This window comes from Heterodontus francisci, chromosome 10 (assembly GCF_036365525.1).
Source record: "Heterodontus francisci isolate sHetFra1 chromosome 10, sHetFra1.hap1, whole genome shotgun sequence".
In the NCBI taxonomy this organism is placed as follows: Eukaryota; Metazoa; Chordata; class Chondrichthyes; order Heterodontiformes; family Heterodontidae; genus Heterodontus; species Heterodontus francisci.
Genome location: NC_090380.1, coordinates 78,793,816 through 78,865,904, shown reverse-complemented (window position 1 = coordinate 78,865,904; position 72,089 = coordinate 78,793,816). Strand labels below are relative to the sequence as shown.

The following is a 72,089-nucleotide window of genomic DNA, read 5'->3' as shown; positions in this document are numbered from 1 at the left end:
TGGGGGTAATAATACTGGCATGGATTGAGAATTGGTTGATAGACAGGAAACAGAGAGTAGGAATAAACAGGTCTTTTTCTGGGTGGCAGGGAATAACTAGTTGGGTACTGCAGGGATCAGTGCTTGGGCCCCAGCTATTCACAATATATATTAATAACTTGGGTGAGGCAACTAAATGTAACATTTCCAAGTTTGCAGATGACACAAAGCTGGGGGGGAATGAGAGCTGTGAGGAGGATGCAAAGAGGCTCCAATGTGATTTGGACAATTTGGGTGAGGGACAAATGCATGGTAGATGCAGTATAACGTGGATAAATGTGAGGTTATCCACTTTAGTTGTAAAAACAGAAAGGCAGATTGTTATCCGAATGGTGATAGATTGGGAAAGGGGGAGGTGGAACGTGACCTGGGTGTCCTTGTACACCAGTCGCTGAAAGCAAGCATTCAGGTGCAGCAAGCAGTTAGGAAGGCGAATGGTATTTATTTATTTAGAGATACAGCATGTTGGCCTTCATTGCAAGAGGATTTGAGTACAGGAGCAAGGATGTCTTACTGCAGTTATACAGGGCCTTGGTGAGACCACATCTGGAGTATTGTGTGCAGTTTTGTTCTCCTTATCTGAGGAAGGATGTTCTTGCCATGGAGGGAGTGCAAAGAAGATTTACTAGGCTGATTCCTGGGATGGCAGAACTGACATATGAGGAGAGATTGGGTCGACTAGGCCTATATTCACTAGAGTTTAGAAGACTAGGAGGGGAGCTCATAGAAACCTATAAGATTCTAACAGGACTAGACAGGCTATACACAGGGAGGATGTTCCTGATGGCTGGGGAGTCCAGAACCAGGGTTCACAGTCTCAGGATACGGGGTAGGCCATTTAGAACCGAGATGAGGAGAAATTTCTTCACTAAGAGGGTGGTGAATCTGTGGAATTCTCTACCGCAGAAGGCAGTGGAGGCCAAGTCATTAAATATATTCAAGAAGGAGATAGATATATTTCTTAATGCCAAAGGGATCAAGGGATAAAGAACAAAGAACAGTACAGCACAGGAACAGGCCATTCGGCCCTCCAAGCCGGCGCCGATCTTGATGCCTGCCTAAACTAAAACCTTTTGCATTTCCGGGGAGCGTATCCCTCTATTCCCATCCTATTCATGTATTGGTCAAGATGCCTCTTAAAAGTCATTATCGTACCTGCTTCCACCACCTCCCCCGGCAGCAAGTTCCAGGCACTCACCACCCTCTGTGTAAAGAACTTGCCTCGCACATCCCCTCTAAACTTTGCCCCTCTCACCTTAAACCTATGTCCCCTAGTAACTGACTCTTCCACCCTGGGAAAAAGCTTCTGACTATCCACTCTGTCCATGCCGCTCATAACTTTGTAAACCTCTATCATGTCACCTCTCCACCTCCGTCATTCCAGTGAAAACAATCCAAGTTTATCCAACCTCTCCTCATAGCTAATGCCCTCCAGACCAGGCAACACCCTGGTAAACCTCTTCTGTACCCTCTCCAAAGCATCCACGTCCTTCTGGTAGTGTGGCGACCAGAATTGCACGCAATATTCCAAGTGTGGCCTAACTAAAGTTCTGTACAGCTGCAGCATGACTTGCCAATTTTTATACTCTATACCCCGACCGATGAAGGCAAGCATGCCGTGTGCTTTCTTGACTACCTTATCCACCTACGTTGCCACTTTCAGTGACCTGTGGACCTGTACGCCCAGATCTCTCTGCCTGTCAATACTCCTAAGGGTTCTGCCATTTACTGCATACTTCCCACCTGCATTAGATCTTCCAAAATGCATTACATCACATTTGTCCGGATTAAACTCCATCTGCCATTTCTCCGCCCAAGTCGCCAACCAATCTGTATCCTCTGACAATCCTCATCACTGTCCGCAACTCCGCCAACCTTTGTGTCGTCCGCAAACTTACTAATCAGACCAGCTACATTTTCCACCAAATCATTTATAAATACTACAAAGAGCAAAGGTCCCAGCACTGATCCCTGCGGAACACCACTAGTTACAGCCCTCCATTCAGAAAAGCACCCTTCTACTGCTACCCTCTGTCTTCTATGACTGAGCCAGTTCTGTATCCATCTTGCCAGCTCACCTCTGATCCCGTGTGACTTCACCTTTTGTACCAGTCTGCCATGAGGGACCTTTTCAAAGGCTTTACTGAAGTCCATATAGATAACATCCGCTGCCCTTCTTTCATCAATCATCTTTGTCACTTCCTCAAAAAACTCAATCAAATTAGTGAGACACGACCTCCCCTTCACAAAACCATGCTGCCTCTCACTAATAAGTCCATTTGTTTTCAAATGGGAGTAAATCCTGTCCCGAAGAATCCTCTCTAATAATTTCCCTACCACTGATGTAAGGCTCACCGGCCTATAATTTCCTGGATTATCCTTGCTCCCCTTCTTAAACAAAGGAACAACATTGGCTACAGGTGAGGTCCCAGAGGATTGGAGAATAGCCAATGAGGATGCAAAGATTTCTGTCAAGGCCCCAGCAATTTCTTCCCTTGCCTCCCTTAGTATTCTGGGGTAGATCCCATCAGGCCCTGGGGACTTATCTACCTTAATGCTTTGCAAGACACCCAACACCTCCTCCTTTTTGATAATGAGATGACTGAGACTATCTACACTCCCTTCCCTAGGCTCATCATCCACCAAGTCCTTCTCCTTGGTGAATACTGATGCAAAGTACTCATTTAGTACCTCACCCATTTCCTCTGGCTCCACACATAGATTCCCTTCTCTGTCCTTGAGTGGGCCAACCCTTTCCCTAGTTACCCTCTTGCTCTTTATATACGTATAAAAAGCCTTGGGATTTTCCTTAATCCTGTTTGCCAATGATTTTTCATGACCCCTTTTAGCCCTCCTGACTCCTTGCTTAAGTTCCTTTCTACTGTCTTTATATTCCTCAAGGGATTCGTCTGTTCCTAGCCTTCCAGCCCTTACGAATGCTGCCTTTTTCTTTTTGACGAGGCACACAATATCCCGCGTTATCCAAGGTTCCCGAAACTTGCCAAACTTATCCTTCTTCCGCACAGGAATATGCTGGTCCTGGATTCTAATCAACTGACGTTTGAAAGACTCCCACATGTCAGATGTTGATTTACCCTCAAACAGCCGCCCCCAATCTAAATTCTTCAGTTCCTGCCTAATATTGTTATAATTAGCCTTCCCCCAATTTAGCACCTGCACCCGAGGACTACTCTTATCCTTATCCACAAGTACTTTAAAACTTATGGAATTATGGTCACTGTTCCCGAAATGCTCCCATACTGAACCTTCGACCACCTCGCCGGGCTCATTCCCCAATACCAGGTCCAGTACAGCCCCATCCCTAGTTGGACTATCTACATATTGTTTCAAGAAGCCCTCCTGGATGCTCCTTACAAATTCTGCCCCATCCAAGCCCCTAGCACTAAGTGAGTCCCAGTCAATATAGGGGAAGTTAAAATCACCCACCACTACAACCCTGTTACCTTTACATCTTTCCAAAATCTGTCTACATATCTGCTCCTCTACCTCCCGCTGGCTGTTGGAGGCATGTAGAAAACCCCCAACATCGTGACTGCACCCTTCCTATTCCTGAGCTCCACCCATATTGCCTCGCTGCACGACCCCTCCAAGGTGTCTTCCCGCAGTACAGCTGTGATATTCTCCGTAACAAGTAATGCAACTTCCCCACCCCTTTTACATCCCCCTCTGTCCCGCCTGAAGCTTCTAAATCCTGGAACATTTAGCTGCCAATCCTGTACTTCCCTCAACCAAGTCTCTGTAATAGCAACAACATCATAGTTCCAAGTACTAATCCAAGCTCTAAGTTCATCTGCCTTACCTGTTATACTTCTTGCATTGAAACAAATGCACTTCAGGCCACCAGTCCACTATGCTCCGCAACATCTCCCTGTCTGCTCTTCCTCTAAGTCTTACTGGCCTTATTTACTAGTTCCCCCTCATTTATTTCACTTGCTGTCCTACTGCTCTGGTTCCAATCCCCCTGCCACACTAGTTTAAACCCTCCCGAGTGACGCTAGCAAACCTCACAGCCAGGATATTTGTGCCCCTCCAGTTTAGATGCTACAGGTCCCATCTGTCCCTGAAGAGATCCCAATGGTCCAGATATCTGAAACCCTCCCTTCTACACCAGCTGTTCAGCCACGGGTTTAGCTGCACTATCTTCCTATTTCTAGCCTCACTGGCATGTGGCACAGGGAGTAATCCCGAGATTACAACCCTAGAGGTCCTGTCTTTTCACTTTCTACCTAACTCCCTAAACTCCCCCTGCAGGACCTCGTCACTCTTCCTGCCTACGTCATTGGTACTGATGTGTACCACAACCTCTGGCTGTTCACCCTCCCCCTTCAGAATGCCCCCTGTCCGTTCAGAGACATCCTTGACCCTGGCACCAGGGAGGCAACATACCATCCTGGATTCTCTTTCACATCCACAGAAGCGCCTATCTGTGCCCCTGACTATAGAGTCCCCTATAACCATTGCTCTTCTGCGCTTTGTCCCTCCCTGCTGAACAACAGTGCCAGCCATGGTGCCACTGCTCTGGCTGCTGCTGTTTTCCCCTGATAGGCCATCCTCCCCAACAGTATCCAAAACGGTATACTTGTTAGAGAGGGGGATAGCCACAGGGGATTCCTGCACTGACTGCCTGCCCCTCCTAGCGGTCACCCATCTATCTGCCTGCACCTTGGGTGTAACCACTTCTCTAAAACTCCTGTCTGACGCTTTCTGCCATCTGCATGCTCCTAAGTGCATCCAGTTGCCGCTCCAACTGATCCTTGCGGTCTGTGAGGACCTGCAACTGGGTACACTTCCTGCAGATGTAGTCGTCCGGAACGCTGGAAGCATCACGGACCTCCCACATCTCTCAGGTGAAGCACTTCACCCCTCTAACTGACATTTCTAGCACTCATTAAATTAATTTAAAATAAATAAATACTTATTAAATCCTTACTAAATTGTTATAACTATATGGTCCCTAGTGCTAGATTCCTACTATAAATATTAAATGCTCACTAAATACAGTAATCTCCTCCCTCTGGTTTAGTTACTCTATTTATTAATTAGTTAATTAGGGTTTTAATCCATTTTTTTCAAAGTTTTATTTTCAAATTCAGTTAAAAAAAATCCCTACCAGCCAATCAGGTCACAGCTTTCCTGTGACATCATTTTCAGTTTTTATTACTAGAGGTAAGTTTTTTTTTTATAGTTACCGGTCCAGAACTCTGCCCTCCAAGTCTTCTCCCAGTCAGCTGTGCTCTTTGGAAGCTCTGGGCTCCCCTCACTCTGAGGACAGGTAAGAAATGAAAGGAGCTCCTCACTCCCTCCTTACCAAACTTCCTCACTCACCAAACTTCCACTGTAGCACTCTAGTGCAACCCAAGTTAGCACTGTAAGATGGCTCAATTTTATACTGACTCACTCTAGCCCCCTGAAAACTGGTTTAAACCAATTCTCTAATTAACAAAGTGCAGCTGCAAGCAGAGCCTGAGTGAACCCTGTTTAAAGCTGGTCTAAAACTCACCTTCCCCAACCCTAACAGCAACTGTTAAGATGCTCTGCTAAATAAAAGACAGATTAGATTTAAGATAAAATTAACCCTTAATTATCCTCACTTACCAAACTTCCACTGTAGCACTCTATTGCAACCCAAGTCAGCACTCCAGTGCAAACAAAAAAGATATGGGGAGAAAGCGGGGAACAGGGTACTGAATTAAACGATCAGCCATGATCTTTTTTTGAATGGCAGAGCAGGCCCAAAAGGCCGAATGGCCGACTCCTGCTCCTATTTTCTATGTTTCTAAATCAAATCCCCAGGTTTTTTTGTTCCTACTCTTCCTTTAAAATTGTACCTTTTAGTTTAGATTGGCTCTTCTCAGTTGTCTTTGTAACATACATCATTTCATGCTACTCTGCGTAAAATTGCATCTGCCATGTGTCTGCCCATTTTTCCACTAAAATAAAAGCAAAATACTGTGGATGCTGGAAATCAAATAAAACCAGAAAGTGCTGGAAATATTCAGCAGGTCTGGCAGCATCTGTGGAGAGAGAAACAGAGTTAACTGAAAGATCAGAGACCTGAAACTCCAATCATCCAAGGAACTCTAGCTTTGGATGCCCCTTTCCCCCTCGTGGGAATGTATCTAATCTGCACCTGAACAATTTCCTCTGTGAAGGCCTGCCCTTGCTCATAAACTGTTTTACTTGTCAATTTTTAATTCCAATCCACCTGGGCCAGATTCCCTTTCAACTGACTGAAATTAACCCTCCACCAGTTGAGTATTTTCAAGTTTGACTTTCTTTTTCTTCTCCTTTTCCATAACTACTCTAAACCGTGTATGTTTACTAGCTCAAATATGTAGCTAAACTTTCAAAAACCTGCCCAAAATGTCAACTTTTTCGTTGATTATCAAGAGAATGTATTTAACAATAAGTGCAGAGATATAACTACAGTAGAAATACCACCCAGCTTCTCCAAAGAAAATCTCTCAGAAATGTTGATTCTTTTGAACTACCGTGTTATATACAGTGTTTCTCTTCTATTTTTCACCATGTGGGTATTTCACTCATCTAACCTAATTCTTGAAGGTTCCAAGTGGAAGTTTTCTGATTTGAACAATTTAACTTATTAAATACCCCTCAAAACGGTAGCCAGGGCTTTTAGGATTTAAATAAATTGCAAATTGAGTAATCAGTCACACATATAACTGAACTGATCACACAGCATCATTTGTATTTCAGTTATGTGGCCTGGCACTCCTCTTCTGCAACCTTGGAGATAACCAATGAAACCTCATAACCAGGATCACCTTGGCTCAGTGGTGGGATTCTTGCCTCTGTATCACAAGATCATTGTTCTAGGCTCACGAGAAACTGGAGCACGTAATCTAGGCTGATACTTCAGTGCAGTACTGGAGGAGTGCGCTGTTGGTGGTGTCATCTTTTGGATAAACCAAGGCCTTTATCTGCCACCTTGAGTGGATGTAAAAGATTCCTTGGCACTATTCCAAGAGGAGTAGCTCTCATGATGTCTTGACAAATATTTATCTCTCAGCCAACATCAATAAAACTGATTATTGGATCTTTTATCTCATTGCTGTCTGTGGGACCTTGCTATGCACTAATTGGTTGTCATGTTTCCTACATTATAACAGTGACTACATTTCAAATGTACTTTATTGGCTGTGGGCTTTGGGACATCCTGAGGTTGTGAAAGGTGCTATATAAATTGAAGTCTTTTTTTTATTAGACAGGCAAATTTTAATGGGCCATATGGACTTTCACATCTTTGGCTTTTCCTATGCAAAAGTTATTTTCTAATAAATTTGCTGAAATTACAAACCTTTACTACAAAAAGTACCAGTACTGGTAAAGAGTAAATTTTAGCCGAAGATCAAAAATGGCATCAAACTGTCTAGTACAAAGAGGAAAGTGACTGGGGGAAAAAGCATTTTCAATATAAAATATATACTTTTTTTGTACTTGAACACAGTTTCTTAACATTCTCCTATCTTTTGTAGAGTAACCTTCAGTTGAAGGGTTCCTTTATACAGTCTACATTACACTGAAGTTGAAAGTAAAAGTCACAGAATCACAGAATAATACAGTGCAGAAGAGGCCCTTCGGCCCATCGAGTCTGCACCGATGCATTAAAACACCTGACCTGTCTACCTAATCCCATTTGCCAGCACTTGGCCCATAGCCTTGAATGTTATGACGTGCCAAGTGCTCATCCAGGTACTTTTTAAAGGATGTGAGGCAACCTGCATCTACCACCCTCCCAGGCAGGGCATTCCAGACCGTCACCACCCTCTGGGTAAAAAAGTTTTTCCTCAAGTCCCCCTTAAACCTCCCGCCCCCTCACCTTAAACCTGTGACCCCTCGTAACTGACCCTTCAACTAAGGGGAACAGCTGCTCCCTATCCACCCTGTCCATGCCCCTCATAATCTTGTACACCTCAATCAGGTCACCCCTCAGTCTCCTCTGCTCCAGCGAAAACAACCCAAGCCTATCCAACCTCTCTTCATAGCTTAAATGTTCCATCCCAGGCAACATCCTGGTGAATCGCCTCTGCACCCCCTCCAATGCAATCACATCCTTCCTATAATGTGGCGACCAGAATTGCACACAGTACTCCAGCTGTGGCCTTACCAACGTTCTGTACAACTCAAACGTGACCTCCCTGCTTTTGTAATCTATGCCTCGATTGATCAAGGCAAGTGTCCCATATGCCTTTTTCACCACCCTATTAACCTACCCCTTCTGCCTTCAGAGATCTATGGACAAACATGCCAAGGTCCCTTTGTTCCTCGGAACTTCCCAGTGTCAGGCCATTCATTGAATACTTCTGTGTCACACTACTCCTTCCAAAGTGCATCACCTCACACTTTTCAGCGTTAAATTCCATCTGCCACTTTTCTGCCCATTTGGCCATCCCGTCTATATATTCCTGTAACCTAAGACACTCCACCTCACTGTTAACCACTCGGCCAATCTTTGTGTCATCACGAACTTACTGATCCTACCCCCCACTTTGTCATCTCTGTTGTTTATATAAATGACAAACAATAGGGGACCCAGCACAGATCCCTGTGGTACGCCACTGGACACTGGCTTCCAGTCACTAAAACAGCTGTCTGTCATCACTCTCTGTCTCCTACAGCTAAGCCAATTTTGAATCCACCTTATCAAGTTATCTTGTATCCCATGTGCATTTGCTTTCTTGATAAGTCTCCCATGTGGGACCTTGTCAAAGGCTTTGCTGAAATCCATGTAAAATACATCAACTGCACTACCCTCATCTACACACCTGGTCACATGCTCAAATAATTCAATCAAATTTGTTAGGCATGACCTCCCTCTGACAAAGCCATGCTGACTATTCCTAATCAAATTTTGCCTCTCCAAGTGGAGATAGATTCTCTCCTTCAGAATTTTCTCCAATAGTTTCCCTACTGCTGACGTGAGACTCACTGGTCTGTAGTTCCCTGGCTTATCTCGACAACCTTTCTTAAATAGTGGGACCACATTAGCTGTTCTCCAGTCCTCTGGCACATCCCCTGTGGCCAGAGAGGAATTAAAATAATTTAAAAAAAATAAAAAAGAAGTGTATACTTACCATCAGTGAGGGGGGTCCTCACAGCACGTAGCTACTTGACACAATTGCTGCTACATTGTTTGGCTGTTTACTTCTTGGAAACAGTTAGTGAGCCTTGCAGACTGATCTGGCAAGTAATCCTCATTAGCGAAGTAAATCAATCTTCTGGTTAGTATAGAGGCGCACTTCAACTAGGGATTAGCCAACAAATTTTAAAGTGTGTCTACTTCAACGCCAGGAGCATCCGGAATAAGGTGGGTGAGCTTGCAGCATGGGTTGGTACCTGGGATCTCGATGTAGTGGCCATTTCGGAGACATGGGTAGAGCAGGGGCAGGAATGGATGTTGCAGGTTCCGGGATTTAGATGTTTCAGTAAGAACAGAGAAGATGGTAAAAGAGGGGGGGGGTGGTGTGGCATTGTTAATCAAGGAGAGTATTACAGCGACAGAAAGGACGGTTGAAGACTCGTCTACTGAGGTAGTATGGGCCGAGGTTAGAAACAGGAGAGGAGAGGTCACCCTGTTGGGAGTCTTCTATAGACCTCCAAATAGTTCCAGAGATGTAGAGGAAAGGATAGCGAAGATGATTCTCGACAGGGGCGAGAGTAACAGGGTAGTTGTTATGGGGGACTTTAACTTTCCAAATATTGACTAGAAATACTATAGTTCGAGTACTTTAGATGGGTCAGTTTTTGTCCTGTGTGTGCAGGAGGGTTTTCTGACACAGTATGTAGACAGGCCAACCAGGGGCGATGCCACATTGGATTTGGTACTGAGTAATGAACCCGGCCAGGTGTTAGATTTAGATGTAGGTGAGCACTTTGGTGATAGTGATCACAATTCGGTTAGGTTTACCTTAGCGATGGGCAGGGACAGGTATATACCGCAGGGCAAGAATTATAGCTGGGGGAAAGGAAATTATGATGCGATTAGGCAAGATTTAGGATGCGTAGGATGAGGAAGGAAACTGCAGGGGATGGGAACAATCGAAATGTGGAGCTTATTCAAGGAGCAGCTACTGCGTGTCCTTGATAAGTATGTACCTGTCAGGCAGGGAGGAAGTTGTCGAGCGAGGGAGCCGTGGTTTACTAAAGAAGTTGAAGCGCTTGTCAAGAGGAAGAAGAAGGCTTATGTTTGGATGAGACGTGAAGGCTCACTTAGGGCGCTTGAGAGTTACAAGCTAGCCAGGAAGGATCGAAAGGGAGAGCTAAGACGAGCAAGGAGAGGACATGAGGTCATTGGCGGATAGGATCAGGGAAAACCCTAAGGCTTTCTATAGGTATATCAGGAATAAATGAATGACCAGAGTTAGATTAGGGCCAATCAAGGATAGTAGTGGGAAGTTGTGTGTGGAATCAGAGGAGATAGGGGAAGCGTTAAATGAATATTTTTCGTCAGTATTTACAGTAGAGAAAGAAAATGTTGTCGCGGAGAATACTGAGATTCAGACTACAAGGCTAGATGGGATTGAGGTTCACAAGGAGGAGGTGTTAGCAATTTTGGAAAGTGTGAAAATAGATAAGTACCCTGGGCCAGATGGGATTTATCCTAGGATTCTCTGGGAAGCTAGGGAGGAGATTGCAGAGCCTTTGTCCTTGATCTTTATGTCGTCATTGTCGACAGGAATAGTGCCGGAAGACTGGAGGATAGCAAATGTTGTCCCCTTGTTCAAGAAGGGGAGTAGAGACAGCCCTGGTAATTATAGACCTGTGAGCGTTACTTCGGTTGTGGGTAAAATGTTGGAAAAGGTTATAAGAGACAGGATTTCTAATCATCTTGAAAAGAATAAGTTCATTAGCGATAGTCAGCACGGTTTTGTGAAGGGTAGGTCGTGCCTCACAAACCTTATTGAGTTTTTCGAGAAGGTGACCAAACAGGTGGATGAGGGTAAAGCAGTGGATGTGGTGTATATGGATTTCAGTAAGGCGTTTGATAAGGTTCCCCACAGTAGGCTATTGCAGAAAATACGGAAGTATGGGGTTGAAGGTGATTTAGAGCTTTGGATCAGAAATTGGCTAGCTGAAAGAAGACAGAGGGTGGTGGTTGATCGCAAATGTTCATCCTGGAGTTTAGTTACTAGTGGTGTACCGCAAGGATCTGTTTTGGGGCCACTGCTGTTTGTCATTTTTATAAATGACCTGGAAGAGGGTGTAGAAGGGTGGGTGGAGTTGTGGATAGTGCTGAAGGATGTTGTAGGGTACAGAGGGACATAGATAGGCTGCAGAGCTGGGCTGAGAGATGGCAAATGGAGTTTAATGCGGAAAAGTGTGAGGTGATTCACTTTGGAAGGAGTAACAGGAATGCAGAGTACTGGGCTAATGGGAAGATTCTTGATAGTGTAGATGAACAGAGAGATCTTGGTGTCCAGGTACATAAATCTCTGAAAGTTGCTACCCAGGTTAATAGGGCTGTTAAGAAGGCATATGGTGTGTTAGCTTTTATTAGTAGGGGGATCGAGTTTCGGAGCCACGAGGTCATGCTGCAGTTGTACAAAACTCTGGTGAGACCGCACCTGGAGTATTGCGTGCAGTTCTGGTCACCGCATTATAGGAAGGATGTGGAAGCTTTGGAAAGGGTACAGAGGAGATTTACTAGGATGTTGCCTGGTATGGAGGGAAGGTCTTACGAGGAAAGGTGAGGGGCTTGAGGTTGTTTTCGTTGGAGAGAAGGAGGAGGAGAGGTGACTTAATAGAGACATATAAGATAATCAGTGGGTTAGTTAGGGTGGATAGTGAGAGTCTTTTTCCTCGGATGGTGATGGCAAACACGAGGGGACATAGCTTTAAGTTGAGGGGTGATAGATATAAGACAGATGTCAGAGGTAGTTTCTTTACTCAGAGAGTAGTAGGGGCGTGGAATGCCCTGCCTGCAACAGTAGTAGACTCGCCAACTTTAAGGGCATTTAAGTGGTCATTGGATAGACATATGGATGAAAATGGAATAGTGTAGGTCAGATGGTTTCACAGGTCGGCGCAACATCGAGGGCCGAAGGGCCTGTACTGCGCTGTAATGTTCTAATTATAAAAGAAAAATAGGAGAAAGTGATAAACAATGAATGTGGGCAATATGAGGGAATGGCATTCATGTGCTCTTTGACTTGTCGCACATGTATCCCACTGCGGGTTATTGTGTCCCTCTATTGCAGTGTATTATAATATTGGTACAGTGAAAATAACAGTGATGTAGACTAAAGACTTCAACATTAAATTGCTTGTCAGATGTTGCCCTTTTCAGACTTGTGTGATTTCTAATTGATATTGACAATGCAGGTCACCGATAATCCCTAACTCAAAATGACCTGATCTGCACTGAAAGTCTGGGCACAAATATACAAAAGATACATTTACTTTTAGCCAATGAGCACTAATCAGCTTGACTGTATCAAGGCTTCTTCAGGAAATACTGAGATTAGCAAGGACTCAATTTTATGAGTTTACTTTTTTGTGCATGAATTACAAAATATACTTCCACGATGGGTCAATGTTTGATATCCATGGAACTGTACCCTAGCATGAGACTGTGTCCCAAGAAGAAGTGTGGAAAAAATGGAGGAAGGTGCAAGTTGATAAAACTTACCTGGAAAGGATAATTTTAATCAATGTAGCATAATGTTCTGATAGTGTTGTAACGTTAATTTTATGAAGTTATGTTACAGATTATGTAACAGTAAATATTGTTATGTGCTGCAGACCACTGAACAATATTGGTCACATAACTCGCAGTGGGATGAGTTACAGCAGCTGTTAATATGAAATCATTAGTTCCCAAAATATATTTTTGTACAACATTGATTTAAGTTCTACTTAATAAATCTCTAATTTTGGGGTTTCTTGCGAATGCAGATTTCACAAAGCTGTGAAGTGCATGGGGAAGATGTCTGAAGCAACAGAACATTGAAGTTTATTTAAACACTTTGGAGAAAATTCGGCAATTGGAAAAAAAAATTACTCTTCTGAAGATCAACATGTTTAGTCACATAAGATGATTAAGGTACTTTTAGCTTGTGTATTCATTAGCTACTTTTGGCTGTGCATGAATTTACTGAGCCATTTAATTGCATGTGAATGACACTAAACCTTCTGAGTTTTATATCCAATGTGGAGTGCAAAATTTTGATTTGAGTCAAAGACATTGCTTTTCCCCACTTTGGCCAATGGGGTTGTCAATGCCTGTATAAGGAACTCGGAACATGTTGGATTCCATTTCTATAACCTTTTTTTAATTAATTGGCCTGCTTATAAATTTATCTTATTACAGATAGTATTTTTTAAATCTAGTGATAAATCTAACTACACTTATTGTGATCATGGTTAAATCTTTTAATCTTTTGCAGAACCTTTAATGTTGAGATGTAGTAAATCTATTTCTTTAGTCTGTTACATACTTGTGAATTCCTCAGTTATTAAATATTTAATTGAAGACTTTAAGTTAGTAAGTGCTGACATTAATACAGTAAATCCTATTCTGCTCTGCTGTGAGCTGTTTTGTTACTTTCACAACTCCAGTAGGTTGGCTCCATACTGTTTTGAGGTACTCGGAGTAAATTACATCCATTTGTTTGGGAGCCAGCCTCAAGGCAAAGAGTTTAAAGATGAACGTTCAAGGACTTTGTAGGTTGCATGTAATCCTTTTTCAATGAGCTTGGTTTGTGCTGAGGTAGCTGTCATCCGGGGTAACTGAAGTGATGCTACAATTAGGCTCCCTGCTTAGCAGGAGAAATTCAGCCACAGTTCCTGCTCCTGATTGCTAGTCAGCATCCCCTGCTATCGTGGACATTTTGAATTGCGATCACTACACTAGGGTTGCAAACCCTCCAGGTCTCCTAGAATGAGACATGAATGTCCTGGGTACTACCCATGAGAACATCTTTCCCCCCCCCCCCCCCCCCCACCCCCCTGGCAAAGACACCCCCTCTCCCAACTCTGACATCACCAGCTGCCACTGCAGAGAGCCAGTCCCCACTTACAGATGACTGGAAATGCAACTTGCTGTTTGCTGTGCCTCTGCAAGGGAGAAGAAAGAAAAGATGCACTGGGGAGAGGTGCTGAGCTAGTGAGACTAGTGGGCAGAGGACTGCCACTCAGAAGCAGGTGGGAGACAGCAGACTAAGGGATGGGGAGAGAGATGGGTATGGTTGTCGGGAGAGAGAGAGGGAGATGTGAATGGGGGATGAGGGGATTGGGAGACAGGGAAGTGTGGGAGAAGGGGGGACTGTAGAGTGGTTTTATGTGTGTGAAAGGGGCATAAATCTTTGAAGGGATTCAGGAAAAACAGTTTGGGAACCTTTGCTCTATATGAGACTTGTGATGACAGGTCACTGACAGTAAAATGGATATAATTTGCTTGTGGAGAAATATTAATCTTTTCTCTGCAGTGATGGACATTTCTGAGCAGATGTTTATCTACAACTGAAGAACATTGTTACTTTTCAGTGGGCTTTAAGAAATATTTTTCAAGAACTTGTTTTTCATGGATTGGCCAAGTCTGTGAGGATACTTCTTTAATGGATCCTCATGGGCAAGTTAATTAACAAATAATGAAACTTCATTGTAGTAGGTTTTACATTCCACTGATGCTTGCTTCTAGTTTTTGAAGGAGGTTGTTTGAACCTTATGTTCAACTACATCTACTCAACCAGACCACTGCTCATCGGTGAGCTAAGGAATCCAAAGACTGTTACCTCCTTGTACTGCTGCTACCAGTATGATAGCAGTTTTGCTTATTACGAGCTGTGGTCTATGTTGCCCTGTCAAGGTTACTGTAAGCTTGGATAATTCATCCTCTTTGTTTTTTATCTGTTCTGAGTACTTTTAATGTTCTCCAAATTGATCTGGTTATTATTTGTACTTACTTAGAATTTCTCTCCCCTTTTTTCTTTCTACTCCCTTTGGCAGGGTCAGCTGCCCTTATTAACGATACCAAGTGACTATTTCTTATGCAGGTTTCACTGTTAATCTCAGCAGGCTATTCGTGGGGATGTCATAGCAAATCCTGCACTTTGTTATTTGGTATCTGCTTTTCAATAATCAGGAGTCAGTTGATAACCTTTAATTCCATGTTGCAGGATTCGATCCACTTTAGACATAGAGAGATACAGCACTGAAACAGGCCCTTCGGCCCACTGAGTCTGTGCCGACCAACAACCACCCATTTATACTAATCCTACATTAATCCCAAATTTCCTGCCACATCCCCACCATTCTCCTACCACCTACCTACACTAGGGGCAATTTACAATGGCCAATTTACCTATCAACTTGCAAGTCTTTGGCTGTGGGAGGAAACCAGAGCACCCGGCGGAAACCCACGTGGTCACAGGGAGAACTTAAAAACTCCACACAGGCAGTACCCAGAACCGAACCCGGGTTGCTGGAGCTGTGAGGCTGCGGTGCTAACCACTGCGCCGCCCTTTCGTTTTTTCCTTTTGCTTTAATATATACTCAGTACAGTACAGATGGGATTAATATTACTTTGATCTGACTATTGGTAACTTTTTAAGGGATAAGTGATTCTGTATTTTCTGTTCTTTAATTATTCACAACTTTTTTTTGTGAAAGGGTCTATATATATATGCTGGCAGCCGAGGTCAATTGTAACTCACTGACTGAGCTCAAATAACCTTCAATAGACTGGGAATCAAATCTGAGACCTTCCAGTTTTGTATAGTAAAAGACAACATATAACTGAAGCATTAAGACAATATTATCTAAGGCTTAATTTCTGGCATATCTCAAGTCGCGCCAGCCATTATCCAATTTCAGGGAGGAGGAAATGAGAGACTACACGTCCAATTGCAAAAAGTGGGGAAAGTGCAGGCTGTTGAATTTAGCCACTGCAATTAAGATGAGTGAGAATGGGATTAGTACAGAGCCCATAGGAGAGCTTGCTTGGCATTTTCTACTGACAGGACTTTGTTTGCATCTAAACAACAAAACGAGGGTGTGACCTATTCTGGAAGATGAATTTATGTCATTTAGGTTAGATTTCGCCTCCCAGAGTCTATGCTACTTAATCTGGCTCCTTTTATTTCAAAGTCAGAATCATAGACAAATTTTTGTAATTCATCCCAAATAACAAATGGATTATAGTTTCAATAAAAAAATTAAAATACTGTGCTGGCTTTCATTATGGATTCCAATATATCCAGAAGGTTGACTGCTATGGATCTCCAACTCTGTCTGTCCTGTGCAGTTCTTATACATTCTGCACAGGTCAACTGCAGCCAGTTATCCATTTTCTTTTCTGCTTCCCTCTCTTATGTTTTCTGTCTGTCTTTCTTTCCTTCCAATAATTGTCTCAGTCTACCTTCTGCTCTAATAATGTGACTGAAGTAGTGTATCTTTCTCTCTTTGATGTTATGCACTAATTTTCACTTTTTTTTTCCAGCCATTTCCGGCACGTCCTCATTAGTCTTTCTGTCTGTGTAGGATATGCGGAGCATCCTCCGATATGTCCACATCTCAAATGCATTCATCTTATCAAGAGTCTCTTTGTTTGTTTGTCCATGTCTCCGAGGCATATAACATAGATAACAAAATGTAGCACCTCAGCATTCTTTTCCTCAGATTCAGGGTCAGCTTCTTTGATGTTAACAAGTTCTTCATTCTGACAAAGCTGGTCTTGACTCTCTCAATTCTCCTTCGGATCTCACAATCATCTGTGATATATTCTTTTTTCTTTCTCTTCTTTTGGGCCTCCTTATCTCGAGAGACAATGGATACGCGCCTGGAGGTGGTCAGTGGTTTGTGAAGCAGCACCTGGAGTGGCGATAAAGGCCAATTCTAGAGCGACAGGCTCTTCCACAGGTGCTGCAGAGAAATTTGTTTGTCAGGGCTGTTGCACAGTTGGCTCTCCCCTTGCGCCTCTGTCTTTTTTCCTGCCAACTACGAAGTCTCTTCGACTCGCCACATTTTAGCCCTGTCTTTATGGCTGCCCACCAGCTCTGGCGAAAGCTGGCAACTGACTCCCACAACTTGTGATCAATGTCACAGGATTTCATGTCGCGTTTGCAGACGTCTTTAAAGCGGAGACATGGACGGCCGGTGGGTCTGATACCAGTGGCGAGCTCACTGTACAATGTTACTATATGTCAAAAGTCTAAAATTTCATCCAAGGAATGACCCCTGAATACAAATTTTGTGCCTTCAATATTTGTGCTTCTCCCTTAGACTTGCATGCAACCCCACCCCCCACCTTGTTTTCCAATATGGGTGAAGCAATGTTGGCTATATATATATACAGATTAGGTTACACCTGTGTAACTAGTTTTCACACATAATCAGAGTGAGTTGTCAGCCTTTTCTATTTGAAGTTTCGCTCAACTTTTGCTAATTTTCTATGTTGCAATGTATGCAAATCCTGTGATTGTCCTTTTTTTCTCTTAACCCCTAGATTTTCTCCTGTAATCAGGCTGGATTGTAACCACCTTCTCCACAGCTGTCATAAAAGCTCCTCTTTTATTGCTTTCATACTGGAGATGTTTTTCATTCAGATTCTGGAAGAATGGTGTTCGTGAGCCAGTTCCCAGGGTTACCCAACCTAATTTGGCACTTATCTTGACAGCAGAATCAAACACCTGGCTTTATGATTCTGCCACTGGGACAAGGGAGTCCATGCATTTTTAAAGAACCTAGAGAAAAGATAGCAGAGGCAGTATTACGCATTTAATAATTTGTTAGGCAAAGGTGTAGTGCCAGAGGACTGGTGGGTAGATAATGTTAAACCTATATTTAAAAAGGGAGCTAGACTGTGACTTATAATTCAAGACCAGTCACATTAACACTGGTGGTCGGAAAAATAATGGAATTCCTACGAAAGAAGAAAATACAAAAACACCTAAAAACCAAAAATATAACTACCTCATTGAATTCTTTTGAAGAGGTAACAGAATAGACAAAAGTAATGTAGTAGATGTAATTTATTTAGATTTCCAAAAGGCCTTTGCTAAGATGCCAGATAAGATAATAGACTAATGAATAAAGTCAGAGCATGTGGAGTCAGGGTACAAGTAGCAGAATGGATAGCTAGCAGGCTGCAAGACACAAAGTGGAGACTGTAGGTAAAGGGCAGTCAATCAGATTGGCAGAAGGTGTTCCACAAAGATCAGTGCTGAGACACATTTCTATTAATGATTTAGACTTTGGAATTAAAAACACAATTTTTAAATTTGCGAATGATACCAAATTGGGAGGGGATAGTCAATACTGCAGAGGACTGCAACAAATTACAAACGACATTAATAAACTTGTAGAGTGGGCATATAATTGGCAAATGAACTTCAACAAGTGAGTTTTTACACTTTTAGTTTAAAAAAAAATCATATATTACTTGGAAAATAAGAACCTAAATGGGGTAGAGGAATAATGGAGTCTGGGAGTATAAATACATAAATCACAAAGTAGCAACACAGGTTAATAAGGCCTTAAAAAAGAAAACCAAGCACTAATGTTTATTTCTAGAAGGGTAGAATTGAAAATAGACATTTTCTAAACTTGTATTGAATCTTCATTAGACCATACTTGGAGTATTGTACATGTCTTTAAAATTATGAAAGCCTTTGATAGAGTAGATACAATGGGTTGGATTTTCTTCTCTCAGCGGTGGGTGAGAAAATGGCAGCCTGCATGCGTGGGCCACGCGCCACCATGCTGCCGCAATCTTCCTCATGGCAGCCCAGGATAATGAGACGGTCGGGCCATGCCTCCCCCTGCAATCACATGGAGGGGGCAGGCTCTCTGACGCTGGCAATGGTGTCAGCTGCTTGTGTGCAGGCGCTGACGCCATTTTTAAAGGGCAGTCAGCCCTGCTGGGTTATTTAAATTTTAAATGCCTACCCCCTCCAATGTACCGCCGAAAAATCAATCATCCCATCACCCTCCCCCCCCCCCCCCCCCCAACCCCCATAACAATTAAATTCAACACTTGACCTTCTCCGCCACAACCCCCCCCCCCCCCCCTCCCCGTGCTGGTAGATTTATGCAAAGTCGTCGTCATCTGTGCACCCACCGGAACCCTACCAAACACCAAAGATGATGCACATAGTCATCTTCACCTCGAAGGATGAACAACATATAAAGTTTAAATACTGACTCTCTGATACCAATCTGCCAGAATCCAAACTAAATTAATGCTAGTAGAAAAGTGGCTTTTGACTGAGACATAAAAAGGAAGGGCCATGCACTGCTTCTAGCAGCTCAACAAAACTCAATCTTGGAAAGACCAGTTGAGTTTGAGCCTAGAATTAAAGTTCATAATTGCCTAAATGCTAGCCCAGTTCTCTACCAATACAGTTTCTGAACACCACTGCTACAGTTTCTTAAAGATCATTTTCTGCTTGATCTGGTATGACAAGCAATGTATATTAAGTTTAAATCAGAAATTGAACTTCTTTTTAATTTTATACTCTGCATAGCAAGCATTTACCATGGTTCTCCTGCCTTTCAGAAGTTGATCACCTAAATTTGGATGAAATCTAACTTGTGCAACCCAATATATTTGGACTGATTTATTATTTACTAGACACTATCAATTTAAACAGGACACACCTTGGAGATCAGTTTCGTGCTGTTGCTAGTAGAACATATGCCAATAAAACCTTATGGCAAACTCAGAACAAATCCCTTATTCACTGGTGTACATGGCTGTATTCCCATGGGCTAGTAAAATATATATGTTATAACTATGGAGCTGCCTTGTGAAAAATCAACAGTAGAAACTTGGTAACTTCAGTCCCCCACACATTCAAAGACTTGTATTATGCCACCAGGTCCTCACGTAACCATCACAATAGATTGCAAGGACTTCACTGCATAACAAAGAGGAGTCAAAGGATAGAGCTGCACTTCACACTTTCCTACCAGAACAATCTCTTTCCCTTTTGACACATTCCTTTTGTATCTTGGATCTATTCTAATGTCCTTCCTAGCATATGCTGACTAATCAGGAAGTTGTTTTAAGACTGCAACACTTTAGCTGTGAAGTTATGCAGTATTTCCTATTTTTTTAAAATCTGGTTTTATACTGTTCTGAGAGCTGTTAGGGAGACTCAATTTCCCACTCTTGGTCTAAATTGATATTCAATATCTTACCTGAACATCATAAAGTTAAAATATTTGATAAATATCTTTTTCAATGCTTCCATCATGCAAACATTAATAACTTCAGAAAATGGTTAATGATGGCACAACCCGGTTCCCATGTCACAGTTGCTGGAGCAGCACAGTTTGTTCTTCACACTGGATATGTAGCTTTTAGTGTTATTTTTCAGACCATTGTAGAAGCAGAATATACACTCAGCATGCATAGCTCCCAAAACAATCTAGAATAAACACATCTCTGGGTACTTTGTGTTCCTAATGTTTTTCCACTTCAGATAAAACCATTTAATCTGTGCTGGCCAAATGTTGCTATAGTTTGCTAATTTTAGTGATAGCATCTGAATATTATTAGTTTTGTTGTTATAACTAAACTGTGTTGTTCTTTTTTCCCACCTAGCTGAACAGCACAACAGGGACACAAGCAAACCTGTGTACACAGGCTGATAATGTAAGTATTTTAGTCTTCTCAAGGAGAATACCCCAATGTCTTGTGTGGCACTACCACGGTGCTAAATGGGTAGACTCCGAACAGATCTAGCAGCTCAAAACTGGGCATCCATGAGGTGCTGTGACCCATCAGCTGCAGCAGAATTGTATTCAGCCACAATCTGTAACCTCATGGCCTGACATATTCCTCGCTCTACCATTACCATCAAGCCAGGGGACAAACCCTGGTTCACTGAGAAGTGTAGGAGAGCAAGCCAGGAGAGGCTCCAGGCACACCTAAAAATGAGGTGTCATCCTGGTGAAACTAAAACACAAGACTACATGCATGCTAAACAGCAGAAGCAGCATGGTATAGACAGAGCTAAGCAGTCGCACAACCAACAGATCGGATCTAAGCTCTGCAGTCCTGCCACATCCTGACGTGAATGGTGGTGGACAATTAAACAACCAAATGGAGGAGGAGGCTCCAAAAATATCCCCATCCTCAATGATGGAGGAGCCCAGCTCATCAGTACAAAAGACAAGGCTGAAACATTTGCATCCATCTTCAGCCAGAAGTGCTGAGTGGATGATCATCTCTGCCTCCTCCTATCATAGATGACAGTCTTCAGACAATTTGATGCATGCCACGTAATATCAAGAACCTGCCAAGGCACTGGATATAGCGATCTCTCAATCATCAGCAAAGTGATAGAAGGTGTCGTCGAGAGAGCCATCAAGCAGCACTTAGTAACAACCTGTTCACCGATGCTCAGTTTGGGTTCTGCTAGGGCTGCTCAGCTCCAGAACTCATTACTGCCTTGGTCCATACATGGATAAAACAGCTGAATTTCAAAGGCAAGGCAAGAGTGATGCCCTTGACCGAGTGTGGCATCAAGAAGTCCTAGCAAAATTGAAACCAATGGGAATCGGGGAAAATTCTCCACTGGCTGGAGTCATACCTCGCACAAAGGAAGATGGTTGTGTTTGTTGGAGTCCAATCATCTTGGCCCCAGAACATCGCAGTAGAAATTCCTCAGGATATTGCCTGCGGCTCAACCATCTTCAGCTGCTTCATCAATGACCTGCTCCACAACATAAGGTCAGAAGTGGGGATGTTCACTGATGATTGCAGTGTTCAGTACCATTTCAAATCCTCAGATAATGAAGCAGTCCATGCCCACATGCAGCAAAACCTGGGCAACACTTCAGCCTTGGGCTGATAAATAGCAAGTAACATTTGCGCCACATAAGTGATAGGCAATGACCAACTCCAAAAGAATATCTAACCATCTCCCCTTGACATTCAACAGCATTACCATCACTGAATCCCGTAGCATCAACATCCTGGGGGTTAACTTTGACCAGAAACTGAACTGGACCAGCCATATAAACACTGGCTACAAGAGCAGGTCAGAGGCTGGGAATTCTGTGGTGAGTAACTCACCTCCTGACTCCCCAAAGCCTGTCCACCATCGACAAGGCACAAGTCAGGATTGTGATGAAATACTCTCCACTTGCCTGGATGGGTGCAGCTCCAACAACACTCAGGACAAAGCAGCCCGCTTGATCGGCACCCCATCCACCATCTTAACATTCACTCCCTCTATCACTGGTGCACAGTGGCAACACTGTGCACCATCTATAAAATGCACGGCAGTAATTTGCCAAGGCTCCTTCGACAGCACCTTCCAAACTTATGACCTCGACCACTTAGAAGGACAAGGGCAGCCTGGAAACACCACCAACTGCAAGTTCCCCTCCAAGTCACACTGCATCTTGACTTGGAACTATATTGCCATTCCTTCACTGTCACCAGGGTCAAAATCCTGGAACTCCCTCTCTAACAGCACTCGGTGGGTGTACCTACACCACATGTACTGCAGTAGTTCAAGGCAGCAGCTCGCCACCACCTTCTTGAGGGCAATTAGGGATGGGCAATAAATGCTGGTCTTACCAGTGATGCTCACATCCCATGAACGAATAAATAAAGTCCAGCCTTTCTCAGACATACAAAGCACCACAGAAACCTACACCGTTTTAAAAAAAAACTGGGAGGGTTTCCCTTCTCAATTAGTTGTAACAAAATCTAAACATTATGAAAGAATTAGTTTACAATTTTTCTGCAAATACTGAACGAACAAAATCCTCCCTGATACTCCAGGATCATCCTGAAGAGGAAAGATAACCCACCCGCTGCCCTCATCATAAGCAACAAGTGCATCTACAGAAGTAATAGTTACTGCCAGTAATTTCAATGAAATGCACACCCAGTTGCCAAATTTTATATATGATGAATTAATATCTCTATATATCTGTTTGAGGATAATATGTTGATATTGTTGCTGGCTTCTCATTTAATTGTTCATTCAAAAATATACCATTTATTTATATGTTAAATCTGTGTGGGTGTAAGATTATATACTGGCTCATCACATTTTTATAGGGTAATTTTTTTGTTACTGGCTCTTTGTGTGACAGTAATATATTTTTATAAACTTTAATTGTTGATTTTAATTAAATATTGACTTTTTGTTGCTTTATGTAGAGATACTTTTATAATCTATCTTTGTGGAAGGTAATATATGTGGATGTTTATTGGAGATAAGTTCTGTATTTTAGGGTTTAGATGTGAATGTGGGGTGAAATATTTTTTGGATGTGTGATTTACTGTCTTAATTTGGGGAAAATGTATTTGTTTCTACGTGCAGGAGAAAATCCAGAGGAGGGAAGATTATGGAAATCTTCCATAAGAGGGGGAACCAAGAAACATTCAGATGGAGGAGGGTGATGGGGTACTTGAGCAAAGAATGGACATTTGGGTTGGCCAGTTGGAGAGAAGGGAATAAATGGGTCAGAGATGAGGCTAGATCAGCCAAATTTAGGATAAGGGGAATTTAATGATTCAATCAATGAGACAGGAAGAGATTGTGGAACTGCTGGTGAGGAGAAATAGAGAGGGTAAAGCTTTCAGAAGTGGCAGATGGGGATCATAAATGGGTTTGGTGACAGAAGTGGAGTGCAAAACATGAAGTAATGGTATGCTGCAGAGGAACCGTTATCTGGTCGACTCTGTGCTGGGAGGGCTTGGTGGCAATGGGAAATTGTCAGCGAGATAACAATAGTGAGGCATTAGCAAATGAGCACAAAGAAAGCAGAAGACATGTAGGGAAAGAGAGAGATAACAGAGCCATGAAGTAACAAGGAAGAAATGAGGTTATGGAGTAAAATGTAGATACAAGGGGCAAGTAAGGATATGGGGTATAAAAGTACTTTCAAGTTTAATTTGATCAGTTAAGCAATATTTTAAATCCTGTTTCCAATATTTCTCTTTCTCTTAGTTTTACTAGCATTCTGTTCTCTCTTACTCCCACTCCCAATGCTTGCATTATGAAGTTCCACTGCTGGTGCATACCATTTACAAATACTTTTTTGATAGAAGACCTACTATGAGCAAAAGCTGAAATTCAGAAGATTATGAACTCCCAGCTTCTCACAGTTGAAGTTTAAAAGCATCTTAGTACAAAATCTGATAAATTCAAATTCACTGTTGTCTAATAAGACCCTCAATTTGGCTTTGAATTGAACTTTCGATGGCTGCTGAGTAAACACAAATTCCAGCATAGTTTATTTTTGTCACATAAACAGGAAGTTACCACATTTTAATCATGGGTCTGTGCAGAGTTTGCTGATTTCTATCTCAGCTAGGTTACAGTAAAGACAATACTATTAGACTCATCATTCCTAGTCTAGGGAGGGAAAAACACACCTATTTTTCATCAATTTTCAGTGGCCTATGTTGGAAAGTTTGTGTGAGAACAGGATCAGGCTGTGCTGTAATGTTCCCCACACTCAAATAACCTGACCACTCACTGATTTGAAAATTGTTGATGCCTCAAACTGTGTGCCACCAAATATCAGCCTTCAAGAGTGTAGTAGAGAGAGAACATTTGAAGTGAATAAATATATCATATCAAATATTGTATGTTCAATTTTCTTGTTGTATGCATTCTATTTGGCAGAATGGGTGCAGGCTGCCCTCCTGTGATGAACCTGCAGTATTTCAGCACACTCTGTGACTAATAGCGGAAGACATTGAAGTGTGTGGCTCGCAATATGGAGATACCTCCAAACTGCAGTGCTGTGTGCAGCTCTGCAGACTGCACCATCGATCCAGCCATGGACACAGAAGATGGGCAGCGACTTCTACAGCAGATGTGTAATATCCAAGTAGTAAGTAAAATCTAAATAAAAGAAGTGCAAATAGTTTGATCATTTTATAAATCATTTCATATTTTAGCCAGGAGTTTATTCCCCTTAAGTCCCTGAAGGTGCTGACTTGTGCAAGGATATAGTGTGGCTGGGATAAAGTTCCAATGGCATTAACCATCTCTGTTGCCTAAGTGGATATCTCCACTTGTAGACCTAGATCAGTGTGTCATTGGCTGATACCATAAGAGTTGGAGGCAGGGCAGCAGTTGCAGGAGTCACAACAAACCATTTACTTTACAAACAAAGTCTATTTACTCAGCAGAGACTATTTAAACAATGCAGCAGAGCAAACAGTCCACAGAGTCTATTTAAAAAAAAATCTCCGTGAACTACAACAAACAGAACTCATGACCGAAACTTCGATAAAAGCGTGGTGATTTCTCCAGCAAAATGCAGTGAATGGAGGATAGTTACATACAAATTATATGTATAAAATTAAGCACAGTCACTACAGCAGTGTGGTCGCCAGGCGTGACTGATGGGGGAATTACTCAGTCATCTCTATTCTGGCAGGGAATAGTGGTATCATTATATGCAGCTGGCCTAGATAGCAATCACCAATCTTATTTAAACATGGAGATCATCTCTGCTGGACCTGATCCTGAGCTTCAATTGATATCACACGTGTACTTTTCAGCATAAAAATCAAGAGTAGAAACAATGACAGTTTGAATCTTTTTGCCTCCTCACTAATCCAGATGCACTGAGTCCAATTTGCACTCTATTTATTACCCTGGCTGAGATCAGGTGACCTTGATTTCTTTTTAATATTGGTGTCCATCTCTTTTGCAAGTCTGTCAAAACCCTACGGTCGGTTTCTCATCCTTCCCACAGAACCGAAACATCCCTAACTAAAGTCGACCAACATTCTTCCTCAACCTCTGCAGCCTTCGAAATAGTCGACCGCGTCATCCTCCTGTGAAATTGCCCTTGCTTGCTTCCATTCTTACCTATCCAATTGCATTTCAAGCATCTCTATCAATGGCCTTTCTTTCCACTCCCACATCAACATCTTCTACAGACATGACTAGCTTTCAGTGGTACACAGATGATACCTCTCCACTATCTCTCTTAATTTATCTATGCATCTGTGCAAACAGATAACTTGTCCAACTTAGTCCCTAACTTGAGCTCTAACTTCCTCCTAAACACTGGGAAAACTGAAACTATCATCTTTGGCCCCTGCCACAAACTCCAAACCCTTGGCCAAGTTTCCAACTCCTTCCCTGGCTGCTGTATGAGGTGAACCAGACTGTTTGCAACCTAGAATCAGAATCGTAGAATCATAGCTACTATGAAAGCAAAATACTGTGGATGTTGAAAATCTGAAATAGCAACAAGAAATGCTCAGCAGGTCTGGCAGTTGTGTGCCCATTCACCAGCCTATGTTCTCTTGAAGTCTATCATTATCCTCCTCACAGTTCACTATGCTTCCACGTTTGGTGTCATCAAATTTTCACAATGTACCATGTACATCCAAGTCTAAGTCATTATTATAGATCAAGAAAAGCAGTGGTCCAAGAACCAACCTGTAGGGAACCCCACTCTATGCTGTTCTCCAGTCTGAAAAACAACAGTTTACCACTACCCTCTGTTTCCGGTCACTCAGCCAACTTCATTTTCATGCTGCCACTGTCCTTTATTACTTCATGAGCTTCAATAAGGAAGGAAAATGGAATTTTGGCATTTATTGCAAAAAGAATGGAGTATAAAAGTAGGGAAGTGTTGCTGCAACTGTACAAGGCATTAGTGAGACTGCACCTGGAGTATTGTGTACAGTTTTGGTCCCCTTACTTGAGGAGGGATGTAGTTGCATTGGAGACAGTTCAGAGGAGGTTCACTAGATTGATTCCAGAGATGAAGGGTTTGTCTTATGAAGAGAGATTGAGCAGTTTAGGCCTTTACTCTCGAGAGTTTAGAAGAATGAGAGGAGATCTAATTAAGGGCTATAAGATGATTAAGGGGATTGACAAAGTAGACGGAGAGAGGCTGTTTCCTCTTGTGGGGCAACCTAGAACAAGAGGTCATAGTTTTAGGATAAGGGGTAGCAGAGTTAAAACAGAGATGAGGAGAAATTACTTCTCTCAAAGGGTCGTGAGTCTGGAATTCACTACCCCAGAGTGCGGTGGATGCCGGGACATTGAGTAAATTTAAGGAGGAGATAGATTTTTAATTAGTAATGGGTTGAAAGGTTATGGAAAACGGGCAGGAAAGTGGAGTTGAGCCCGAGATGAGATCAACCATGATCGTATTGAATGGTGGAGCAGGCTCGAGGGGCTAAATTGCTTTCTCCTGCTCCTAGTTCTTATGTTCTTATATGGGGATAATGTGGGAAAAAGACATTGAAGTGGATGATCAGTCATGATGATATTGAATGGTGGGGCAGGCTCGATGGGCTGAATGGCCTTCTCCTCCTATGTTCAGGTTATCAAAAACTCTGCCACCCCTATCACAGTTCCACTCACCCAGCACTACAGTACTTAGTGACCTACAAAAACGCTTAAACTTTCAATTCCTCTCACTTTGACCTTATGCACCTCAACACCCAATCCTGCATTTTTCCCCACACTTAATGGTCATGCTCTTAGATGCCTACATTCTATCTTGGAAATTTCCTCCCTATACTCCTTTTGTCTCTATGCATCCATCACTTTCTTTGAAAACCAATTTCTTTGAACAAACTTGGTCACCTCACCTCCCATTTTGCCTTGGTGTCCATTTGTTTCACCTATGCCTCTCTGAAGCACCTTGGGAAGAATTCCAATATTAATATAAGTGCAAATTATTGTTTCATGGTGCACAATAAATAATAATGTAGAATTCATCAGTGGAATTTGTACTTTGTGTCACGGTTAGATTGGTACATGATGTGCAATATAGGGTAAAGGAGTGCTTTAACACAGTAACTTGTCTGAAATAAAGCTGGAAATGTGACCAAGTCACGGAAAACACAATTATGAAATTCCTTGATAACAAAGGTTACGTTGTATTTCCCAGATAGAGGGGCTATACCCTGGACCTGATCTGAAGTGCTCGATGCTGGATTTCAATAAAGGAAATATGTTTCGTCCCCATTACTGACAGCATTCCACTTGGCAAGCACAAAAAATTGGCTCAAACCCATAAACTTTTATATTTAAAATTTTTGGATGGTGTTTGCTCAGGATAATTTTGTTGTATGAGTACCTGTCAAATAAAACTGGGGTAATTTTCTTTAAATAATATTTGTAGTCATGAGTAAGGGCTTTTGTGTTCACAAAGTTTGTTTATAATAACACCTATGATTTTCTTGACAGAAGATAATGTCTGACGTCAAACATATCTCCCCTGTATTATTTGGAATGATGTGCACCTTATTATCATGTGGGATTCTCCTTGCACTCTTCTTTCTTATCTTCACCATCAAATTCAAAAATAACAGGTACAATACGTAGAATAATGCATTTCTAATGTCAACTTTAAACTTCTGAGATCGAAGTCTCCCCCACCCTCACCTTAGCCAACTTATTAGATAAGAGAGCTAATTGACACTGAATTATGTTGATCAGAAAAGACCAGTCGCTGGTCCGTGCTGAATTGTGCAATTAACCTCAGTGTCCCCAGGTAGAGAGATTGCCAAGTATCTTTGTATCTTGAATAAAGGCAGGGTCAGACACCTAGGGCAGGATTTTAAAGCCTCTCTCTGCTGGGAACAGTGGCGGGGAGACAATGAAGATAGGAATAGAGGAGGCCCGCCACTGACCCCAACAGGCCCTGCACCCATCTCGGCAGCAACGAGACATCGTGGTGGCAGCCCGCCACTTGGCGATGGAACCCGCATTAAAATATGTTAATGGTTACTTAACATGCAGGCTGCAGCGATTCTGCTGGCAGGTTGGTATCTTTGTTCTGGTGGCTGGCAATGCAGCCTTCGAATCCCCCTTCGGGGAAACATGGCGCGCCACCAGTGGGGTGGGGGGAGGAGGTGTTTTTCTCTGTGCAGGAGGAGGGGAGCGGGGTTACAATGTTTCTGATTGGTCAGGTGGGTGATGGGAAGGGGTAAAGGACAAACGTTTCGAACTTTGTTGGGGGGGAATGGTCAAATTTTCAAGGTAGGTATTCTGGAGGGAAAAAGGGCAGGAATGAAGTGTAATGCCACTTTGGGGGGGGGAGGTGGGAGAGTGCATGGAAAGGTTATTTTATTCATTTTTATAATCTTTAATGTAACTGTCCCTTTAAATTTTAAATGCTGAATTAGGGCTGTAAGCCCTTTAAAAATGGTGCTGGCGCCTGCGCATTGGCCTGCCCGCATCACGTCATTGGTTGTGGGGGGGGGGGGGGTAGGAGGAGAGGGTGGTGACAGCTCTGCACATGGTAATGAGACACTGTGTTTAGAATCGCAGCGTTTCTGCGACGTGGGCCCCGTGCGTGCTGGCCACAATTTTTTGAGCCTGATGCCTATTTCAGCATTGGGCTCTTAAAATGCAGCCCATTGCTACATATTGTTACGACCAAGGCGGGAGGAGTGCACTGTTAATTCAGTCCCCCTTCTCCACAAGTCACAACATATTCTTTAAAATTTTCCACTTGTTGAAACAATCAATTGGATACACTATTTTCCCCCCAGAATAGAACACACTAACCAGGTTTCTTTACTGAAAAACAAAATTAACAGTTTATTATAAAACAAGTCTTAACTATAATGAAGTTTTTTTAAAAAAGCACATAGATCAAATTTTTAAATATCCATACATTAAATTGTTAAAAATCCACTTTCTACTTTAACCAATTTTTAAAGTCCCTTTTCACCGTAGTCCCTTCACACTCGCACTGGCGCACACGCGCACCGCACCGCACACACCACACCACACCACGCACACACGATTTTTTAGATCAGAGCACTGTGACAGACAAAAAAACACAAATAGATCACTTGCTCATTTTTTTGAAGTAAACAGCAGATGAGATATGTTGTTCCAAAATGGCATACAGTTCAACCATCTGAGCACACAAATCTTTAGGGATCTTTAGAATCTTCCAGAAATTTAGTTCTCTTCAGGCAGCGTTGAAAGTAATTTAGCAGGCCTTCTTGAAATACAGGAAACAAGACGAATTCACAGTGAACTTCACAGAATCCTTCAGAGATATTGGAAAACGAAGCTGGGTTGTAGTCTTCTGCTCTTTTTGACTTCTCCAGGCTTGACGCACACACACGGACTAACAGCCGATCAGCTTGACAGTTTTTGCCCACCCAGATGTGCTGTGCCTGCTACTAGGCTTGTTCAATCAAAGGAGAGTTGTCCATTTTCTGCCCCTGTTGCCAGGCTTCTGCCCTAAGCCTAACCCAAGCAGCTAACAAACAGTAACACTGTTGTCTATTTAGCCCTCACTGTCCTCTTGATATTAAACATTTATTTTAGCTTAACTATAAATGCCTTTTTAAAAATATATATTTTTAGCAAAGCAGAGTCACTTTCATAATATGAAGAGTTATCAATTGGGCTAGGTATTAGAGGTCTTTTGCCCCCACCCACCATGAAACTATACCTTAGTGAGAGTTGCTACAATGAGAAGCTGGTAGAAAGGAGGAGGAAAAGTAAGAGAGAGAGGCAGAAGTAAGGCAGAAAAAAACAGAATTAGAGAGCAAGAGAAATAGAAACAGGAGAGGGAGAGAGGCAGGCTTGGGTGTTTTTTAATCAACATTATTACATTACAAATATGTCAATACTGGCATTAAAATATAGGTGATTCAGAAATCTAGCCTAGATGGAACAAACAAGATTTTATTTAGTTTTTGTAAATTTACCACTTTATGCTTAGCATGAGGGGCTGAGTGTTTTTCAATGGGACTTGGCCTGAAAATATTTCAGAACCACTTAATCAGATATTTTGTTCAGAGTTATTATCTAGAATTCCATTTGATTTTGGGCAGGACGTGTATATGATTCGTGTCCCCCCATGATAACATGGATCATTGCATCTATGGTTTTAGCTACCGACCACCACGGATATTAGACAGATTGGGCAGGCAACAAGGCAACATTGAAAATAAATAAAAATCACTTCCTAGCAGCCCAGAATAATGGTGGTGCATCATGTTCTACTAGCAAAATGGCATCAAGCATGTACAAAATTACTACTGGAGAAAGCAGGGTCCCACTGACTGCATGAGGCACAATTTTCTCATAGGGAATAGCATAGTTTAGCTGTAAGCAAAAATTGTTTTTTTACTGAACAAGTCCAATATTAGCCTGATTCAATTTAGATCTAGAATTGTTGATCCTCTGACTGCCACCTTGAGTTGGCTGCAGGTTTGTCCACTATTGTGCCTTAAGGATAAGCAGCATAGCTGAGATGGAGAACTCGGCATAGTTCAAAGGTCTCAACTCGAGTTCAGTTTTATCGTTGTACTAACGCAAGAAACAATTTGTTTTTAAAGGGAAACTCTCAAGGGTTGAAACTACTAGGTACAATAAATAGAATGGAGTGTTATGAGCAAAATGATATCAAAAATGATCTGGTTTAATGTTCATAAAATGCTTTAAAATAGTTTTTCTCCATCTTATTTTTAATTATTCCTTTATCCCCTCATCTCTTATCCTCCTATACCATTTGTGTATTCGTTTGATTTTATTTCTTCTTTCTAAAGTCCATATGATTTGTTCATAATTAAGATAAAACCCTTCCATTAATAAATTGAAAAAACGACTATACTTTTTTAAAATTAAGATTGAGACCAGTACAGTCCTACCCACTTATCTGAAACTCAGTTATGTCAACATCTTTCTTGAATCAACAAAAAAGTGACAGTCCCAGTCTCCTCTCCATGTTTATACCAAAATCTTAAGACTGTTTCAAATGCGACATTTGTTCTATACTATTCTTAAGACATTTAAAAAAAACGAAAAAGCAGTAAATGAATGTAGAGAAATTTAAAATTCAGAAATTGTCATTTTATTTTTCTATTATGACTGCTTATTTTGACAAATCATTTGTCGAGCAACTTAGAATGGTCTCCAATGTGTTGGCATAAGTGGGAAGGAGTACATAAGATTTGTTACATTAGTTCAGAAGTAAGGGTTCTAGCTTTCAAGTCATAAAAAAACTTGCATGATGGTGACTATGGACTGGATTTTATGGTAATACAAATTACAATGCATATGTAATAATCATTGTATTCACAATTTTTAAAAATTTGTTCTTGGGATCTGGGTGACCCTGACAAGGCTACATTTGTTGCCCTGAAGGGTGGTGGTGGACACCACCTTGAGTGCTTTTCTTTAAAAAAAAATTAAGACATTAAGATTCAACCACATTATGGTACTAGAGTCACATGCAAATCAGATTGTATAGGTGTCCGGTCCCATTGCCCAAAGAACATTAGTGAACCATTTGGGAACTTTATGGTCAAAAATTACAGATTTTCACAACTTACCATGAACTCATAACCTCTGGGTTACTAGTTCAGAACCATGACCACTGCACTACTGTACCCTTTTTATCCTGCAGAACACACTCTGAGGGATGTATTTTAACTTTTACCATTGGGCAGAAAACTAGCTATAGTGGAGTAATTACAGTACAGAAGGAGGCCTTTGGTAGAGCTGTTCAATTAGTCCCTACTCCCCTGCACTTTCCCTGTAGCCCTATCACCTTTTCCACTAAATACTTCTCTAATTCCCTTTTGAAAGTTATTATTGAACCTGCTTCCACCACCCTTTCAGGCAGTGCATTCCAGATCATCATAACTCACCTATGTAAACATTTTTTCCTCTGGTTCTTTTGCTAGTCACTTTAAATCTGTCTCCTCTAGTTACTGACCCTTCTGACACTGGAAACAGTTTCTCATTTATTCTATCAAAACCCTTCATGATTTTGAACACCTCTATGACATTTCCTGTTAACCTGCTTTGCCCGAAGAAGAACAGCCCCAGCTTCTCTCCTCTCTCCGTATAACTGAAGCTTTTCATCCCTTGTAACACTCTAGTAAATCTCCTCTGCACTGTAAGTAAGGCTTTGGCATACTTCCTAAAGTGTGGTTCCCAGAATTGGACGTAATACTCCAGCTGGGGCCTAGCCAGTGTTTTATAAAGGTTTAGCATAACTTCCTTGCTTGTCTACTCTCTGCCTCTATAAAGCCTTTTTAATAGACTTCTCAACTTGTCTTGCCACCTTGGAAGACTTGAGTATATACACCCGTTTTGAAATTGTTAATTTAGTTTTTATTGCCTCTCCTCATTCTTATAAAAATGAATCATCTTTGCACTTCTTCGCATTTAATTTCATTTGGCATGTGTCTGCACATTTCACCAGTCTATATCCTCCTGAAATTTGTAACTATCCTCCTCATTGTTTACTACATTTTGTGTCATTTGCAAACTTTGAAATTATGCCCTTTATACCCAAGTTCTTGTCATTAATATATATCAAAAACAGCAGTGGTCCCAACACTGACCTCTGGGGGACACCGCTACACACTTCCCACACCTCCCCCTGCCAGTATGAAAAGCAACCATTCACCATACTTTGTGTCCCTCAGCCAATTTTGTATCTCTGCAGCCATTGCCCCCTTTAATTCCACGAGCTTTTACTTTTCCTACCACATAATATATTCTATTATATGGTATTTTATCAAATGCCTTTGGAAAGGAAAATCTTGCAGGGTGCATAACAGATAAATGATCCACTACTGCCAGTTTCTCGTCTGGCAATGAGAGTTAAAATCTACCTCCTATATTTCTGCTTCAATATTGTATATCTGAACTCTTCCTCTAAAGCTACTGAAGCATAATTCTATTTTTTTTTTAAAAAAATGAAAAATCAGCTTAAAACGTTGTCTCCTTAATAAAAAAAAAAGGGCTGCAGGAGGCATCTGTATATTTTTTGAGTGGAACATGGTACCCCTCCCTAAAGCTTGCTACGTGCACCAGACCTCCTGATATCCTTACCCTGGCAAGTGTCCTAGATGCACTTTAGGTTGCCCAGTAAACTTTGGTTGCAGCACTTGTATCAGGATGTGTCACCAACAGCAACACCCCTCACCATCACATCGGTCTTCATGGGTATATGACTCTACCACCAATATAAGGGACCAAGATTCAGTAGTGTAAGCCCCCTCGGAGCTAGGTTATGGATGTTGATGTCCCAGAAACCAACTAAATCAGCACTGTGTAAAACACTGGTAAAATTTGGATTCAGGGAATGCAATGTCATGAACCAAGTTGCAAGTTTATACTTCTAAATTATACCTCTATAACCTGCCAGCAGAATCACAGACCTTCAAAGAAAACCTGGTTCTGGAATTTGATCTTCAGATTTAGGAAACTAGATTTCAGTTGTGTAAATCAATGGGGACCCACTGCGCTGACATGTCTCCCAGAATCGAAACTAAGTGAGCTCCAGTATAAATGTGGCTCAAAGGTTACGGTATAGCTGGTCTGCACCAGACTCTGCATGCTTTGATAAAAATGCAGGTTCTGTACATATTAAGAATGTGCTGCATTTTTAATAAAATGCTTATGTTGAAGAGCTTGTCATTGTAATACCTACAATTCTGTTGTGTCATATGAAGATTTGACCTTGGTGCTTTGCCCTTGCTAATTATTTCTATTAGGATTGTGAAAATGTCCAGCCCAAATCTCAACATTCTAACAATTATTGGAAGCGTTTTCACTTATGTCAGTGGATACATGTTCGGGATTGTGGAAGGGAAAACAGCTGCAGTGGAAATGTCAATCGAGTTGATCTTTCAGGTGAGGAAACATGAGGAAATATGCAATGGTGTATGTATGATTAGTCTGAGACCCAGGACTGCCCATCACTTGGATTTGCTTTGTGAATAATTTTTATCAATGCATAATATGAAGGGATTTATGTGAGCAAGAAAAACACATGGCCTAATTTAATCTGACCTGTCAGCCAGTCATAAAGTAACACTGGCAAAGTTGTTAACACCTGTGTAAGTCTTCACCATGAGCGTCATTGCTCTCAACTTATTTTAGAAGCACAAATAATCTTTTATCAAAGGCACTATTCTGAAGAAGAGCAGGGGAGTTATCCCCAGTGTCCTGGCTAATATTTATCCCTCAATCAACATCACAAAAACAGATTATCTGGCCACTATCACATTGCTGTTTATGGGTCTTTGCTGTCGCAAATCGGCTGCTGTGCGCAAATTGACTGTCACATTTCCTACATTACAACAGTTACTTCACTAACTGTAAAGCATTTTGAGATGTCATGAAAGGCACATTATAAATTATGGACGTTCAGTTTCTCTACACCTCCATCCCCCCACCAGGATGCTTTGAGGGCTCTCCGCTTCTTCCTTGAACAGAGGCCCAACCAGTCCCCATCCACCACCACCCTCCTCCGTCTGGCTGAACTTGTTCTCACATTGAACAACTTCTCCTTCAACTCCACTCACCTCCTTCAAGTAAAAGGTGTTGCTATGGGTACCCACATGGGTCCTAGTTATGCCTGGCTTTTTGTGGGGTACGTCGAACGTTCCTTGTTCCAGTCCTACTCAGGCCCCATCCTCCAACTCTTTTTCCAGCACATTGATGACTGTATTGGTGCCGTTTCCAGCTCCCGCCCTGAATTGGAAAACTATATACTTTGCTACCAATTTCCACCCTTCTCTCACCTTTACATGGTCCATCTCTGACATTTCCCTTCCCATCCTCAACTTCTCTGTCTCCATCCCTGGGGATAGGCTGTCTATTAATATTCATTTTAAGCCCACTGACTCCCACAGCTACCTCGACTACACTTCTTCACACCCTGCCTCCTGGAAGGACATCATTCCATTCTCCCAGTTTCTCCGTCTCTGATGCAATTGCTGTGATGATGCTACCTTCCACAACAGCGCTTCTGATATGTCTTCGTTTTTCTTCAACCGAGGATTCCCCCCCACTGTGGTTGACCGTGTCCAGCCCATTTTCCACACCTCTACCCTCACCAAAGAACAAACAAAGGACAAAGAACAGTACAGCACAGGAACAGGCCATTCAGCCCTCCAAGCCTGCGCCGATCTCGATGCCTGCCTAAACTAAAACCTTCTGCACTTCCAGGGACCGTATCCCTCTATTTCCATCCTATTCATGTATTTGTCAAGATGCCTCTTAAACGTCTCTATGGTACCTGCTTCCACCACCTCCGCCGGCAACAAGTTCCAGGCACTCACCACCCTCTGTGTAAAGAACTTGCCTCGCACATCCCCTCTAAACTTTGCCCTTCTCACCTTAAACCTATGTCCCCTAGTAACTGACTCTTCCACCCTGGGAAAAAGCTTCTGACTATCCACTCTGTCCATGCCGCTTATAACTTTGTAAACCTCTATCATGTCGCCCCTCCACCTCCGTCGTTCCAGTGAAAACAATCCGAGTTTATCCAACCTCTCCTCATAGCTAATGCCCTCCAGACCAGGCAACATCCTGGTAAACCTCTTCTGTACCCTCTCCAAAGCCTCCACATCCTTTGGCGCCCAGAATTGCACGCAATATTCTAAGTATGGCCTGACTAAAGTTCTGTACAGCTGCAGTATGACTTGCCAATTTTTATACTCTATGCCCCGACCGATGAAGGCAAGCATGCCGTATGCCTTCTTGACTACCTTATCCACCTGCGTGGCCACTTTCAGTGACCTGTGGACCTGTACGCCCAGATCTCTCTGCTTGTCAATACTCCTAAGGGTTCTGCCATTTGCTGTATACTTCCCACCTGCATTAGACCTTCCAAAATGCATTACCTCACACTTGTCCAGATTAAACTCCACCTGCCATTTCTCTGCCCAAGTGTCCAACCGATCTATATCCTGCTGTATCCTCTGACAATCCTCATCACTGTCCGCAACTCCACCAACCTTTGTCTCGTCCGCAAACTTACTAATCAGACCAGCTACATTTTCCTCCAAATCATTTATATATACTACAAACAGCAAAGGTCCCAGCACTGATCCCTGCGTAACACCACTAGTCACATCCCTCCATTCAGAAAAGTACACTTCCACTGCCACCCTCTGTCTTCTATGACCGAGCCAGTTCTGTACCAATCTTGCCAACTCCCCTCTGACCCCATGTGACTTCACCTTTTGTATCAGTCTGCCATGAGGGAACTTGTCAAAGGCTTTACTGAAGTCCATATAGATAACATCCATTGCCCTTCCTTCATCAATCATCTTTGTCACTTCCTCAAAAAACTCAATCAAATTAGTGAGACACGACCTCCCCTTCACAAAACCGCGCTGCCTCTCGCTAATGAGTCCATTTGTTTCCAAATAGGAGTAAATCCTGTCCCAAAGAATCCTCTCTAATAATTTCCCTACCACTGACGTAAGGCTCACCGGCCTATAATTTCCTCGATTATCCTTGCTACCCTTCTTAAACAAAGGAACAACTTTGGCTGTTCTCCAGTTCTCTGGGACCTCACCTGTAGCAATGAGGATGCAAAGATTTCTGTCAAGGCCCCAGCAATTTCTTCCCTTGCCTTCCTCATTATTCTGGGGTAGATCCCATCATGGCCTTGGGGACTTATCTACCTTAATGCTTTGCAAGACACCCAACACCACCTCCTTTTTGATAATGAGATGACTGACACTATCTACACTCCCTTCCCTAGGCTCATCATCCACCAAGTCCTTCTCCTTGGTGAATACTGATGCAGAGTACTCATTTAGTACCTTGCCCATTTCCTCTGACTCCACACATAGATTCCCTTCTCTGTCCTTGAGTGCGCCAACCCTTTCCCTAGTTACCCTCTTGCTCTTTATATACGTATAAAAAGCCTTGGGATTTTCCTTAATCCTGTTTGCCAATGACTTCTCATAACCCCTTTTAGCCCTCCTGACTCCTTGCTTAAGTTCCTTCCTACTGTCTTTATATTCCTCAAGGGATTCGTCTGTTCCTAGCCTTCCAGCCCTTATGAATGCTGCCTTTTTCTTTTTGACGAGGCTCACAATATCCTGTGTTATCCAAGGTTCCCGAAACTTGCCAAACTTATCCTTCTTCCTCACAGGAACATGCTGGTCCTGGATTCTAATCAACTGACGTTTGAAAGACTCCCTCATGTCAGATGTTGATTTACCCTCAAACAGCCGCACCCAATCTAAATTCTTCAGTTCCTGCCTAATATTGTTATAATTAGCCTTCACCCAATTTAGCACCTTCACCCGAGGACTACTCTTATCCTTATCCATAAGTATCTTAAAACTTATGGAATTATGGTCACTGTTCCCGAAATGCTCCCCTACTGAAACTTCGACCACCTGGCCGGGCTCATTCCCCAATACCAGGTCCAGTACAGCCCCATCCCTAGTTGGACTATCTACGTATTGTTTCAAGAAGCCCTCCTGGATGCTCCTTACAAATTCTGCCCCATCCAAGCCCATAGCACTAAGTGAGTCCCAGTCAATAATGGGGAAGTTAAAATCACCCACCACTACAACCCTGTTACCTTTACATCTTTCCAAAATCTGTCTACATATCTGCTCCTCTACCTCCCGCTGGCTGTTGGGAGGCCTGTAGTAAACCCCCAACATAATGACTGCACCCTTCCTATTCCTGAGCTCCACCCATATTGCCTCGCTGCATGACCCCTCCGAGTTGTCCTCCTGCAGTACAGCTGTGATATTCTCCTTAACCAGTAATGCAACTCCCCCACCCCTTTTACATCCCCTTCTATCCTGCCTGAAGCTTCTAAATTCTGGAACATTTAGCTGCCAATCCTGTCCTTCCCTCAACCAAGTCGCTGTAATAGCAACAACATCATAGTTCCAAGTACTAATCCAAGCTCTAAGTTCATCTGCCTCACCTGTTATACTTCTTGCATTGAAACAAATGCACTTCAGACTACCAGTCCCGCTGTTCTCCGCAACATCTCCCTCCCTGCTCTTCCTCTTAGTCTTACTGGCCTTATTTACTAGTTCCCCCTCATTTATTTCACTTGCTGTCCGACTGCCAGGGTTCCCACCCCCCTGCCACACTAGTTTAAACCCTCCCGAGTGACGCTAGCAAACCTCGCAGCCAGGGTATTTGTGCCCCTCCAGTTTAGATGCAACCCGTCCTTCTTGTACAGGTCCCATCTGTCCCTGAAGAGATCCCAATGGTTCAGATGTCTGAAACCCTCCCTTCTACACCAGCTATTCAGCCACGTGTTTAGCTGCACTATCTTCCTATTTCTAGCCTCACTGGCACATGGCACAGGGAGTAATCCCGAGATTACAACCCTAGAGGTCCTGTCTTTTAACTTTCTACCTAACTCCCTAAACTCCCCCTGCAGGACCTCGTCACTCTTCCTGCCTACGTCATTGGTACCGATGTGTACCACAACCTCTGGCTGTTCACCCTCCCCCTTCAGAATGCCCCCTGTCCGTTCAGAGACATCCTTGACCCTGGCACCAGGGAGGCAACATACCATCCTGGAGTCTCTTTCACGTCCACAGAAGCGCCTATCTGTGCCCCTGACTATAGAGTCCCCTATAACTATTGCTCTTCTGCGCTTTGTCCCTCCCTGCTGAACAACAGTGCCAGCTGTGGTACCACTGCTCTGGCTGCTGCTGTTTTCCCCTGATCGGCCATCCCCCCCCAACAGTATCCAAAATGGTATACTTGTTAGAGAGGGGAATAGCCACTTCCCCTTGTCCTCACTTTCCACCCCACCAGCCTCCACATCCAAAGGATCATCCTCTGCCATTTGTGCCTCGTCCAGCGTGATGCCACTACCAAATGCATCTTCCCCCTCCCCTGTCAGCATTCCGAAGGGATCGTTCCCTCCGCAACACCCTGGTCCACTCCTCCATTACCCCCATTACCTCGTCTCATTCCCACATCACCATGCAATCGCACGAGGTGTAATACCTGTACTTTTACCTCCTCTCTCCACATTATCCAAGGTCCCAAACACTCCTTTCAGGTGAAGCAGCAATTTACGTGTACTTCTTTCAATTTAGTATACTGTATTCGCTGCTCACAATGCAGTCTCCTCTACATTGGAGACCAAATGCAGATTGAGTGACCGCTTTGTGGAACACCACCACTCAGTCTGAAAGCATGACCCCGAGCTTCCGGTTGCTTGCCATTGCAACGCACACCCCTGCTCTCAGGCCCACATATCTATCCTGGGATTGCTGCAGTGTTCCAGTAAACATCAACACATCGAGGAACAGCATGTCATTTACCAATCAGGCACGCTACAGCCTACTGGACTGAACATTGAGTTCAATAATTTCAGATGATGATGGGCCCCCGTTTTTTATATTTAGTAATATTTTTATTATTTTATATTAGTTTGTTTCATCAATCATTTTTTGTTTTACCATGTGCCTGTGCACTTTTTTTTCATGTTTGTGCTTTTAGTTAGGGCTATTCTTCTGTCAATTAACACCCTCTCTGCATGAACACTATGTCTTTTAGCACATCATTAACACATGCTTTGCCTTTGCTCCATCGCCATCCAGTCAGTTATTCTCTGTGACCCTCTGTCCTATCAACACCTTGCCTTTTGTTATCTCATGCCCCACCCCCGCTTTATTTGCTTAAAACCTATTACATTTTTAACCTTTGCCAGTTCTGATGAAAGGTCACTGACCTGAAACGTTAACTCTGCTTCTCTCTCCACAGATGCTGCCAGACCTGCTGAGTATTTCCAGCATTTGTTTTGTTTTTATTTCAGATTTCCAGCATCTGCTGTATTTTCCTTTTATTATAAATTCAAGTCTGTCTCTTTCTTTACCTACCTGCACACCTACCTACCCACCCACCCACCCATCCATCGACCCGTCCGTCCACCCGTCCGTCCGTCCACCCGTCCACCTACCCGCCCGTCCGCCCGTCCGCCCGTCCGCCCGCCCGTCCGCCCGCCCGTCCGCCCGTCCGTCCACCTACCCGCCCGTCCGTCCACCTGCCCGCCCGTCCGTCCACCTGCCCGTCCGTCCGTCGTCCACGTACCCGTCCGCCCGCCCGCCCGTCCCCCCGCCTGCCCGTCCGTCCGCCTGCCCGTCCGCCTGCCCGTCCGCCCGTCCGTCCGCCTGCCCGTCCGTCCGTCCGCCTGCCCGTCCGTCCGTCCGCCTGCCCGTCCGCCCGCCCGTCCGTCCGCCTGCCCGTCCGTCCGTCCGCCTGCCCGCCCGCCCGTCCGCCCGCCCGCCCGTCCGCCCGCCCGTCCGCCCGCCTGCCCGCCCGTCCGTCCGCCTGCCCGCCCGCCCGTCCGTCCGCCCGCCTACACGTCTGTCCGTCCGTCCGCTCGCCTACCCGTCCGTCCGCTCGCCTACCCGTCCGTCCGCTCGCCTACCCGTCCGTCCGCTCGCCTACCCGTCCGTCCGCCCGCCAAACCCGTCCGCCCGCCCGCCTGCCCGTCCGCCTGCCCGTCCGCCCGCCCGTCCGCCCGCCCGTCCGCCCGCCCGCCCGCCCGTCCGCCCGCCCGCCCGTCCGCCCGCCCGCCTACCCGTCCGTCCGCCCGCCCGCCTACCCGTCCGTCCGCCCGCCCGCCTACCCGTCCGTCCGCCCGCCCGCCTACCCGTCCGTCCGCCCGCCCGCCTACCCGTCCGTCCGCCCGCCCGCCTACCCGTCCGTCCGTCCGCTCGCCTACCCGTCCGTCCGCTCGCCTACCCGTCCGTCCGCCCGCCAAACCCGCCCGCCCGCCTGCCCGTCCGTCCGCCTGCCCGTCCGTCCGCCTGCCCGTCCGTCCGCCCGCCTGCCCGTCCGCCCGCCTGCCCGTCCGCCCGCCCGTCCGCCCGTCCGCCCGCCTACCCGCCTACCCGTCCGCCCGCCCGTCTGCCCGCCCGCCCGTCCGTCCCCCTGCCCGTCCGCCCGCCCGCCAAAAGGTACGAAGCAGGGCTGCATTTCAAAATTATTTTTGAATGCGAGTAGGCAGAGGCAGACAACATCGGACCCTAAGGCCTCAATTGTCATGAAGAGTGAGGAGCTGTAATTATTTTTGTGACTGAGAAGCACAGTAATATGAGCAGAAAAATTACAGGGAATAAAGCACAGTACTGCAGTGGAGAGTGGCCAGGGGGAAGACAGCAGCCGAGCATAGAGTGGGAGCATGGCCTGAAGCAGTGAGTAGTGTAGGGCACATGGCAATTTGAGCAAGCATTTTGACATAAAAGATGTATGAATAAGAGGAGGGGAGTATTGGGCCTCAAAGCCCAATTTGAGCAGATATTCCGGTGTCTGGAAGTGGAGTATTTTTAGCTGGGGAGAATTGGAAGCAGGCAGGCAAGGACAACGTCTTCTGCGAAAGCGGGGCACATTTTGCTGGGACCAGCTGGTCGTGTTCAGGCCAGGACAGAATCAAGTCTAATCTGAAATGGCCTTTCAGAGCTGGTACTTTCAATTGGTGGGGCCCCCAAGAACCAATCTGAGCTGGCACTTTCAGGGTTAGAAGTAGGTCACTTTTGGTGGGAAGAGCAGGTGAACAGAGTGGCAAACCCCTAGATATGATTGTGGATGCTTTGAAATTTTGGGGCTGCAAGTTTGGCATTTTTTTTTTCGAGCAGTGATTTTAAAATGGTTATAAAATAGTTTCTAAAAGTAGTTTATAGTGTAGTTTTTGTGAAGTGGTTTGGAGCCCCATGTGCTCTGTCCAGTAGATTACATTTTCAGATTATTCATTTGGCTAGTACAACATCACCACCTAGTGTCCAGAGAGCTGCAACTACAGCATGACCACATACTGACATTGATTTTCCATCATAAAATGTTTGCCTGTTGCTATGGACTCTTTGTTATTTTTTACATAAACATTAGTAATGGAAAAGTTGTAACAATGGGTACTAAGGTTTGTGGCCAGAAAATGCATACCATATACTAAATCTTTTAATATAGATTGGAGAGGTTTCTGAATAAGGCAATGAGAGTTTTGAAAAAGTGAAATACTTTAGCCTATTTGTGTGCATGTAATTAATATACTAGTGGCATTGGCTTCATTAAGTCAGAATTCTTTTTTGTCTCAATGTTGCCGTGTTTCTCTCTACTTTATTATCTGCTTCTGTCTCTCATTTTCCTTTCCTAATGAAAGAGGGGGTCACATAGGGCTGCAACCACTGCTGCTTTCTTTTCTCCTCCTCTCCCAAAGTTTTTGGAAGTTCTCCATTTCCCTACAGCCAGTGTTTAATCTTCACTGGTTTCCCAGCACCAAACTGGTTGTTTAGGTTTCAAAGCACCGAGTACTTTTTACCCTATATGCAATTGCCAACATAGCTATAGAATATGCACAGCTTAGGGAGACCAAGGACAAAATAAGCAGATGTGTTTTTTTTTTTGTTACTAGGATCCTTTTTTTCAAACTGCTGAACAGGTTCATTAGAGATGTTGTCCAGCTCAGGATTTGGACAAAAGATCCTAATAAAAGCTTGATCATCTTGTAGTGGTATCGTCTGTGGGACGAGTATATGATGAATTAATTGTAAACCATGAAAGAGGAAACTGATATATCAATAGTTCTGGGTTAGAGTTAATCCATTTAAACATGCTTTGAGTACAATTCTTGGATATTTAGAAATGCTGTTAAAAATCTAGGTAATACATGACTAGGAAGCTATTACAAGATGTAAGCATGGCCAAGAGGCTTACTTCAGTCACCTGATGCAAATCCAGATATTTTGACACTCTTTAAACCCCATATTACCTATCACTGTAGTAAATAGAGTTCTGGCTTCTTATTTATAAAGACTGTAAATGCCTGGTGACTTGAAAACCAGTTTAAAAGCTTGAAGTAACTGACATCAGCCAGAGCACGAGATGCCCAAGTATATGATATTAATTATATGATCTGTGCCAATGAAGTAATGGATTATTATTTCTATATATTTGTTTTTGTTTCAGCTGTTCAACATGACTAGAAAGGTAGCTTAGTAGTGGAGACATTAAAACATTTATTTCAGATCTCTCTGGCCATGCGTTCAAGTAGTTGTTGTGCTGCCAGCATTAGTTCAGTATATTTTGTGTAATCACAAACCTTCATTCTGAATTACAGATTCGCATATGGATGCTGTGCATAGGAACCTCACTGATATTTGGGCCCGTATTAGGAAAGACATGGCGACTATACAAAGTTTTCACTCAATGTGTCCCAGAGAAGAGAGTGGTAAGCCAACAAGTGAACCTTCAGGACCATTTCTTCACCCAACCTCTCTCTACTTTTCTGAACTTTTCAACAAAGTGGCATGCTCAGAAGAAGGGGAAATGAGCAGTTTAGACTTAATGGGGGGAATTTTATGCTCTCCGCCATGGTAGAATTGGTGGGATATAATTATGCAGGTTGTGTTTTTTCAGATTCCCGATGGCAGGAAATGTTAGAGGAATTAAGTCAGCAGTGGGTTTGCGGAATTCGAGGGTTCCCCCAGCGCGAAGACGGATTGCAGCTTTGCCTTCATTTAAAAAACATGGATATTCATTACCCTATGCATAGTTACAATTTAGTCCTACCTGCACAATCAAGTGAACGGCAAATGATATTCCCGTACCACCCAGTTCACAATTATTTCACCGTAGCATGCAGCAGTTGGATTTGTGCAGTTGAGTCTCGGGTCTGTGCTCTTCTCTAACTCATCCGCTAAACTAATGCCAGCATTGGAATGGATGTTTGTTTCCAGGCTCTGGACCAGCAAGGGTGAATCTTCTCAGGATGGCAGTGAAGGCATGGGCAAGGGCTACATGGAGGAGCAGGGGAGGGTAGTCGGGGAGGGAAGGGTGGGTGATCAGGTGCATGGAGTAGCAGGGGAAGGCAGTTGGAGAGGGAAGGGTGGGACTGATTGGGTGCATGGAGTAGCAGGGGAGGGTAGTCGGGGAGGGCAGGTGAGAGCTGTACCATTGGGACGGTCTTCACCCAAACCGTGCTAGGACCAGTGTTAAGGTGAGTCGTATAACTAGGGCAATAGAGAGGGCTTTATACTAAATAGTGGGGGCGAGGGATCAAATGAGGGAAGATGTGACAATTTAAAGGAAAAGAAGAAGGCAAGAGAGCAAGATAGCAATAAGGGTAATGTTAATCAGTGTGGCAGGAAGGGGCAGAGCCTACAAACTTAAGAGCGCAGCAGCAGATAAGGCTAGAGTTTGTGAACTAACAGAGGTGGGGGGTTGGCTTTAGCTAAAGGGAGATTTAGAAATCCAAAGAGAAAGGTCGAGGCATCAGAACAGTATAGCATTGTGGGTAAAGACAAACAGAATGTGACAGGAAGGGACAGAGAGTTTAACAAAAATTGTACATCAGCGAAAAAGGTCATTGCGGGCAATAGAAGTAGAAAAATGAAATTAAAGCTTCTTTATATCTGCAATAAGAAAGATGAACTCATGGCACAAATTGAGGTAAATAAATTAGATCTAATCGCCATTTCAGAGACATGGTTACAAGGTGATCAAGGTTAGGAAATTAATATTCCAGGGTACAACATATTTCGTAAGGACAGACAGAATGGCAAAGGAGGAGGGGTAGCCCTGATAGTAAAGGATGACATAAGAACATTAATGAGAAAGGATCTGGCCTCAGAATATCAAGAAGTAGAATCAGTGGGCTGAATTTTACAGGCCCTCTGACATTGGGGTCATGACAGGCGGGGGTTGGTGCCTGGAAAATTCTTCCGGGAGAAGCCCGCCACAACTCCCAACGCCTGGAAGGCTCTGCCACACTTTACCGATGGCAGAGCCTTCATTTGCATATTATAATGAATGCAAATATATGTTAAATAACTTATCTGGACCAGGCGGCTGTCCCACGGCGAGATTCCTTCCTGTGCCATCGGATCCCCGTTTGGGGAACTGAAGTGAGGAGGACTGTAATTCTCAGTGGTGGGGAGGAGGGAGGAGTGTAATTCTCAGAGTGGGTGGGCGGGGGGGGGAGGTGTGGGGGGTGGGGGGAGAGCAGGGAGAACTATTGTTATTGGTTGTGGGGATGATGGGAAAGGATTAAGGGTCAAAGGTGCTGAAGTCAGGGAGGGAAAGTTCAGAATATCAAAATGTGTTTTTTTGGGGGATATGTCAAATTATTAAATGAAGACTCAGTGGGCGGGGGGGGGGAATGCGAGAGGGGAATCATAGTAAATTAAAAGAATTCTGCAGTTTCCTTGAAACGGGACCTTTAAAAATTTAAATGAGACTGAAGGGCTTGACGCCCTTTAAAAATGGCGCCAGCGCCTGCGCAGTGGCGCTGGATGCTGTTGTCAGAACGGCCGCCCCCTCTATTTAAATGAGCCCCTGACCGAAATATCGCAGGGGCTTCGCGACGGCACATCCACGTGGGAAGAATGCCAACATCAGAGCGTGCCACTGCAATTTGCGGCGCACATATAAAAGTCTGCCCAGTAAGAGTGGCAATTATGAATAGCAAGAATCAGAAAACACTGGTGGGAGTTGTTTATAAACCCCCTAATAGTAGTTATACTGTTGAACAGAGCATTAAACAAGAAATTATTGGAGCTTGTAACAAAGGCAATGTAATAATTGTGGGGGATTTTAATCTTCGTATAGGCTGGGACAATAAAATTGGCAAGAGTGGTCTAGAAGATGAGTTAGTAGAATGTTTTCAGGTCAATTTCTTGGAGCAATATGTTGTGGAATCAACTAGGGATAAAGCTATCTTAGATTTAGTATTGTATAATGAAGCAGGGTTAATTAGTAATGCAAACCTCAGCAAGAAAGACACATCCATGGCTCACTCAGGAAGTTAAGGATAGTATTAGGTTAAAAGAAGAGGCTTACAATGTTGCAAAAGCAGTAGCAAGTCTGAGGATTGAGAGTGTTTTAGAAACCAGAAAAGAGCCACCAAAAAGTTGATCAAAAAAAATATTAAAAACTGATTGTAAAAGCTTTTATAGGTGTATAAAAAGGAAGAGAGTAGCTAAAGTGAACGTTGGTCCCTTAGAAGCAGAGACAGAAGAAATTATTATGGGGAACGAGGAAATGGCTGAGGCATTGAACAAATACTCTATGTGTCTGTCTTCACAGTAGAAGACACAAGTTTCATACCAGAAATAGACAGTACCTAGGGGCTAAAAAGTGAGGAAATTAAGGAAATTAATATCAGCAGAGAAAAAGTATTGGAGAAACCTAAGGGACTATAATATGACAAATCCCTGGGACCTGATGGCCTACACCCTAGGTTTCTAGAAGAGCTAGCTGCAGAGAAAGTGGATGGGCTAGTTATGATTTTCCGAACCTCGTTAGATTTGGGAACGGTCCCATCAGATTGGAAGTTGGCAAATGCTACACTGCTTTTCAAGAAAGGAGGGAGAGAGAAAACAATGAACTTGCAGGCCAGCCTAACATCAGTCGTTGGCAAAATGCTGGAATCTATTATTAAGGCAGTCATAACAATACACTTAGAAAAGCACAGTATGATTAAAACAAGTCAACATGGTTTTACTGAAGGGATAAGGGTTCATGGATAAAAGCAAAATACTGCAGATGCTGGAAATCTGTAATAAAAAAACAAGAAATGCTGGAAATACTCAGCAGGTCTGGCACCATCTGTGGAGAGAGAAACAGAGTTAACGTTTCAGGTCAGTGACCCTTCTTCAAAACTGACAAATATTAGAAATGTAAAAGATTTTAAGCAAGTAAAGCGGGGGTGGGGCAAGAGATAACAAAAGAGGTATTGATAGGACAAGGTCACAGAGAATAACTGACCGGAAGGTCATGGAGCAAAGGCAAACGGTATGTTGATGGTGTGCTGAAAGACAAAGCATTAGTACAGAAAGGGTGTGAATAGACTGTAAAGCACAAAACACTCCAAGCACAAACATTAAAAAAAATTTAAAAAAACAGAAACAGTGGGTAGGCACAGTAGAAACAAACTAAACGCACTAAAAAACCTAAAATAACCAAATAAAAAAGATCTAAAATAAAATAACCAAATAAAAAAGAAAAAAATAACTAAACATAAAAAGGGAGGTGGGGGGGGGGGGCGGCCGTCATGCTCTGAAATTATTGAACTCAATGTTCAGTCCGGCAGGCTGTAGTGTGCCTATTCGGTAAATGAGATGCTGTTCCTCGAGCTTGCGTTGATGTTCGCTGGAACCCTGCAGCAATCCCAGGACAGAGATGTGAGCATGAGAGCAGGGGCGGGTGTTGAAATGGCCAGCAACCAGAAGCTCAGGGTCCTGCTTACGGACTGAGCGGAGGTGTTCCGCAAAGCGGTCACCCAATCTGCGTTTGGTCTGCCCAATGTAGAGGAGACCACATTGTGAGCAGCGAGTACAGTATACTACATTGAAAGAAGTACAAGTAAATCGCTGCTTCACCTGAAAGGAGTGTTTGCGGCCTTGGATAGTGAGGAGAGAGGAGGTAAATGGGCAGGTATTACACCTCCTGCGATTTCAGGGGAAGGTGCCATGGGAAGTGGACGAGGTGGTGGGGGTAATGGAGGAGTGGACGAGGGTGTCGCGGAGGGAACGATCCGCTCATGCAGTTGGGGGTAATATATTTGCATGGATAGATGATTGATTAACAGACAGGAAGCAAAGAGTGGGCATAAACGGGGCATTTTCAAGTTGGCAGGCAGTGAATAGTGGAGTGCTGCAAGGATCAGTGCTGGGGCCTCAGCTATTTACTATCTATATCAATGACTTAGATGAAGAGATAGAAAGTAATGTATCTAACTTTGCTGATGATACAAAGGTAGGTGGAAAATTAAACTGTGGGAAGGACACAGAGGCTGCAAAGAGAAATAGACAGGTTAAGTGAGTGGGAAACAAGATGGCAGAATATAATGTAAGGAAGTGTGAACCTATTCACTTTGGTCATAAGAACAGAAAAGCAGAATATATTTTTGAAGGTGTGTAAGTGTTGATGCTCAAAGAGACTTGGGTGTGCTTGTACAAGGAACGCAGAAAGTTAGCAAGCAATTGGGAAGGCAAATGGCATGTTGGCCTTTATTGCAAGGGGATTGGAGTACAGGAATAAGGCAGTATTGTTCCAATTGTACAGGGTTTTGGTGAGACCACATCTGGAGTATTGTGTGCAGTTTTGGCCTCCACATTTAAAAAAGGATATACTTTCATTGGAGGCAGTATAGGGAAGGTTCACCACATTGGTCCTTGGGATGAGGGCGTTGTCCTATGATGAGAGGCTGAGTAAATTGGGCCGATATTCTCTGAAGTTTAGAAGAAGGAGAGGCGATCTCATTGAAACATACAAGATTCTTAAGGGGCTGGATAAGGTAGACGTTAAGAGATTGTTTCTGCTGGTCAGAGAATCTAAAACATGTGAGCACAGTCTCAGGATAAGGGGCCAATCATTCAGGACTGAGGTGAGGAGAAATTACTTCTCTCAAAGGGTTGTGAATCTTTGGAATTCCATACCCCAGAGGGCTGTGGAAACTCCATCGTTGAATACATTTAAGGCTGGGATAGATAGATTTTTGGGGTCACGGGAAATCAAGGGATATGGCAAGCAGGTGGGAAAATGGAATTGAAGCCTAAGATCAGCCATGATCGTATTGAATGGTGGAGCAGGCTTGATGGGCCATATGGTCTACTCCTGCTCCTATTTCTTGTGTTCTTGGAAGGGTGGGGCTGATCGGGTGCATGGAGGAGTAGGGAAGGGTGGAGTGGAGCATCCAGGGTGTTGAATGGTTGCTATTGATGGTGAAGATGCATGTTGTCAGCTGCAGGGGCAGTGGGTGGGTTATAGCAGAACAATGTGAGGATATTTGGCAAGGGCCTAAAGGGAGAGATGAGTGCTGTCAACATCGGGAATCTGTCGGGCAAATTGAGGCTACTGGCTAGTAGAGGGAACGGTCACAGTAAATGGAGGCAAATGGATTCTGTAGGGGGGTAAGGTCAAGATTAATGGGTGGGAAATTGACAGCTTCATATGGAGAGGAACAGGACTCGGCAACAATGGTCAGGTCAATGTGAGGAGGTTCAAGGATAAGAGTTGGCATGTTGATAGTAATGGGAGTAGGAACAGTGGAGAGGGATGGCATGAATACATTGATGATTACATTGTGCACAATAATGGGGGTAGGCTCAATGGCTATGGAGGGAAAGGTAACGGTAACATTGGGTGGGTCAACAGTGATGGACTCAAGTTGGAAGGTTGCAGGAGGAGGTTGGAAGGTGGGGAGACTTGCCCTGAATTCTATGCGCACCATTTTCTGCAATGACATTGGAAATCATGTGGACACTCAAGGAGAGTGGAAGGAGTGTCTTCTCCCTGCCTGCAGTTTGAATGTCGATATTGCCTTGATGTTTCAGCTCACTGTCAACAGAGGGTTGAATTGCCACGCTCTCCTTATTTATTGTTCAGAAAAGCTGCAGTGACATGGGTCTCATACACTCGATTTCTCCTCTTCCTGTGGTACTAGACAAAAGGCAGAGACTAAGGAGGGCTCTATTCCCTCAAGTCATGATGCTTGAACATCACCAAAAGGCAGAAAAGGAAGGTGAGGATGCTCCAAGTGATAACATCCAGGAACGTCTTATCGAAGATGGGCACTGATATGTCATTGCATCCTCAGGACAAGGACAAATGACCTTCAAATGTTAGGGAGGCAACGCCAGATACGCCTAAGGATGTCACGTGAAATGGTCATTGAAATTTGTCGGATCCTGCGGCATTACCTGCAGCCACTTGGCTTTGGTGGGAATCCCATGCCAGTTATCCTTAAGGTGACTGCTGCCTTCAGTTTTTTCTCCAGTGGCTCCTTCCATGGATCCACAGACAACAGATGTGGCACCTTGCAGTTTGTGACCCACAGGTGCATCAAAGAGGTAACCAATGCCCTTTATCGATGTGCTAATGATTTCATCTACTTACCTGTAGACGAGAATAGCAAACAGCAAGGTATGCGCCATTCAATGCCATCACTGGATTCCCTAGAGTGCAAGGTGTGATTGACTGTACTCATGTGGCCATTAGAGCTCCCTGGGACCACCCTGCTGTATTTGTCAATTGCAAACTCTTTAAACATGCAACTGGTTTGTGACCACAGGAGAAGAATCATGCATGTTTGAGCACGTTTCCCAGGGAGCTGTCAAGACTCATACATTTTGAGGACCAGCTGAAGTGGACGGATGGATCATGGGTGTCAAGATGTATGTCACTTGCTTGAGAGTTCAGTGTGCATCTTTGAATGAACAGGAATTTTATAAATAAGTCAATCTTCTGTGGCATAAGGCATATCAGCAGATAACATCACTATTTTACCTGTTCAGCAGTCTTTATGTAGTTGCTTCTCTCTCTCTCTCGCTCCTCTTGGGCTTCTTTCCCCTTGATTTTTTAAAAATCTGTCTTTCCTTCCTTAAAGATGGGTGGCCTCTAACAGTTGAAGGCTCCATTTTATGGTTGGGGACAATGTGGCCTTCAGTGACTTCCTTCCTATCTTCTCCATCAGTTGCTCATACTTCCCCTCACTCACATCACTAACCCTGTCTCTTCCCCTTTTGAGTGACCTGCTTAATGTTTGTATCCTGCACCCCACCCCCACCCCCCCCACCACCCCCAAAACACCAATGGAAAGAATTAGTTCAAAATTTAACTGATGTGATTTTGAAAATCAAATTAATATTAAATGAATTTAATGAAATTAATTCTCTCCACTCCTTCAATTGACTGCACTTTAAAAAAAAAATTAGAGCCAACAAACAAAAGCTTCAACAGGCATGAAATCATGTATATAAAATAAAAACAAGAAATGCTGGAAATACTCAGCAGGTCTGGCAGCATCTGTGGAGAGAGAAACAGAGTTAACGTTTCAGGTCAGTGACCCTTCATCAGAACTGGCAAATATTAGAAATGTATTAGGTTTTAAGCAAGTAAAGCAGGGGTGGGGCAAGAGATAAAAGAGAAGGTATTGATAGGACAAGGTCACAGAGAATAACTGACCGGAAGGTCATGGAGCAAAGGCAAATGGTATGTTAATGTCATTTTATTCTTTTTCACTTTCGCTCTAAAACTTCTATGGCAAAAAAACTCTCCAGATTTTACCTCAGTGAACTTGTCTGTCTCTTAGGTGTTAGCAATTTGAAACTTTGTCTCAGAGGTGTAAGGAGGATAATTAGCTCTGAAATTCAACTGGTGGTTTATTTTTGAAAATTGAATGAACACTAATAAGTTCTCCACATCTCTCCAACCACCAGCTTAATGCACTTCTGACAATTATGGAAAACAAAATAAATATACAACAGATGTACCATCAACTAATTTTCTCACTCTTTCACACTCGCACCTTAATCACTCCACATAAATTTCACCTCATTAAAGCTTTTGAAATTTGTTTTGTTTTTCAAAATTATGAAGAAAAGCCAAGTGAAAGTGCTCAAAGCTAAAGAAAGTATTTCAACAGTACAGCTGGCTGGTACTGATACATCTTGGGAAGTTCGATGCACTGAATAATCCAAACTCAGTTCACGTTCACAGCTCTGGGCAAAATATCAAGTCCAAGCTCAGGCTTATGAGAGTGGCTGAGGCCTTCAGGTTAAAGCTTTCAATGAAAGAATTAAAAGACTGAGAGAACAAAGGTGTGGATAAGTTTAAATATGTTGTGAAATATGTCGGCTTAAGAAAAATAACAGATGCAAAATATTCTAGAAAACACTTTGTGACTTGTGGGAATCCGGTGGCCAAACTGTGCAGTCACAGGGTGATAATAGCAACCATTATGTGGCCGCAGTGGGCCAGATCTTGTGCTCATACTGATGCCAAGTTCCGTGGTGGTGGGGGGGCTGGAGATTTGGAGTGGCAATGGCCGCCACAGAACCCGACGCCAGGATTGCCGGGCCCAATCTTGCTGGGGGCGGGGATGCTCTGTGGCGGCACTTCTGCCACTCTGCGACGGGACCCCAGTTTAAATATTTAAAATACCTCTCTGCATAAATTTCAATGTCATTCACCGCGATCTTCCCATCCGTTCCTGATCTTGAGGTTAACGTGCGTCACTCACGTGCCTTCACTTGCCCGTCCACGAGACACTGGCGCCACCGAGGAGGCGAAGGAGTCAACTCTGCATGCTGTGTATAGATGGGGGGGTGGGGGGGGGAGAACTCTGCTGTTTGTTTGCAGGGCTGGCAGCCTTTTCAAAACTGTGCCAGGACCTGCTCCAGCATCAGGTGATGACATTCACGGTGTCACCTATGCCACCATTGCCAAGTGATTGGGGTGGTGACTGCCTTCAGTGGGCCGGATCTTCTTGTGCCACTGCCAGGAGTGGCGGAGGGTGCAGAAAATGGCAGCCACCCCTCATGGGCCCTGCGCCGCTGCGATTCTGTGGCGTGTGGCCATTCAACTTACTGACAGCGGCCACTTCTCTCCCCCCCCCCCCCCCCCACCAATCGCATGGTGGGGGTGGCATCAGTGATGCCGTGAACGGCGTCACCTGATGCGAGAGCAGGTGCTGTCACCATTTTTAAAAGGCTTCCAGCTCTCCAAACAAAGTGCAGAGTTGGCCCGTCCTCCCCCATCTAGACACAAAGCGCAGAGTTGCCCGTCCTCCCCCATCTATACACAAATCGCAGAGTTGGCCCGTCCTCCCCCATCTATACACAAATCGCAGAGTTGGCCCGTCCTCCCCCATCTATACACAAATCGCAGAGTTGGCCCGTCCTCCCCCATCTATACACAAATCGCAGAGTTGGCCCGTCCCCCCCCATCTAGACACAAAGCGCAGAGTTGGCCCGTCCTCCCCCATCTATACACAAAGCGCAGAGTTGGCCCGTCCTCCCCCATCTATACACAAATCGCAGAGTTGGCCCGTCCTCCCCCATCTAGACACAAAGCGCAGAGTTGGCCCGTCCCCCCCCATCTAGACACAAAGCGCAGAGTTGGCCCGTCCTCCCCCATCTAGACACAAAGCGCAGAGTTGGCCCGTCCCCCCCCATCTAGACACAAAGCGCAGAGTTGGCCCGTCCTCCCCCATCTAGACACAAAGCGCAGAGTTGGCCCGTCCTCCCCCATCTAGACACAAAGCGCAGAGTTGGCCCGTCCTCCCCCATCTAGACACAAAGCGCAGAGTTGGCCTGTCCTCCCCCATCTAGACACAAATCGCAGAGTTGGCCCGTCCTCCCCCAACTATACACAAATCGCAGAGTTGGCCCGTCCTCCCCCATCTAGACACAAAGCGCAGAGTTGGCCCGTCCTCCCCCATCTAGACACAAAGCGCAGAGTTGGCCCGTCCCCCCCCATCTAGACACAAAGCGCAGAGTTGGCCCGTCCTCCCCCATCTAGACACAAAGCGCAGAGTTGGCCCGTCCTCCCCCATCTAGACACAAAGCGCAGAGTTGGCCCGTCCTCCCCCATCTAGACACAAAGCGCAGAGTTGGCCTGTCCTCCCCCATCTAGACACAAATCGCAGAGTTGGCCCGTCCTCCCCCAACTATACACAAATCGCAGAGTTGGCCCGTCCTCCCCCATCTAGACACAAAGCGCAGAGTTGGCCTGTCCTCCCCCATCTAGACACAAATCGCAGAGTTGGCCCGTCCTCCCCCAACTATACACAAATCGCAGAGTTGGCCCGTCCTCCCCCATCTAGACACAAAGCGCAGAGTTGGCCCGTCCTCCCCCATCTAGACACAAAGCGCAGAGTTGGCCCGTCCCCCCCCATCTAGACACAAAGCGCAGAGTTGGCCCGTCCTCCCCCATCTAGACACAAAGCGCAGAGTTGGCCCGTCCTCCCCCATCTAGACACAAAGCGCAGAGTTGGCCCGTCCTCCCCCATCTAGACACAAAGCGCAGAGTTGGCCTGTCCTCCCCCATCTAGACACAAATCGCAGAGTTGGCCCGTCCTCCCCCAACTATACACAAATCGCAGAGTTGGCCCGTCCTCCCCCATCTAGACACAAAGCGCAGAGTTGGCCTGTCCTCCCCCATCTAGACACAAATCGCAGAGTTGGCCTGTCCTCCCCCATCTATACACAAAATGCAGAGTTGACCCCTTTCCCTCCTTGGTGGCGCCAGCTTCTCGTGGATGGGAAAATGAAGGTGCGTGCATGCCTGCCGCACGTCGAGCTCAGGATTGGGAATGGATGGGAAGATCACAGAGGGTGACACTCAAATTTATGCAGAGAAGTATTTTAAATATTTAAATTAGGGTCCCATCGCAAAGCAGTGAAGGGGCTGCCATGGAGCTTCCCCGCCTCCGGGAAGATTGGGCCCAGCAATCTCAGCGTAGGGTTCCATGGTGGCTGCTGCCACTCCGATTCTCCGGCCACCTGCCCCTCCCCCACTTGCCATGGGACCCAACTTCGAACCGAGTGCAAGATCCGGCCCAGTATGTTAAGTGGCCTTCTGCCACAGAATCGCGGTGGCGTAGGTCCCATGTGGGGCGGCCACCATTTTCTGCACCTATCGCGGCAGTGGGACAAGAAGATCTGGCCCAGTGTGGCACCTTTAGTACTGTAAAGCCTAACACAAAATTGCCAAGAGGAGTAACAGGTACTCCTGGTACTGGTACATTAATAAATTTTCAATGAAATGTGTGTATATGTAATAAATTTAACAAATCTAGGTAACTATTAATTAGATTCCGTCTATGGTTGGTAATTTAATTATCCACGTGTTCAATAATCAAAAAATTAATGTTTCCCACTGAAATATTAATCTTTTGGCTTCTACAAGGAGCCACAAACTTTTGCAGCAGTTGGACTGAGCTCCTTCAGCACCATAAGACTACCATGACCGCTTTATTGAGAAAAACTGTAATATTTGTACTTCCAGAAGTGTCTTCTTGTTGGTGATTCCAGCTTTGTGTGGGTGCCCAGGATTTCTATAATTATAGAATTGCAAAGTGTCCAGTATCACCCCAGTGTTTCTGAAAAATTATCCTGTCATTTGTAATTAAATTCATTTTTTGTAGTCATTAAATGTCTGTTTATGACTAGTATTAGTTTCCAAAATGTGTTTTTAATATTTTACCAGCAGTTGCACTACCATTGGCACTCCAGTGATGGTGCTGTAAAACTGGCAGAAGTCACTGTCTTAAGAGTGTTCCTTGCAGAATTTAGCAATACTGGAACTTTGTTTCACTCATTTAAGGAAGGCAAAAAGAGTGAAAATTATGGCCACACAAACTGTGGGCCGTATAGTACACAAGCCTCAAATATGCTAACTGCAGAACTTCGAGTGTCTGCAGTGCTTTTTTTTCTGTAGCCATGAAGAGGATAGTACTCTGAATTTCAATGTGAGTTTAGCTGATCTATAATTGGTTAAATTGGAGAGGCACTGAAAAAGTTTTAACTCACAGTATTCATGAATTAAACAAACCATCTGATTTCATTTCACATTGCTGTTTCATTTCTGAGCCAAGTAATTGGTGTTTCCTATGTTTCCATGGTGTAATGATCCAAATTTCCTTTTCCTTCCAGATTATCAAAGACATTCAATTACTGGGGCTGGTAGCTGGAGTGATTGGCTTGGATATTCTGATTCTGGTGACATGGGGCATTGCTGACCCACTGCAGTGTATGCAATCCTTAAATGTAGGAATGAGGGTAAAAAACCGGCGTTCCAATTTTGAAGCTTTTTTTTTCCATTTGTGAAAAATTATAAATTGTCCAATGCAGAACAGTTTATTTTTATTTACTATTAGTCTATCTGCTGTGGTATCGCACAGGAATTTTGATATTTTCTTATTCCTCAGGCATTTGAAAAAGATTTTTCCTACTCTATCACAATCATGAAATGTTGTGTTTCTCGTTACACAGACATCTGGATCATTCTTATTTCACTCCTAAAGGTAAGAATACTTATTTCTTCCCTATTACCATTTTTTGGCTTTTAAATCCCAAGCTTGGTATCACCTTTGTTGTTGTTGGTTGGAGGAGGGACTGGGCATGTTAACTCTGACAAGGCTGCATTTATTGGGCCACCTTCTTAGCAATTGGCTAAGTGGCTTCCTATGGCTTTGACAGTCAACCAAGTAGTTTGGGACTTGGGTCATATGTAGGCCAGATAAGGTAGGTGGCAGGTTCTCTCCTATGAAGGGTTATTAGTGAACCAGTTGGGTTTTTATGACAATTGGCAACAGTTACGGTCATTTATTTTTCTGGTTTCAGCCTATGATCCCAGATTTGTTCAATTTCACTCCATGCCATGGTGGAATATGAACTTGTCACCACTGGCAGCTAGTCTGGTTCTGTAATTACAATGCTACTTATGATTTTCAACTTTGGGCCTTGTGACCCTCCATCTTGATTACTCAATATATATTAGGATGGGCAATAAATGCCAGTGATACCCACATCGCATGAATGTGTTTTTGAAAAAAATACTTTTTTAAAAATTAAAAACTACTATTCACATTATAACACTTTGTACTGCAGTAGATCTAGCATCCACAAATGTGTTACAGCCACTGTGAATAATTCCCTCGCATTACCTCTCGTAACCAGATCTAACTGCACAATGTCAGTTTTACAGTCTCTGCAAAACGAGATCATTCTGGAGAGCAAAGCTTATTTTCTCCACTATCCTATGTGTCCTTAAACCATTCTTCCCTCCACCCTTACTTTCAACAGGTGCAAGGAGCTTTTGGACTTGCGCCACTAAGACTGCGACTATCCATTCAACTGTTTTTGTTGTTTCTCTCCCTCACTCCCCTCTCCTTGTCCACCAAGCCAAACTCCCATCTTCCACCTACCTAATCCTGAATCTGCACCTTTCTCCAGTTTCTCTATCTCCATCACGGCCTCTCTGAGTTCATCTTTTCCATGAAATCCACATCCTACCAAACAACTGACCATCTAGTTGCCCTTCTTGGCCCTTGTGCCAGCTGACATTGTAGATTGTTCACTCTCCTTGGTTGTTATCGTCCTATTTCAAAACCATCATCATTGTCTCCGGCTGGTGTTTCATGCTTAACGGTTTGTTCACAGCTTCAGCATCATATTTAACCTGAGCTTAACCTCTGATCCCAGATACACTACCACAAAGGTCACCTACATCCACCTGCATAACCTCAGCCCATGTGCTGTTGAAACCCTCATTCAAGCCCTATTCACCTCCAGACTCCCATTCTCCACCTCTGTGTAAATTCCAGCTTGTCCAAAACACGGCAGCTTGTAACCTATCCCACACTTATTGCTCTGTTTTTAGTAAGCTGACATTGGTTCTTAGCTGAACACATCCAATTTTCATCCTCATGTTTAACACCCTTCATAGCCTCTCCACTTCTGTTCTCTGTATCTCCAACAACCTATCCTCTGAACACTTATCTACTCAGGTTCTGGCTTTTAGTACATCCTCTCCCTCCCTTCGCTTTACCATGGCTATGCCTTCGGCACTGGAAGTCCCTGGCTAAGCCACTCAGTCTAATTCTCCTATTTCAAGACCCTCCTTAATATCTCCTCCTTTGTCTCTTCAACCAATTATTTCAGATTCCACCTCTGAAGCAACTTGGGAAGTTGTTTTACATAAAAGGTGCATGAGGTATTGTTAAGCAAAACCAGAATTCAATTTTTCACTCCTGTTAGCATGTCTCAAGTGACTGCTCTGCTCACTCCTGTCATCTCATGCCGAAGTCCTGTGCTTCACTTCATCTTTTCTTCGACCAGCATCTTTATTCCTATAATCCTATCAACTTTTCTCCTACTCTGCTCTGTCTCTCTACTTTGTTGCTCAGCCAGCCAGTTTCTACCTACTACTTGCCTTTGACAATATGGGAAAGTCACTATCTTGCTACCAAGATCACTTTTTAACTGCCCCACTTTGATGTAAACTTCATTATCACACTCATTTCAATCTAGTTTCAACAAGTTTTGATTTTTAAAAAATGTTTCTATTGATTAGCTCTGAGGTGTTCAGTCACATGGTACTAACAGCTTTTTTTCCCCCTAAACACAGGGAAGTCTTCTGCTATATAGCACATATCTAGCTGGTTTAACCAGCAATGTCAGCTCTCCCCCTGTAAACCAGACTGTCACCATCATGGTGGGAGTATATTTGATCATGTTCACTGCAGGAATAATCATTCCCATTACCAGATACTTGGATTCCTGGCCCAATCTTTCCTATGGTATCACCTCTGGGGGAATCTTTGTATGTACCTCAACTATCAACTGTCTCATCTTCATCCCACAGGTAAGAGAAAAATGAACAATTCCAACACACTTAGAATGGTGTCAATTGTTGAATAGAAGAGTAGAAAATGATGTATTATCACCCCCTTAACCTCTTTATAACATTTGATGTGATTGGCTATGCTACCATCCCACTTGTCTCTCCTACATCGTCCAGGTAATGGAACTGAATAGGCTTGGTTCTATTCCTACAAGGCTCAAAATAAAGCCAGAACATCTCCAACAATGTCTCTTCATATCGCTGCAAAACTCACCTTCAGAATTTCTCGACCTCCCTTCTTCTCTTCCTCAACTACATGCTGCCTATTGGTGATGTCATCCACAGCTGTGGGATTTCCATTTACATGTATGCTGATGACATCCAGTTCTACTTCCTCACCACGTCCTCACCACACCATGAGCACTTCAGTTCTGTCTGACTACCTATCTGACATCAAGTAATAGATGAGTCACAATTTCTTCTAATTGAACATAGGTATAACGAAAGACAATATTTTCTTCTTCCCCTAATACAACCCCTGCTACTGACTACATCCCCTTCCCCGGATGCTGAACCAGTCAGTGCAAATCTTAACATACTGTTTGGCCCACATTCTAACAAAGCAGGCCTAAAAGGAATTGTTATCCCCACCACCCCTTTATGGCTAAGTCACCAACTCACACCCTCTGTTTCTGGCTTCTGTTATAGGATAGGATACATTGGTGCAATATACTTTTCCAGTTGTTCTGTGCCTTGGCTCATGTTGTACATGGACCCTGTGCCATGGAGAACAAAGGTTCATTTCTCTGCTGTGCTAAACATAGCCTACAGCTTCTCTATAGGGCTGAAAGCAAATTGGTTCAGAATATCCTCCATGGGGGTAACGTGTGCTCCTAACAGCCAACAAAATGTATGTTTTGTGTCATTTGGAAGTAGGCAATTTGCCCGCCTTCTCAGCATCAGGAACCTGAAGAATGAGGAAAGCAGCACATCCAACAATTTACCAATATATTTTTTAAAGTTTTCTAGGCATTAGTCAAATAAACGCTTATCAGTGGAACTCAAACATTGTATGTAAAATCTAGAAATCAATGTTAAACTGCATCGAATTTTATATAATCCTTCTATCCAAAATGTCAGAATTATCAATCTGTAATTTGATAACTTTCTCAGGCATTCAAATAAATCTTTACACTGTCCAGCACTTTTGTTCCCCTTTTTACGACATGCATTTGTAGAATGGCCCTCATTTAATATATTTAATTGCATGCATTTGAAAAACAGAATGTGCACATTCATGAGGTCAGCAGGTTATTTTTGTTGCATGATGAGGATTTTGATTTTTCCAAAGTTGTTGTCTTGAACTGATGCTCAAAACCCTGGCACGTTTGTCTGTGCCACTGCTTATTAGCATACAGCTGCGGGTTGCAGTATGGCTCACGGCTGCAATCCAACATGCATACTTGATACGTCTTATCACTGACCAGCTGAGTGCACACAGCCCTTTGAAAGAACACAAAGGGCCACATACTAATTCCTTTCACATCATCATGAGAAGATCACTTGCCATCATCTGTTTTATATGTAATTGGTCAATTGTGATTTTGAAAGTTTGTAATTTTGTAGAAACTGAACATTCCATTCATTTGTGATAAACTGATATTTAGGCATTGTGCTGAATATGAACATAATGAAGAAGTCGAGGCTGAATGTGAAGCCAGTGGAACTGTATTGTATTTTGGGATATAATTAAAAAAAAAGTAACATCCACCAAAAGTTTTACACCACTTTTGTATCCTTTGAGAAGCTGTAAGATTTGTGGCACAATGGCAATAATGTAAGCGGCAATTTTATATTTACACACTAAATTGGAGTCTAGAAGTTTGTCCTTTGAGACACAATCTCCATCTTTACCTAAATATACACAGTAAAACTGTAATTTTATTTAAATAAACACCTTAGAAATATTGGGCTGAAATCTTTAGGCGGCGAGCTTCAAAAGAGTCATGGTGCATGTGCGAGATGTGCGCCGCGGAGCCGCTGCGATATTTCATGTGGTGCTTCATTTCCATGGAGGGGGCGGAACGCCTGCCCCTGGTGACATAGATGGGGCCGCTGCTCCATCCCCGACAATGGCGTCCAGCGCCACTTTTTAAGGGCTTCAAGCCCTTCAGCTACATTTAAAGTGACAGGTTTTCCAATAAATTAAAATAAAATTTTATTCACACTTCCAATCCCCTCTCCCACCCCCCCAATGAATAATCCATTTTATTTAGAGATACAGCACTGAAACAGGCCCTTTGGCCCACCGAGTCTGTGCCGACCAACAACTACCCATTTATACTAACCATACAGTAATCCCATATTCCCTACCACCTACCTACACTAGGGGCAATTTACAATGGCCAATTTGCCTATCACCTGCAAGTCTTTGGCGGTGGGAGGAAACCGGAGCACCCGGCAAAAACCCACGTGGTCACAGGGAGAACTTGCAAACTCCGCACAGGCAGTACCCAGAATTGAACCAGGGTCCCTGGAGCTGTGAGGCTGCGGTGCTAACCACTGTGCCGCCCATTTATTATTTGTCTTCTTCCCTCACCCCAAAAAAGTAAATTTTCCATCACGACCTTTCCCCCCAAACTTTCTTTCCTTTAACTTCAACCCCTTCCCACCATCCCTTCAATCAATCAGATTCATTTTTGCCACTCACCCATCTCTGACCTGAAAAATTCACTCCTCCCTCCACCCCCCACGCCGACCAGTGTTATGTCTCCGATCTCCAAATGGAGATCCTAAGGCGCGGGAGTTCCGGCCACCGGCTGGAATATCGGCATGGGACGGCTGTCGGGACAAGGTAAGTGTTTATGCATTCATTATAATTTATTTAAATATTTAAATTAAGGCTCCACCGCCGAGCCACAACCCCTGCTGTAGGTGGGGTTTGTGGGGGGCTGGTAAAATTCAGCCAATTAAGTTATGCAAATATTTATTGTATTTTAAATTAGAAGCCATAAGACAACCTCCCTCTTCAAACTACATATAATGGAGAATTGCACATCTTCCATTTCTTCCCCTTGCGTATACGAATCTCACTTCCAATTTATTAATCATTGAAGGTAGCATTCAATATTCATGATCCCTGACTGAGTGCTATTGTGTTAGTAGAAATAGCATCACATTTAAAGACTGAAGGAACAGAGAACAGTATGGCCTGGATTTTGCAGTATCAATGACAGCGAAATGATGAACGTTCACCATCATTACTCCTCTGAGACTAACAGCATCTTCTGGAGTCTTATATGCGCAGTTTAACGCAGAACATAGACCATTTTTGCTTCATAAGTAACTTTCAATAAATCACAAAAAATTCAAATTAATTATTGTGAGTTCTGTTAACAGGTCAGACAGTGGAAGCAATTTGAGGAAGAACCAAGCCATACTCCAAATCAGATGGCCAAATATTTCAACAGTCCAAGCAAGAGCTTTCGTTCCATGTACAGTGATGAGCAGATCTATTACCTGCTTGGAGAAAATAACTCGATGAAGCGTCTCCTCACTGAGGTAGTAATGTATAATGCAAACATTGCCACTTGCAAATATATTAAAACAGTTGCTAAGGCTTAGTAAGCTATGGTACGAGTTGTCCTTATACAGTGAGGCTAATAATGCAATCAGATGCATCCAAGCAACAGCACTTTGGTGTACTATCCAGTGATGAAGCCTGCTCTGCTTGATACACACTGCACACAGCAATGTGATATCGAGTGCTTGAACTTGAGCACTTATTGTGTCAAAGACTCATTTAAAGGGCTAAATTTGATCCCAAGGTCCGAGCAGTCCTGGCTAGGCTGAACACCCGAATGAAGCAGGTTGTGCAAGATGGACAGGGAATTGTGGATGACACGGGATGCCCAGACAGAAAATAAATTTGAAATGGAGAACACCGATAATGAAATCTACTTCTCCTCAACATACGCCTTCCCATGGGCTTCATGTTGCATCTGCGTGAAGGTATCTGTGATATGTGTCAGCTCCATATATTTTAACTTTCTGCTAAGAAACACAGTACTGGTTAACTCAGAGTTATTCTCTGAAAATAGAGACTGTGCCATTTCTATACATAGAATGCTTTTTGTCCAATGTGAAAAAAGGAAAATCTGGCATGCCTATGTCTCATTGTTGCCCAGTTCAGCTGTTGTTAAAATGGATACATCTGTTGGCTAGATTGCCTCACTTTAATTGTTGAAGCATGTTGATGAACAACTCCTATGGGAAGAAAAAGGGAGACCAATGATTTTTTAAAAAGTATGTCTCAAACTATAATGTGGATTGATTTTTTTTCCCCTATAGAAAAATGCAGTAATTGAAAGTCTGCAGGAACAGGTTAATAATGTGAAGGATAAGTTGATACATTTAATGACACCAGATTGCACTGAAGAGCTTGTGGGTCACATTTCCACTTCAGGATCCAGCACAGCACAGCACCTTTTGATTAATTCTGAGGTCAAATGTCACAACACAGCCACAGAAGATCCACCGAGTGAGAAAACTTTGTCTGACGCACAGAAGAAACTAGATCAGACCCTTGGTTCACAGCAAGATCTTAAACATCAGTCACTACAGAGTAATTTACAACAAATCGTAGGGGATGTTAATGTCTCAGACACAGCTTTGCATTCTCAGAAGGGGTCAGAACTCTTCAGAGATTATCAGAGTTTTCATAGAGGCACTTGGAACCATCTAGGACAACCAGAAAATACTGAGACTGTTACAGATTTTTTTCCAAAGTCATGTGATACCCTGGAAATAACCTCAGAAATTCAGACCAACACTGACGACTGTGTGAAAATCATCCAGCAACCCACAGATGAAATTCTGGTCTCTTCTGCAGTCCATCCATCAATTAGATCCAGGTCAGTTGAATGTCCTTCTGTCAAGGATCCAACAAAAGTGATCAAAAACAGTTATGTGAGCAGTGAGAAACTGCAAGAGATTATACAAGAGCTAAATGTTAACGCTGTCAGCTCAATCTGTTCACCAGACAGACAAAGACGAATCCTACAGAATCTTCAGCTTGAACAATCTACTAGGACAGCAGAGCAATTGAAACGTTACTATCATAGGATTTCTCCATATATGATGAGGCGAAGGAGACCACCTTTTTATTCAATAAGGGGTACACCTCCTCCCTATTATTTTCTACACTCAACAGCTCAACATGCCAAGCATATGGTTAATGAAGATTTAAGCAGGAACACAATAACTACTGACACTAGTCAACTTGAAAGCATTCACCACAAAAGATTAACAGATCAAAATGGATCTACCAGTCTCTCAGCAACTTTAAGCTCAGTGAAGAAAATGGATGTACAATCTGACCACTATCAACCATCTGGCAAAACAGACCAAAGAAATGGCTATGTCTGCTGTCCTGCTTTAGAAGGAAAATATATTATGAAGCCCTATTCAGGCCTGTACTCTAAGAAAGCACACTTATCCTCCAAAGAAACTGAAGTAGATGGTAAAGAGGGATCTTCTCAAACATACCAGTATGATTGTTCAGACTCTGAATCGAGTAGCTCAGATGAAACGTTTTGCTGTTACCACAGGTCATGTTGTGAAGCGTGCTGTCGTGGCTCATATTATTCAAGTACTTCAGAAACTTCAGATAGTGAGCAATGTAATCCATCATTCAATTGGTCACAAAAACATTTTCGTGACCACCCAATTGTTAATTTTAAAGAGGATTTAAAACCCACTTTTGTATGATCAATTCAAAGAATTAGGAACATATTCAAATGCACTACAAATTCTCCTTTGTCATCTGTCTTTCAGTAGGGCAGCCTTTTCTACTTGTAGCACACTCTGTCCTTTATGTAATGAGAGAGAGTGAATACTTCCATTACTGGAGAGTCCTTTTCTATGTGCATGGCTCCTTTTTGATAACGTTCCTCAAAAATAATATTTGAATGTAATCCTAAATTGTAGGATCCCATGATACAGCAAGTATGAATTTATCCCACAGTGAAAAGTCACTTGCCACCTGCAATTCTACACCCATGTACCTGGTAATGTAATTGTTTTACATCTGAAAAGGAAATCTTATTTAATTTGATCGGGAACCACCGTCCGTTATCAGTTGTCAGACATCTGCTGAGAAATTTAGGCAACATTAATACAGTTATTGCCAAATCAAACCAGGACTGGAACATAGATACTAAATTATATCAAACCGAGGTTTTAAGACGGGTGATCACAATGTCCCTTCTTTACATATACAGATATATATGATTTTTCTCTGAAGTCACTTATCTGTTGAATGTAGGGAAACTGGAACATGAAAGTTTCCCGTTTATAGCTATAGAGTGACGTAAACCTCCACAAAAGCCATAATATACTGAAAGCACAATATCATGATACTTTATGCATTACAAGTGATTCTTTTGAAGTATAAAGTGCTGATTTAATGTAATTTCATCTATGATTTATACAAGACTAAAACATGTTCCATTATAATATATTGGAATGTTCTCTTCCATAAGAATAAGACCATGGCAGGCTCTACCTATGTCCGAGTAGAAATATTGTTAACCTATGCCTGTGATCAACAGGAACCCAGAAGGATTTGAGCCTCTGAATTGTTCCATAGAGCTTCATAAAGCTACGACTGATTGACTTAGTAATATAAGCATGTATTTTTCTCCTGTTCTGTGATATCTTCTTGTAAAACTTATTTAAAAATAAGTTATTTTCTAATTAATGGAAGCAACAGATGGAAATAAGAACCAGCTGTTGTCTCATAGAATAGCTATCAAATTCTGTAGGTTTCATACAGATGGGGTTGTTTTTGAGTTATTGATCGTAAATCTAGAAATTCCACTGTGCTGGTACTAGGTGCTCGCCTGGAGTTACCTATTCGAATCCCATTTCTTTGCCCTTTCCCGATCTTCTCTTTGATATTGTTCCATTTCAAACATCTATGTAATTTATTTTTAAATATGGTAAAGCAAAAAATTCTTCCAACGTCATCCTTTGTTCTTCTAGTGATAATCCCAAGTCTCAGTCCCTTGATGCTGATTTGCCAAGTAGTGTAAACAAGTTTTCACTATTTACCTCTTTAAAATAAAAACCTTGATAAGGCTAAGGATATAGCCCCAACTATTCATGGCTTTCTTCATAACCATAATCATTCATTCCTGGAATAATTCTACTGAAGCTTTGCTGAACACATTCCTTTTTATAATATGACGCCCAGAATTGCGCACACTGTAGCCTAAATGATATCGTCAGAATCACAGAATTGTTACAGTGCAGTAGGAGGCCATTTGGTCCATCATGTCCTTACTGGCTCTCCAAAAGAGCAATTCACTCAGTTCCATTCCCCTGCCTTCTCCCCGTAACCCTGCACATTCTTCCTTTTCATAAAGCAGGCTAATTCCTTTTTGAATTCTTCAATTGAACCTGCCTCCACCACGTTCTCAGGCAGCGCATTCCAGACCTTAACCACTCGCTGCGTGAAAAAGTTTTTCCTCATGTCGCTTTTGCTTCTCTTACCAAATATTTTAAAGCTGTGCCCTCTTGTTATCGATCTTTTTGTGAGTGGGAACAGTTTCTCTCTATCTACTCTGTCCAGACCCCTCATGATTTTGAATACCTCTATCAAATCATCTTTCAGCCTTCTCTTCAAGGAAAACAGTCCTAACTTCTCCAATCTGTCTTCATAACTAAAGTTCCTCATCCCTGGAACGATTCTCGTGAATCTTTTCTGTACTGTCTCCAATGCCCTCACATCTTTCCTACAGTGCGGTGCCCAGAACTGGACGTAATACTCCAGCTGAGGCCGAACTAGTGTCTTATACAAGTTCAACATAACTTCCTTGCTCTTGTATTCTATGCCCCTATTAATAAAGCCTAGGACACTGTATGCTTTATTAACCATGCTCGCAACCTGTCCTGTCACCTTCATTGACTTATGCACAGATACACCCAGGTCCCTCTGCTCCTGCACCCCCTTTAGAATTGCACCCTTTATTTTATATGGTCTCGCTGTGTTCTTCCTACCAAATGAATCACTTCACACTTCTCTGCATTAAATTTCATTTGCCACTAGTCTGCTCATTCCACCAATCTGCCTATGTCCTTGTACAAATTCAACATGACTTTCTTGCTTTTACAATCAATAGAGGTGAAATGGGCAGTAACAGACTGAAATAATGAAAAGGAAAATTGGGCAGGGCATGTAAAAATCAGAGTTACAGCACAGAAGGTGGCCATTTGGCCCATTGTGTCTGCACTGGCTCTTCAAAAGAGCAATTTACCTAGTGCCACTCCTGACCTTCTCCCTGTGGCCCTGCATATTTTTCCATTTTAGATAACAATCCAATTCCCTCTTGAATGCCTCGATTGAACCTGCCACCACCACACACTCAGGCAGTGCATTCCAGATCCAAACCACACTCTGCGTGAAAGTTTTTCCTTGTGTCGCTATTGCCTTCCTTTGCCAATTACCTGTGCCCTCTTATTCTCGATCCTTCCACCAATGGGAACAGTTTTTCCCTATCTACCTTGTCCAGAGCCCTCATTTGAATACCTCTATTAAATCACACCTCAACCTTCTCTTCTCCAAAAAAAAACAGTCTCAACTTTTCCAATCTATCCACATAACTGAAGTTGCTCATCCCTGGAACCATTCTCGTGAATCTTTTCTGCACTCTCTCCGATGCCTTCACATCTTTCCTGAAGTGTGGTGCCCAGAACTGAACACAATACTCCAGTTGAGGTCGAACCAGTGTTCTATTCAAGTTCAACATAACTTCGTTTTGTACTCTATTCCCCTATTAATGACGCCTAGGATGCTGTATGATCTGTTAACCGTGCTCTCAATCTGTCCTGTCACCTTCAATGACAGATGCACCCTCTATTTTATATTGTCTCTCTGCTTTCTTCCTACCAAAATGAATCACTTCACACTTCACTGCATTAAATTTCATCTGCGCTTGTCCGCTCATTCCACCAACCTGTCTATGTCCTCCTCACAGTTTACAATGTTTCCAGTTTCATATTTGCAAATTTTTAAATTGTCCCCTGTACACCAAGGTCTAGTTCATTAATATATATCAGGAAAAGAAGCGTCCTAATGCCGACCCTTGGGGAACTCCACTCCAAACCTTCCTTCATTCCGACAAACATCCATTAACCACGATTCTCTATTTCCTGTCACTCAGCCAATACCGTATTCATGTTGCTACTGTCCCTTTTATTCCATGGGCTATAATTTTGCTCACAAGTCCGTTGTGCAGTACTTTATCAAATGCTTTTTGGAAGTCAACAGCATTGCTCTGGTCAACCTTCTCTGTTACCTCATCAAAAAACCCCAGCAAGTTAAATGCAATTTGCCCTTCATAAATCGGTGCTGGCTTTCCCTAATTAACCTGAATTTGCCCAAGTGACTATTAATTCTGCCCCGAATTATTGTTTCTAGAAGCTTCCCCACACTGAGGTTAAACTGACTGGCCTGTATTTGCTGGGCTTATCATTACATCCTTTTTTGAACAAGGCTGTAACATTTGCAATTCTCCAGTCCTCTGGAGGAGGAGGATAGCATAGAATTTCAACGGGATAAAGACAAGTTGGTGGAATGGGTGGACAAATGACAGATGTAATTTAATGCAGAGAAGTGTGAAGTGATTCATTTTTGTAGGAAGAATGCAGAGAGATAATATAAAATAAAGGGTGCAATTCTAAAGGCTCCTGGCTTTGTGCATAAATCATTGAAAAGTGGCAGGACAGGTTGAGAGAGCAGTTAATAAAGTGGTAATAAAGCATATAGTATCCTGGGCTTTATTAATAGGGGAATAGAGTACAAAAGCAAGGAAGTTATGTTAAACTTGTACAGAACAATTATGGCCAGTGCCTCTGCAATTTCCACTCTTACTTCCCTCAGTATCCTTGGATGGATATCATCCACTCCTGGTGCCTTATAATGGACAGCTAATCTGCTCCCATCCATTTTACTCCCTATTTCACTTCCAATCCCTCATCTTATTAAACCAACAATATAATTTGCTTATTTACAGCATTTTTAAATGCAATCTTTAAAGACACATCACTCCTAGATATCGCTCTCTTTCTACATTACTCCTAGATCTCTCTCCTCTATTCTTAAGACTCTTACCATCTAGCATATACTTTCACTATTTCTTTTCCATGAAGTGCTACTTCAAATTTTTCTGCATTGAATTTCATCAGTCATCTATCCGTCCACTCTGCTAACCTGCATACGACTTTCTAAATTCTTCTTCGTAACTTGGCTTGTCCCTAATCAGAAAATTTTGATGTAACTCTCCTTGTCTATGTACAAATCATTTTCATAAATGGAAAACCAAAGAGGTCCCAGTACAGATCATTGGAGTACACCACAACAAAGAGCCCACCGTATCAAAAAACAAAAGTCTAGAAATGTCACTTCAGCTGTTTCTCTTGTGCTTTGTTTCAGCAGTAAAGTAAAAATATTTCTTGGGCCATTTTCATGAACATACAGTAAAAATTAACTTAATTTTTTTAGTAGTTTTCTTTTTGTATCACAAACAGTGGACAGTAAAAACTAGCATCTTGCCTTGTCTTAATGAGCGTGATCAATGTAATGTACAAATGATAAAATCAAGTGTGTTCTAACAGTTAGATCATAGTTTTGTGAAACCATGATTATATATTGTGTATTGTATTCTTCTATCAAAATGCTGAAAAACAAAGTTTCATGAAAAAAAATGAATACAGTAATCCACAGAGTACCCAAACAGTTTTGTGAGTTAGTCTGTATTGAGCTGTTGCTAAGATTCTATATCAAGCTACGGCAGTCTTAAAAACCAGTCTTAATATAAATATCCCTATTGTGTTTTGTACTATAATAATTCAATATAATTTTAATTTAAATAACTTGAAAGGTTTTGTGATATTTACAAATGTAGGGGCCGAGGTTTCAACTTTGGCAGGGGGTGTAAAACTGGCAGAGGTGGATTGGCCACCCATTGCACATTGCACGGCCCGATTTTTCTTTTCTTTGAGCTTAATAGAAAGGGAAGACAGTTGGGGTATATCATGGACAGCCGATCTACTGCCACCCGTTTTGTCCCCACGTTGAAGTTGAAAGTTATGGCAGTATTGTTTACCAGATTTCTATTCCTCATTGCAATTGACCATTGGAAAGTAGCTGAGGTGTTGCAGCTCAGTATGAAATCATTTAATAATAAAAAGCATGACAGTATGCAGCTACAAACTCCTTCAGTGAGGAATCATATAGGAATAGCTGGAGAGAAGCAAACTCTCATCTGCATCAAGCTATCTCAAAATTTCAATACGCTTTCTTACAGACAACAAATATCTAGACCCCAAATTTCCCTTGATACAATAATACAAACATTATTTTCCATCACTTGTTTTAATGTAAATGGAGATTGGGAAAGTGGAGAAATTCTGTTGGTTGGGATCATGGTAGGATATGTTAAGTATCTTTAACCATTGTAATTAACCAGTGATCTCGCTGGCAACATGAAAAGGTTGTCAGATAGTCCGGTCTATCCATGAGGCACTAGCTCACATTTAAGGATAATATTGTTAAATTAGTGCCTTAGAATACATTTATTGACTGAAAAAAACTTTTAAATCAAATTTTAGCAGCGAGTGGAAGGTGACTTCCTGTTTAATGCAGTTAAAACTTCACCCACCTAATAAGATATTAAGGGCTGAATTTTGTTTTCGCGCTGACGGGAACGGTGGCAGGTGAAAAAATGGTGGCCTACACGCACAGGCTGCGCACCACCACGATCTTCAGCCTGGCTGCTCATTATAAAGATGCAGGGTGGCTTCAATAGCATCGTAAACGGTGTCGCCCGTTTCTGTGCAGGCAGTGGCGCCATTTTTAAAGGGCTGCTAGGCCTGCATTGACAGATCAAAGTTGATCCAGTCTCCCCACCTACCACGCCCCCCAACAACTGCAACAAAAAATAAAGTTTGGCCCACCACACCACACCCCCCCCCCCCCCCCACTGCCCACTACACAAGAAAAGCCCAGATTACCCCTTTTCCATCCCAACTGCACTAAGTGCAGAGTTGACCCTTTTCACACCCCGCCCAACTGACCTAAGTGCAGAGTTCAACCCTTCCTTCCGCCCCCGCACTACACTGACAATGCTGAGTTACCCCTTCCCCGCACTTCACTGCAAATTGTGAGTTCCCTCCTTTCCCCACGTCAGTGGCACCAGCTTTCCCTGGATGGGAAAGTGAAGGCGTGGGAGTGCTACACTTCACTCGGATGATCTGGAACAGCTGGTGAGATTGTTCTGGCTTCCATTTAAATGTAGTTAAATAACTGATTTGAATATTGAAATACGGGTCCCACCACAGAGCTGTGCATGTGCTGCCACGGAGCTTCCCCGCCACCGGGAAGATCGGGCCCGGCATTCCAGGCATCAGGTTCCGTGGTGGGTTACTGCTGCTGCGATCTTCCGGCCCCCCCACCGCCCAGCCACTGAGCATGATGTCGGGAGCTCAACAAAATCCAACCCTAAGTGTGCGCCCTTCACTTCTATTTACTGAGTCACTATGCTTAACAATAAATTCACTGCCATGATAATTGTAGAATATCGTTGTAATGACAGCTCTCTGAACTATGCCATGGCCAAAACTATTTTAATGATATGATGAAAGTTATCCACAACTTTCCCATACCTCATCAACGATGTAAAACAAACATGCAAATCAAAGTGGGCTCCTTGATTTAATGATTAAGCATTAATGAACACATCTGTTAATAGCAGAGAATTAGTTTCACATTCTCACTTTATATTTACACCAAATGTAAGTTAGCAACTGCTGATAATAGACGATTTATCAGTTAAACCTTATATATGTCCCACTGGCAGGACAGAACCAGCAGAGGTGGTGGCACAGTGGTATACAGTAGGGAGGGAGTTGCCCTGGGAGTCCTCAACATCGACTCCGGACCCCATGAAGTCTAATAGCATCAGATCAAACATGGGAAAGGTAACCTCCTATTGATTACCACCTACCACCCTCCCTCAGCTGATGACTCAGTCCTCCACCATGTTGAACACCACTTGGAGGAAGCACTGAGGGTGGCAAGGGCACAAAATGTACTCTGGGTGGGGGACTTCAATGTACATCACCAAGAGTGGCTCGGTA

The 72,089-nt window shown here is 43.3% G+C and overlaps 1 protein-coding gene across 1 annotated transcript; it reads left to right on the top strand.

The window, feature by feature from the left end:
* Nucleotides 1-24,771: 24,771 nt before the first annotated feature.
* gpr156 (G protein-coupled receptor 156) lies at nt 24,772-65,535 on the top strand. Its single transcript, XM_068039949.1, has 9 exons — nt 24,772-24,888; nt 28,224-28,348; nt 34,520-34,658; nt 43,879-43,989; nt 56,198-56,323; nt 56,473-56,568; nt 58,674-58,910; nt 62,289-62,450; nt 63,240-65,535. Exons 1-9 carry the CDS (start codon nt 24,772-24,774, stop codon nt 64,656-64,658), a joined length of 2,532 nt encoding a protein of 843 aa, XP_067896050.1. The 3' UTR covers nt 64,659-65,535.
* Nucleotides 65,536-72,089: the final 6,554 nt, after the last annotated feature.

Excerpts from the sequence above, each read along its gene's own strand:
- gpr156 (XM_068039949.1), top strand. The coding sequence starts at position 24,772 with ATGGAGATACCTCCAAACTGCAGTGCTGTGTGCAGCTCTGCAGACTGC. Across the intron at positions 24,889-28,223 it reads AGATGTGTAATATCCAAGTA|AAGATAATGTCTGACGTCAA; the intron begins GTAAGTAAAATC and ends TTTTCTTGACAG. Across the intron at positions 56,324-56,472 it reads CCTTAAATGTAGGAATGAGG|GCATTTGAAAAAGATTTTTC; the intron begins GTAAAAAACCGG and ends CTTATTCCTCAG.